Below are 72,089 nucleotides of genomic sequence, written 5' to 3' on the forward strand. Positions count from 1 at the left end.
GGCGAGAATCATGTTTAATAATTCTTTGACAATATTATTCTGCGAATTTAATGCGAGACTACATGATGAAGTTATTCTTTTGAAGGACCAACAGAAAAACAGAGTTTGGAATCCTGAAGGTAGCAACTCATTCAAACTTGTAGCTGTCACATTACTATAGAAAAGTGACAAACCTCATAGATAGGAGTCTATGAATTTTTCTACATCGGGAGTCTAATGCAGGAGCATCCTGCTCAGAATATTATTGTTCATTTGATTGAATTAGGGGGTGATGTTTTTAATTATTGTTATGAATTTTGTATAGATTGAGTGAGAAATCTATGTGTGAGGTTTTCAGTTGTGAAATATTCTCAACTATGTGAGAATATCAGGGATAATTGATATGTGTAGATCTCGTAGGGATCTTAGAGATTACAAGATCCTCAAATAGGAATTAGTTGAGTGAATTATGGAGAAAATCATGGATTTAGTATAATCCATAATTATGTAATTAATCTATAAATGTAATCTTGCGAGGAGAGTGAAAGGGACAACATTAGAGTGTTATAGAGTGTTAGGAGTGTTAGAGAGAGCTAAGTAGTGGTGAGAATAAATCAGAGCACGAGATGTTCTGAATTTATGTGTAAACATTGTTATAAATGAAAGGAATTTTGTGTTCAAAACTTGTTTCTGTGTGATCTTTTATATTGTGATTTGGTTTCATTGATTCCTTAAATATTAGGCTGAATCCTCTATAAAATACAGGAAATTAAAAGTGAAGTCTGTTGTTTGATGATCGCCTAGACAAAGGCTTTAATTTGTTGATCACCAATTGAAAGCAGACAAAGATTGAATGCACTAATAAATCATCATTGATCACAGGATGGATCAATGATGATCTATTTGGGAGAAGATCCAATGGTGATAGGGTGCGAATTAACAAGTGCGTTAACCCAGCTAGCGGACCCAATAGCATTATAAAGTCGAGTTAATTGATAAATCGATCGTGACCATTGAAGTGATCCGACGGTCGTTGCGTGCCTACAAGTGCGGGCGTTATTTCCAAAATTGAACGTGATAATTTATAAAACTAAGTTAATAGCTCAGTTAATCGTGACCATCTATTTGAAAGGGTCTGATCGGACAGTAATCACGTCGAAAAATAAATGAGGTTTAATCCATATTTGGAGCATGATATCATATGGACTGTGATTTAATCCAGTTGAATTCTGATCGATCATAGTCATTCATTATGTATAGACGAGATCCGACGGATATCGCTCTGGAAGATGTGTTCTGGTTAGCATAGTTTTTTGACGCGATAAGGTTTAAACGAGAATTTAACTTGGTTGGGATCCGCTAAAGAGATCATGGTTTGGTAGTTCAATTAAACAGGGTTTAATTAATTTAATTTCCGTATTTATGTAAAGTTGCAATTTTGTTGCATCACAATCCAACCTTGCTAAATCAATTGACTTGCATATAACTTTACAGTAGCGAACTTATAACCCAACATCTCAAAAGAAACAAAACTATAAACCAACCTCGAAGAGTTAGTTGACTAAATATCTATTGTTTAAAGAGTATCCTTGTTTAATTGGAAATATGATGGACAACCTTCACCTTTAAAAAAGGTGAGACCTCATTAGTGGCCAGGCCACATTGAGCAACAACATTATGTAGTGCATAGTGTGCAATATATGGCATGCAAAAGTCTAGTGCACAATATATGGAACAAAGAAGGAAGTGTTTTTGTTGTGTATTTTCATGAGTCTGGTGCACAATATATGGAAGAAAGAAGTGTTTGTGTTGTGTATTTTTAGGAGTTGGTAGAAATGGTAGCATCCACAACTTTAATATAGTGCAAGGAGGGAAAGAAAAATTTAACCCCACTATGTAACTTTATGCCACTCAAATCTTCAAGTTTAGTCATTCTATCTTTCAACGATGCAATCCTAGGTTGAGAAGTTCCTTATGTTATAATTGGATGACTCCATGTGTTTCCTGTTGAAAGAGGAAATTACGCTTATAACAAAGTAAATGATTTAAAGAAAGGCCAAAATAGTATGTTATCATTTACCTTGGATTACGTGACAAATAAAATAGTCAAATACACTTCATAGAAGTGAATCAGCAATGTCTCATGATATATATTATGCATCAAACATGAATTGATTTTTAACTTATATATAAACAAGTTAAATGAACCATTTTTCCATATAAATCTTGGGCTTACCTCCATTGACACTAAAAAAGTCTTCATCATAGTCAGATTCCAAGACAGTTACAGAATAAAAAAATGTCACCTCCTTACTTCCTGCTACAAATGAAAGACTAATTCAGAATCAGTGGTATTGATCAAACCTTCGTTGGCTTTGATGTTGATGTCGATGCCCTAGATGTTGGTTATTTTATTGTTGGTTTATCTACAGATGTTGATATTGTTGACTTGTAAGGTTTGCATTGACTACTTATTAATAATGTGCTACTTAAAATTAGCAGCCTTTGCTTGAGATTGTATCCACTCTCACCTTTGAATGCAATGATTCTATCACATATGGAAGTAATTCAAATTGCATGGAATTCCACAATATTTGGCATCAGCAAAGCTGCATCTGTGTTGTGTAAAATGTCATTGATTTCTATTACCCAATGTTCAGTTTCTAAAAGATGCATTCTCTGTATCAATTCTATTATCTGAGTTTTTTTGAAATTTTTCATGCTATTAACATGGAGAATGCTGGAACCCATGTTTGGTGGTTCTTAGTTGTTGTCTTCTCTGGCTGGCACTCTCCCAATCTTTTTGTTCCATTATTTTTACATCATTGAAATGGGATATGTTAATAAAAAATATGCTTATATCGATATAACTTTGTTTTAAATCGAAGCAATAAAGTATCACCATGTACAAATATTCTGAATGTCTACTCCTCCATACCCTTGGTGTCCACCATCTTACTCTGAGTTGGTTAGAATGAACACTTTGTCTGCACCATTCCCACCAGTATTTACTTCTCCTTGGCCATGGTTGTTCAAAAGTGGTCTTTACAAACATCATAGGAAGTTTGGGTGCAGCTTAGCTTCAGCCTCCTTCTCCTTCTCTAAGTAATGCAACCTTTCAGTATTTTTATTTATGTGGAAATACCATGACCTAAATGGTTGAATCAACTCATGCTCTTGAGCCTTTTGCCTTAAGTCAACCACTTTTGTTTTCCATGTTGGAAAACTCTTCCTCAATTTGATCCACGAGTCTGATCAAACTGGGTGTTTTCCAAACTAATTTTGAGATGCTCTACTTGTTCCTTTGATATGGAATATCTTGGGAGCCATAATGTAACTCATCTATTGTTTGCACATAATTCAAGATTACCTTTAATTGCTTCGCCTTTTTGTGCCTATGCTACATTTTGAGGTTTCTTGTGACATAATTTTTTCTTCCTCCATAATATCATGTTTGTTTAACTGCATTAGCCCATGTGTTTGTGTCATAGTTATGCTTCCATACTACATGCATGAAATCTACATGCTCAAATTATTATCAAATCTTTCATGTCTCATTCACCATCCTGTTTATTATCATGTTATAGCCTATAAGGTAACGTTTTATTATTCATAATGTTCATCGCTTATTAAAACATATATTATTAATTATTCCAACCGCCTATGCTAAAAAATGTTATAGGTAGAGTGTCGAGGCCTCTGTCCAACTCTTAGTGGCTATTCCAAGAGTGCACAAATAATTTGAGATTCTCAATTTATCTCAAATCTAGATTGTTAATGTGGCTCCCTAACTTGGTTATGTCTGTATTTCCCTTTAAATTGTCTCTCATATGGATCTTTAACGAGCTCCGTTACCTCCATTCTAATTGGATTACCTTTTGCCACACCGTAAATAGACTTCTAGAACAAGTATTAGGATCTAAAGTATTGGAATAAACCCATTCACATTTGTTGCTATAGGGAATATAGCATTGTTTAGTAGCATGGAAATCAGTCCCTCTTACCATTATACCAAACTTAGTGGATAAAAAATGGCAGGCTTTGATGAGAACATGTGGGTGGGATTTGGTCCTTAATATAGATATGTAGACTTGAAAGGGTTGGTTCCATACATTCACATAAGATTGAATCATACCTCTAGGTGTCCCCATGGCTATGGTCTACCTGAAGTTGGAAGAAGATCCCATGGGAATGGAACCTCACTCCCCACCATTAGTTCTAAGCCTGTGGGAACTTACATGTGACTAACTTAGTGGCTATTCCAAAGCTCTCACTAACACAATGACTGAAATCTGACATGATGAGCATTTCCTAGAAAGACCTAGTATGTTCTTTCAAAATTAACGATAATGAAATTCCATAGGATCCTATGACTTTCACGAGAAAAGAGAAATCTTATTTCCTACCATCATAACACCCAAATTCAGGCTTCCTCTTTCTAGTGTAGAACTCTAGTGAAAAAAAGGTTTTCCATATTTATCATTGATTCCAAAGCGTCAACCACTAACTAATAAAAGCCATCCATTTTTATTATGAAACTTCAACCATTAACTGATACCAAGTTGTTGTTCTATGTAGGTTAAAAAAAAAACAACCAACCATACAGAAAAATAAAAATGGCAATCCAAACTCATTACCACTTAACCAGGCCAAAGGAACCCTTATATATCCTAAAACCAAAACAACTTCACAGGTTGTGATTTCTCAACTTTCCATTATCCTCTGCCTTTTTCTTGACACAACGAACTATCTGGGGAAACCATTATTAGGATGAGTTGTTTGATTTTGTATTCCATTGGAAAAATTTAATTTGTATTGATCACAAGACTTATTCACAAGGAAAATTTTATTGAAGTTTAAAAACATTGGCGAATCTCACTAATCCTAATATACAAATTATAAAATGTTTATTGATATATTTGTAAAATTATTCAAATTTTTAATGATTTATATATAGTCTCTATATAATGTTGGCGATTTTTTAGGTAAAATAATTTTATATTCTAAAATTTGGACGAATCGTCTTTTATAAAAATTGGAAATTGGCGAATATTTTTTTGGAAAAATCATGGAAAATTAGCCCACTGGGCGAAGATTAGCCCCTAAAATTTTCCATGCTTATTCAATTTGACAAATCTTCCCCGTTATTTGTTTTTTTCTAAATTTGCATCCTCTAATTGCCTTTGTTTTCTCTTGAGACCTTTTGATTCTACCTCAATGACAGGTTGATACTCTCTAATGTTCAATTGCTGAGAATTCAAACCCTGTGTTTCAATTATTTAAGATCGCCACATGCTTTCTTTAAAATCTCATGCCCTAGTGGAATTTGCCTCAAACTTTGGTCAAAATTTCTCATAGATTTTGGAGAAGGGAAATTGTAGGTGTTAGTCCACAAAGCTATTAAAGTGACTTTTAAACATAATGTGATCATCCACAAATTCATTAAAGTGACATTAAACATAATGCATGGAATAAAAAAAAGGTAAAAATTTAATCATCGATGGACCATGTGGGCCCTCACATGAGGGTCACGTGCCTCAGCATGCCTCACTGCTCTGTCTCCATAACATCATGTGTAAGCCCTAGACAATGCCACTTAACATTACATTATATATTCAAGGGTAGATATCTATAGTATTTGTATCTAATTGAAATGTTTTCTTATTTAGCAGACGAGAAAGAATTGTCTACGAGAGAGAACTGTCTAGTTTCATTTTAGACCAAAAAAATGCCCCGAAAACCATGAAAATTATGTGCCCCTGTAGGTCCTTAGATTCATACCACTATCTCTCGTGCATACAAAATCATAATGACATCCCATCGGAATAATTAGATAGGAACGAAGCTATCAGCACTTCTGTTATCATCCTAGCTAGGATGTGTGCATAAAAGGGAGAACAGGATGGTGTAGCCACCTTAAGAAGCTCCCTTCGTGCATGGGAAAAATAAAGGATGCATATCCAAAGAAAATAGAGGAAGAAGAAACTTCCTAGTTACTACCTTTAGCTTGGTATACCTTTCGAACGTACGAATTGGCGAAGCGATAGCAGAACTATGTTCGCTCGGGTTTGTAACTGACTATTCAAGTTGGTCGACAAGGATGTTAGCACTTCAAAATTTTCACCCTATAAAAAGCTGCAAACTAGATCCTGAAATGATAGAAAAAATTATTTTCAGTTGGGCATTAATATCTTATTTGGTCTCCCTTGGGTAGGTTATTGAATTTATACATTCAGTGAATGAATAACTGTAGAAATGATTGTGTTGCATATGTTCAAGGAGTTGCATCCATTAAAGTAGTTGCATCTCAATCAATGTATATAATTTCAAAGAGCTACCAAATGAATGACTTTGTTCGATAGTCCCTTGTGTGTGATATTCCCTTTTAACACAGGCCGCCATCTCCCATAAATTTGGAATCCAGGAACTATTCGCTTCATAATCTACCTGCCATGTAGAAGCACGGGAGGAGGGTGATGAAAGATAGGCTAAGGATGGGGATTTCATATCCAAAGGAAGAAAGAGAGAAATAATATGAAAGAAAGTGGGTCTTTGAAAATATAGGAAGTCATGAAAGCAAGCAGGTCTATGAAAGCAAGCGGGTCATGAGAAGTTTGGTTAAAGTCTACAAAACCTTCACATCAAGCAGGCACATCAACAAGGAGTGACACCCCCTCGGCTTTTATTTGAGTTTAAAATTCTACATGGCCCCCGTTTTCCATGCACGATGTCATATGTGTGACCCTTCTGCATGTATGACACATGCTTCTGGTAGAAGATTCAGTTTGAGGTGGGGGAGAAACATTAGTAAAGATGGATAAACCATAGTTTTTCCTTGGTTAACTTAAGTTTTGTGTAGTGCCTATGTAGTGACGAAGGTCTCTGGAAGACCACAGTCGTACCCTCTATATCTAAATTAGAAATACTGGCAAAAACTAGTTCTGAAGAAGTGGAAACACAAATTGAAGAATCAGGTTTTGTCTGAATCAATTTTCACCCTCTCTAATGTGGGGGGATTCGATGTTCTATTTCATTATCTACGAGTCACCACGAAGTGTTTAGCCTTGCAAGGAATACTATTCCTTAAAGTGATTGAGATGTCCCATTGCAGGTCAACTTCTGCAGATGAACTGTGGTGAGGTCTTCTATGAATTATGTTTGATTGCAGTCAATCAATTGAACTTCCTCCCTATAAGCATCTCCTCAATGTCTTGTGAATTTTGCGTGTCAGCCAAATTCGTGAGAAATAGTGAAAAAATAGCGAACAAAGAACACACATGAATAGAAAGAATAGAAGTTCGTCAACAAACAGTAAGAAAGACTGTCTCTCGCCACTTTTATACCTTTCTATTGATCCCTCTCTTTCTTGTTCGGTTGCTTCAGGTTCTCATAATATGGTTTGCTGTGGTCGTAATTGAATCTCCTAAGCTTGTTCATTCCCATGCCATTCTTAATATTCGTTGTTTTTACCTCGTCATAACTTCTATGTGAGGCCTCTTTCTCTCTCAAAGGACTCAAAAGGGGAGTTGTGGGATCTTGAAGCCCACCCGAGAAAGGTTTCTTGTAGTTTGTATATTGCAGGAGAGTCATGGAAGTTGTGTCTCAAATGTGGGTTGCTATGGTAAGTTCGTTCACTCCCACTATGTTATTTTTGTTGTTGAATGTTGTGATTGGAACCATTGTTATTACTTATGGAATGCGTCAAAGTAATAACACCAACACCAGCAACAAGGACTTGAGAAAAAACCCATCTCTGTTATCCAGATTGAGAAACTTTACTATTAACTCTATTTTTTTGTAAGCCTCATGGTGAAAGCCCTTCACATGCTTCGCCAAGAGGCTGAAAACAATGACTTAGGGAGCTCAGGCGGTGAGATTTTAAGGGGTGAAGGTGGTGATATTTGAAGGTTTCTATACTAGCAGGTGGGTAAATATAATAAAGTGGTGGTAGACACTGTCAACGAGGTGTCAAGATGTGTCTGACACCACAAACACCTAAACTTATTGCAGTGTATTTCAGACTTTGGCTTAAGAAAACTTTGGCTTAAAAAAAATTTGGTAAACAACTTTGCCCATCCTTCAAACCTTGGCTATGCCTAAAAGAGCATGGGTTAAGTGACGTTTGAAATAAGAGTTCGAATGCTAAAATTTGGTTAAAATTTAGATGAACAAAAGTTGTCAATTGAAACTTTGCTTAAAGACGAAAATATTGAGGAAAAATATTAAGTCAAAACATATATTAATGGTTCGTAAACAATCAATCAATAACTATAGTCCAGTTGAAGGCAGGGACTAATAATATTACATCGAGGGTTTTTTCCTAAATGAAATTGTGATAGTGTGGTATTGCTACATTGAACATAGCATAAACGCTTAGATGATATAATATCTACTGAATACGGAAGTGTAATGCACTCTAAATCATGTCATAATAAAACTGCTCCATCGCCTTATAAGATGAGAATTGAGTGTTGAATGGAACACATTCAAGGTGGTTCCAATTATTGTAGTCCATTGGCATGGTTCGGGTGTAACCATTGTGTGTCAACGGATATGAGTAACATGTTAATCAACCCATCATGCACCATATATGTCCTTAACTTTAAACAAGTATTAGTCATCGGGCGGAGTCGAGGTCAAGGTCAACCCCCGATGTCAAGCTAACACTCATAGAGATAGGATGGACCGACCCCCGAGTTAGGGTCAGTGATCAGGGTTGGGTCAATAGAGTGGGAGTGGTAGTGCTAGGAATCGAGCCGAGAGTCGTCAACATAAGCCTAAGGGCCTTAAATCCCATGTGTCTACACGTCATGACTGAGGTTAAAAGTTGGATTTTGGAGATGAACGTATGGAATCAACGAGTGGGATGAGCACTAGGCTTTCTCCCTTCAACATTAGTAGGGGGAGGGGAGCCCCCGCTCCAATATTCACCATCCAATGAAGTTAGGTTAATCAATGGTTTTGATGTTGGCATGAGGACTTCACTCAATGAACCTCTGACATATCACATTGGCATACTAAACAATACCCCTAATTTGACTACATATTGGAAAATACCTCTAAAAATCACATTATTTAACCACAAGCCAATGAGAACCCAATAAACCTTCCTAATTTAAAAAACCATACTTTCACTAGATATTGTAGGGATCAATTTTTTCATTAATACTTTTTATACCCCTTTATATTTTTCATTAACATTGAACTCCATTTTTTAGACCAACCAATATAAAAACCTTTTACCTCTACTATATGATCAATATATTATGCCATTTTTTCCTCAATATATATCCCCCAATATGAATGCACGTGGTATAATACTTTTCCTTCAGTGAAACACATGTGGATGTTGGCGGGACCCTCCCCTCTAATGTTAGTGGGGAAGGGATGAATCCTGCAAACCACCATATTAAGCCTCCTCATTAAATTTCATCGAATGGGGAATGTGTTGCATATGTGGTCCCATGGAACTTACACGCACCATAATATAATATATGGTATGATCTATACACATAAAATATTGTAAATGAGTATTACAAAACATATTAGTTATGTATGCATCGTGACTAAGGTCTAACTGTTTGCCTTCCCTCATTGAAGTACATGTGGATATTGGCGGTACCCTCCCTCTAATGTAAGTAGGGAAGGGATGAATCCCACAAACCATCATATTAAGCCTCCTCGTTAAATGCCTTTGAATGGGGAATGAGTTGCATATGTGATCCCATCGAACTTATGCACACCATAATATAATATATGGCGTGGTCTATACACATAAATTCTTGTATATGAGTATTACAACACCTATTAGTTATGTATGAATCATGATATACAATGTGCATAAAGGGATGGATTATGGAGTAAGCCATGTTATAAGATGGTTGGTCACCTCATGATAAGGAAATCCCTGATATTTGTATGTGTCCACAAAATTTAACATAAATACATATGTATATAGTGGGTGTGTTAACCATAGGAGCATTGAGACTGTAGATACACATTAAATTATATATGTGTGTGTTTGTGGGTTTTTTTTTTGGGGGGAGGGGGGGGGGGGGGGGGGGGGGGGGGGTTGTGGATAAACCACGTAGGCTCTTGAAGGTTCTATTACAATAGTAGTATGATGCTATGCCACATGTTGGAAGAGTAAATAACAATTTTAAATAAGCAAAAACTTTAGCAAAACCTAATTTAAGATCTAGGAGACCAAATTGGGCAAAATTCTATGTCATCGGAAAAGTGCAATGGTGATATTATTCAGAGTTATGAGAATTTGAAAGGAAGAAAAAATAAATTGTTACAAGTTTCTCGAGAATTCCATGATAAAAAACATAGTACTCTGTGATAATTTTATTAAACATTGAAGCACATATTTATACAATCAGATTTGAAGGGAGATTGTTATATCTCCATACCTAAAAATACTGGAAATACCTAATGTATTTCCTAATAATAACTATATGCAATAATACCGAATAATTACAACATTTCCCCCCTTAATCTGATGGGACATCTGACATGCCAAGTAAAGATCTAAACTTTTCAAGCTTTTCACACCCCAATGCTTTTGTCAACATTATTTGCAATTTGTTTTGAAGTTGTACAATGTGTCAGATGAGTTGTTTTGGCCTCTACATGATGTCGAATCAAATGATACTTGGTGTTGATATGTTTGGTTTGATCATGAAACTTTGGATTCTTAGCCAATTGAATTGCAAAAGAGTTGTCAACAAATAGAGGAGTTTAAGCTTTTTGTTTCTCCTGCAAATATTCAAGTATTTTTTTAATCCAAATGATTTCTTTTGTAGATTGAGTTGTTGCAACATATTCGGCTTTAGTGGTCCAATCATTAGGAACAAATTTCTTTTGTGATCTCCAACTGATGGTTGTCGATCCAAGATTCATCAAATAACCACAAGTAGAGACTCTATTCTCCATATCTCCATCAAAATCAGAATCTAAATAACCAACTAGATGGAAGTCTTAAACTTTGGAATATTTGATTTCATAATTTGGGTTCCTCTTCAAAATTTCAAAACTCTTTTTTCTGCTACCCAAAGCCCCTCACAAGGTTGATGCATAAATTTGGAAAGTATTCCAACAACAAAAGTTATATCAGGATGAGTAATAGATAAATAAATCAAAATTCCAACAAGTTGCATGTACTTTGTTGGATCTTCAAATGGTTTTCCTTCTTTTGAAGTGAGTTTGAAATTCTACTCCATTGTTGTAGCAACATAATTACAATCCATCATACTATATTTGTTCAATAACTTTCCAACATATTTCTTCTTGGAGATAAAAATATGTTGAGGTTCTTTTTTAACTTGAATTCCAAGATAATAATGAAGTAAACCTAAATTTGTCATATCAAAAACCTTTTTCAATTCCTTCTTAATAGATGATATATATTCATCATTGTTCCCTGAGATCATCAAATCATCAATATAGACAACTAGATATACAACTTATCTTCCAATTTTCTTAACAAAACGAGTTGCATCATCTAGTTCAAAATGCTTATAATTTAACTTAAGAAGATGTTCAATTAGCATCGCATACCATGCGCGTGGTTCTTGTTTCAAGTCATACAAAGATTTCATTAATATGTATACATTTTTTTCTTTCCCTTTAACAAAAAAAACTTTTCGTTGAAACATGTAAACATCTTCTTTCAAATCCTCGTTTAAAAAGGAAGATTTAACATCCATATGATGAATTTTCCATTCGTTCTGAGCTAGAATAGAAAAAAGAGATCTAATAGTGCCCCATTTAGTTGTAGGAGAAAATGTATATGTATAGTCAACACCCTCTTTCTATGCATATCCCTTTGCTACAAGTCTTTCCCTGTGCTTATCAATTGAATGATAAACTTTATACTTAGTTTTATAAACCCATTTTTAACCAATAGGTTTGGTGCCAACAGGAGCATCCACCAGCCTCCATGTGTCATTTTTTATGAGAGCATAATATTCCTTTTGCATTGCATCTTTCCATTGATCATAACTAGCATCTTCTTCAAAACAAGTAGGTTCACAATCAATAGAAAAAATAAATTCAAAATGAGAATAGTTACCTGAAGTTCTTCTTGTCTCAAAGTCATCATCTTTCCTTGGAAATGTTCTAATACAAGTTGATATTTGTAGATGTTGTGAAGGAATTTTCTCATATTGTGAAATAGACTCTTCATTACTTTCTATCATATTCTCATTTTTTTGTTTTCTATGTCCTTGTTGTCCCTATAGAAACACTTGCATCAACCAATTTTTCTTTAGAAACAGAGTTATTATCATCATTGAGAGAAGGAAAATCCACAGACTGATCTAAGATGGGAATCCCCCCTTCAGGATGTGTAAGAATATTATCCGATTCATAATAAAACTCTTAGGCACAAACTTCTGTAAGTAATTAAGTTTCTTATCAACCGTGAGTGTATCTTTATCAAATTCAAGAAAAAATATATCTCTTGACAAAATAAAATTCTTATTCTCTTCATCATACAATCTATATGCCTTAGAATTCATAGAATATTCTAAGATTATACATTTTTTACTTCTTTCACTCAACTTATTTCTTTGTTGTTTTGGAATCAAAGCATAACATTGAGAACCAAAAATTCTAAAATGTTGAATAGCAAGAAGATGATTATACCACATTTCATGTGGAGTTTTATTGTTGATGATAGAGGAAGGAAATCAATTTCTAATATAAGTATAGAGCACTGCTTCTCCCCAAAACATAATTTTTACATTCTTAAAAAACATCATGGATCTAACCATATTGAGCAGTGTTCTGTTCATTCGTTCTGCAACACCATTTTGTTGTGGATTATAAGATAATGTGGTTTGGTGTTTGATGCCATTCTCTTGCACATATATTTCAAAACCCAGTGAAGAATATTCTCCCCCATTATCAATTCTTATAGCAACAATATTAAGTTGAGCTTCATTTGTAATGAAGAGATGAAATTTTTTGAACACATCAAAAACTTGTGATTTTTCTTTAAGCAGATAGACCCAACACATCCTCGAATAATCATCAATAAAAATCAGTATGTATTTATTTCCATTAGCAATCCGTATAGGCATAGGTCCACATAAATCTGAGTGTATGAGACTTAATTTCCTTGTAGCTCTACAAGTAGAATTATGAAAAGATTATTTGTGATGCTTCCCCAATATACAAGCATTACATGGAGTCAATTTTCTTAGAACTGTTGGAACTCACTTAATCCCCTATTGTCTCATAATTCTATTACTTTCATAATTAATATGACCGAAGCGAGCATGCCACAATAAACTTGATGACAAAGTATCATTTCGCTGAACCAAGTGATTATAATTTAATGCAACATATGACATACCTTTCAAATTTAATAATTTATCTTCTTCCACACCAGTCATTACACTTTTATTGTGAGTTTCTCTTCGAATTTCCACTTTACCATCAGATATGTGAATGGAATGTCCATGTTGTCTTATTTGTACAAGAGATAGTAAATTACTTTGGTATTGTGGAATGTAAAGAACATAATTTAAAGTATAACATGCAAGTCCAAGAATTTTTAACTAAATAGAACCAATCCCTGATGGTTTGATTTGAGACTCATCATTAAAATACACTACTCCATCAATGTTATCACTAAATTTTTTAATCAAATCTCTTCTAAAGGTCATATGATAAGTGGCACCTGCGTCTAAAATCCAACTGTCATGTCATGAAGAAAAAGAGGTACTAAATATATCTTCCATATTAAAATTACAATGGGCAACAACATAATGTGCATTCTTGGAAGACTGTCATTTTTCCTCTAGATCTCATGAACCATGTATAATTTTATGGATCACTAGATATCCATTACGCAAGTAAAATTTAACTTATGTGTGAGATGTGGTCATCATATTGAGTATTACACGGTAAGTATGGTCATGAACGTGTCTATTCCATGGTCCAAGCCCAACATCCATAGTATTATACTATTCATGGGCCCTCTTCAAGGCCACAAGCAATCACACATACCATGGCCATTTACATATTTGTAACACAAGCATTGTTTCTCATGGTCTTGTTTATATCCAAAATCGAAAATACAAGCCATAACATTTTCCTGTTATTCTCGTGGTCCATGTGAACCATTCCAATAAAACATGCATGCCCTACATATGGAGACATTATCCTGTGCATGTGAACTATCAATTCTCGTGTGAGTTTGTTTTCAAGAAACAAGCTAAAAACTATTGTCCCAAGATCATCAACCATGTGTAAATCCACAAGCAACCATAAAACCTTGTAAGTATAATGATTGTTACATGATTGTACTAAAACGTACAATCATTGGTAATAGTAAGGAAGTGGTTGATAGCCCAAGAAATTATTCCTAAGACCATATGTTCATTATTAACACAACACAAGGTATATCAACCTAAGCTTTGAGCATTAGTCAAATATGTTGTGTGCTATGGTTTCGTACCATACACAATAGACATATTTATTAACAAATACATGTGTCACTCATTAGATATAGACAAGGCAATACTTACCACTATAGAGGGACATAATAATGAGTTTTTAACATCTAGCAAAGTCGATGACTTAAATTCATTTGTTGAGGAAAAGGGTCCCATTGAATCAAAGAAAAAATAAAATATTTATTTCGCAAACAATGTTAATATGGATTTAATGGTCTAAAAGATAGAAAAATTATCATATATATATCATTACAGAGATGCAAAATTCACGAGATATATAACACACTCTTGGATTTTTAATTTAGATATATCTAATTTTAATATTTCCATAATTCCAATGAGATGATTTTAATATCATGTTAATATTTTGGATTCATACCATTCTTATATGTTGGTTAATATGACTATTTGTTATTAGTACTTATGGTTTCAAATAATATCCATAGATGAATCTAGAAGAAATATTAAATCTCATTTTTGTAAATTCCAAATATATTATAACATAAAATTGTGTATAATTATATGTTTTCATAATACATGTTTCTATGAAACTATATAAAATAGCAAATTTCATTTGATAAATTCCATATATATATATATATATATGAACAATGTCATTTGTAATGATAAGTTAAACTATAACAAAATAATAAGAAGTTTGTTGTTAAATTTAGATATTTTTGCAAATATCTTCCTAAAATATAACTTATACTTTATTATTTAAAATTATATTAAGAAATTGTCCACGGGATTTAGACAAATTAAATTTAAAAATAAACTCAAAAACTTCTTAAAAAATAACACTTAAAACAACTCCATTATATTAATAAACACGTGCAAATTACACATTTTTAAAACATTTTATATTGAGATTACAATTTTTTTTTAAAATTGAATGGTGTAATTCTCATAATTAATTTAAACCCTTGATCTTTCTCATTAAAAAAATCACAATAAATAATATAATATAAATATGCTAACATAACATGATACTACCACCATGAAAATTAGCTAAAACAAATATTATTAAATTATGAAAAACTATTTAAATTACTTATTAAACATATAAATAAAATAAAAAACAATTAATTTAAATTAAACATAAAATAATTTATGAATATATATTTTAATTGAAAAATAATAATAATGACAATAACAATAATTAACATCTACTTATAAATTAAAATTATAAAATAATAAAAAATAAATTATTCTTAATATATAAAAAATTGTTAAATATATATATATAAATAAATAAGCCTTTACAATTTTTTATAAAAATAATATTATTAAATACACAACAAAAATTAAAAATATAAATAAATTTATTATTAAATTTCTCAAAATTTACGTTACCTTATTATCAAATTATAAACCACCCAAACTCTCCTTAAATCGCATCAAACATATGACATAACTCGATAGACCATAAAAATGGTTAATTATGTAAATGGCAAGCACATAACTTCGAAACACGTGCATATAGTTAACTTCAGACACATAACCATAATTCATTGGATCATATTATGGTTAATACACGTGCATATAGTTAACTTCAGACACATAACCATAATTCATTGGATCATATTATGGTTAATTATGTAACATAATTTTGAAATAGCATTGTTTATAAATGAGAGTTTTTGAAAAGTTATATGGTTATATTATAATATAAATTGGCACATGAACTTATTCAAAATGTTATGATTTTTGGGGTTTTTGAAAATGTCAAATTTATATTAATAAAAAAAAATTAAATAATACAAATCAAAATTTCACTACATTTTTAATAAAATTTTAACCAAAAATCCGCCAAACCTAAAAAAACTTCTTACGTATAGAAAACTCTAAATCGACTAAACTTCAAAATAGAAACTCTAAATTTCTAATTCTATTTTTAAAAACAAATGCATGAGTGACATGACACAATATTTCTAATCGTGCTTTTGTTTTTTATCAACCAACAATAATTGACAAAGCTTCAAAATATTGTAGAACACATATTATAACGAAACAATTGCAGTCATTTGCCATTTGCATGTCACGGTATGCAGATGATTCATGGGTATGATTTCCTATTTTTCATATCTACAAACCCCGGCACCCGGATACACCCTTCCAACTCTGCAGAAAAAGCCCTTTTCAGGAGCACAGTGTCTGTCCTCAGAGCACACACAGAGCCCTTCCAAAGCACATCCATCCTTCATTATAACCAGCCCTTCCTGCCCTGTTCCCATCATGGCATCTGTCCAATCATTCGACATTAAGCCCTCAGGATCGTATTTTTCCTTGACTTTCAAGAAATCCTGGGCTTTACTATACTTACCCATGACTCCTAGAAATGCAATATTTCGGTTCTTGCCCCAGTGAGGAGTACCTCCATATTTGAAGAAACCCATCTGCTCAATCTCTTCCAACACATCTTCGTTCAGCCTAGGTGTCATGGGATCTCGAGAACGGTAATACGTGATATCGAGGTCCACGGAATCCTCGTCTAAACCTAAATATGCACTGGAAGCTTTCACAAAACGCATCAGAATGCCACCGTATAGCTCGATTCCACAGAGACTGCTGGGGCTGAGGTCCCGAAGCTTCTTAATGTCTGTGATGAATTCTTTGATGTTGGAGAGACCAATGCCAATCGTTGTCTGATGGAAGAATTCGCCATCGACGCGAGGATCCCAAGGACAAGCTGTCACCAGGGCGTTTTCTGCAGATTTCAGACATGATCCAGAGGCCTGTATATTGTTCTGAAATCCTATCACAGGATACTTCGTGAAGAATAGACCGTCATTTTTAAGACCTGAAGCCATGCCTAAAGTGGCCCCAACCTGAACCTTCGCTGTCCTGCATTTCCCCTTTGCATCCTTTGTAGCTTCTTGGAGCTCCTCTGCCAGCATAAAAGACAGCTAAATCCAGATGATCAGAAAGGCCAATCAGTTATTGCAATTTTGAATTTGTGAACGAAATCGAGTATTTTAACCGTTGGGTTTTCTGAAAAGGCACCTGCTGAGCGAGCTATGGCTAAGCCCGCAGTCGAGGTGGAGCGGAAGCCGATGAAGTCGTTGATGCCGTTTCCTGCTTCATCAACCGAAACGCGGTCGTCTATCCTGTAGATGAATGCCCGCTGCCCGGGAAACCATGTCAAGTCTGCGAATTCATGTGCCCTTCCAAAGTCTACTATAATCTCCTCAAGAGAAGTATCGTCTTTCTTTATGTTTGTGATGGAGCGCTTAAACATGGGTTGCAGCTTCAGAGTTACCTGCACTCAAAAACCAAACTATGATTCTCTGGAGATATAAATATATGCTTCACCTCACGCAAAGGGAGGAAGAAAACCTTTAATTGCTACCTTGAAATATTATTGTCCTTAAAATTATTTTAGATGAGGAATTACAAATCTCCTGATCAAAGAAGTGTTTATGAGCAAGATATGCCAGGAATGTGGCCCAATAAAAAGTTACGGACACGTTAAGTAAGGAATATTAAATTTTTTAATTAAAATGGAAATTTGAAATATATATATATATATATATTAAATTAATGAATATTAAAAAATTATACATCTCCTTTATATTTAGTTTGAAAAAATAAATTTATACAAAACAATATATTATCAATGCTAACAATTTTTAAGGAACATAACATCATTTGTGTTCTTAAAAGTAGAAGGTTGATTTCTTGAATCTCAAAGAATTTTCCCTTTAATTGTTCTTAAGGGTAGAAGGTTGACTTCTTTCTTGAATCTCAAAGAATTTTCCCTTTAATTGTTCTTAAGGGTAGAAGGTTGACTTCTTTCTTAAGGGTAAAAAGGAATTTTCCTTTTGATTGTTACATTTTATAAATCCATAAATTTTCTCATTTGAAATCTATATGAGAATTATTCTCCTCAATAGTCACACATCCATATTTTTTTAAATCTATATGAGAATTATTCTCCTCAATAGTCACACATCCATATTTTTTTTCCCTCTATGTGAAAGCCACAAACAGCCACTACAAACTATGACTCACTCTTGTGAAATTATAAGCAGCCACTACAAAGTATGGTTAACTCTTGTGAAATTATTAGTGCATGGAAATTTATTAAAAATTTCTAGAAATATTATAACATCCCAAAATCCCATCCCTAAATTCTAAAAAATATTAATATTCTGACCTATTTTATACCAAAACAACCATAATGATTGGAAAGCAAAAAAGATATGAAAGAATACCTTCGTAAACTATAACATATCTCATAAATTTACAACTTACTTTATGATCGTTGTGTTTTTTCCTTATACCCTCTTGACCATTAAAAAATAAAAAAGGGCACAATCCTTCACCTTGTTAAAGCTTTACCCACATTAAATATTGTGGGTATGGTATTCCATGACATGTCTTTTATTTTTTATGTTATTTTTTCCCTGTTAAGGAAATTTAGTGGTGTGTTTTATTTTTATAATAAATCATTACGACCTAAAAAAATTTATGTAGGTCCTTTATAGTAGAAGTTAGTTTAAGATTTGTTTAGAGTATCGCACCATTAGAATATGGATGATAGCTCAGAAATCTTACTGGTTTGAGAATAGTTTTCTTTGGCCAGTCGTATGTTGGAGCAAAATAAATTCTTTTCAAACTCTCATAGTTTCAAACAAGGAGAGCTGAATCTTGTAGATTTAAGATCATGGAAATTTTGTTTAGGAATTTGTGTGGAAATATTGTTTGGGAATTTGTGGTGGGAGCAAAATAGTCACAATGTTAAGGAACAGCATCTATAACCTCGCTCAGAGACACTCCACTTTGTTTAGTAATCTTCATTGACGCTTCGTCCACGCCAACTATGCGCTTCACCTCCTGAGTGCTTATGATAATACCAGAGTCCCTCCTTAGCAGAGCAGCTTGGGAATGGAGTGAGACCATCTGTTAACCACCCACATCTTCTGTTTCTTCTTACTTCCCTCTGCCACCGCCTCCACCACCTCTTCTTCCGACGAAGGGAAAGCCGCCGACCGGGCTCTGCAGGTCGCCTGGTCCAGTAAGATTCCATAGTCGTCCGTCACCGTGAAATCGGTAGAGTGATTAAGCCTGCATTTCAACGGCGGACCTGAATTACATGATATCTTATCTTTATTGATCAGAAATATAACGTAGGTAGAATTTCCAGTATGTAGAATGTCGGTTAATGCAGTCTTAATACGTGGGAATATTCGCATTCTCTGCATAGAGAGAAACGCGTGCTAACAGTTTGGTGGGTTGGTGGATCGTTGAGTTGTAATTCGTGGGAGTTTGTTGTTGCAGATTGTGCAGGGGAATCTGAAAAAGTGAAGAACACAAGAAAGGGATGGTAGTAGGGCAGTTCCTATTTCCAACTCTATTGAAACATAAATGTCTCTGACATGCAAGGGGAATAACAGTTGCTTTGCTGCTAAAATGCCAAAATCAAGGGGAATAACAGTTGCTTTGCTGCTAAAATGCCAAAATCAACTAGTAGTGGACGAAACATTCGATCGTGCTTTCATTTATTTTAAATCTGACACCTCGTACCCACCCAGAACAACAAAATTTGACACTAGGCACTAACTGGTAATCTGCATTCAATATTAATGTATTATACTGGTTGGTAACTGTCGATGTTATTGCATTGAGTACTAAAATCTTATACTGGTTAGTAAATGTGAATGTTATTTTAGATAATCATTGTTTATAATTTATAGATCAAATAATAGTGACTATTCCTTAAATTTCAAAAAAAAAAAACTTGGAAGTATTTCCAGGTCATAATAAACCTCAGTAATTTGTCTACTGCTTCAGATTGGTGTGATTCAAATTTGTCAAATTATATTTAAAATTGGAATATTTCAAAAAAATTTAAATTGTATTTGGAATTTGGGTGCTTTTAAACCTATACTTAATATTTTATTATGAAAAGTTTAATATTTTGTCATATTTTTTAATATTAATTAATAATAATCATTAAATAATAATAATTAATAATAATCATTAAAGAATGATTATTAAAAATTTGATATTTGGTTTTTACATTTTGCTTAATATTTGAATTACATAATAGAACATTAGAATAAGTTAATAATTGAATAAATAGAAAAAATTATTTGAATTAAAAAAAAAAAATATATATATATATATATATATATATATTATAAATAAATAAAATAAAGGAATTTTTGTATTTTGAAAATTGAAATATTTAGATTGTGAAAATTTTGAAATTTCCTTTTTTAAATTCCAACCAACATTGTGCACTATTGACATTTTTATCATGGGTATTAGAAATTATATTAAATTAGTTGTAGAATGGAAAGAAATATTTGACTCTTATTCTTAGTGTTATTATAATAAGTTTCATTTTTTTAATTTTTAGAAAATGTTGAGTCTCAATGTGAGCATCTTAATTGTAATAAATAGGGAAAATTGTTGATAGCGGGGTTATTAGTGTTTTAGTGTTTCAATATGGTCTTGCGAAGAAATTCGAAGATATTTGATGATGATGAGTGTATCAAGATTTTTCATTTTGGCTGACACGCCACTGCCAATGCCAAAACCAGTTTTAAAATTTAAAAAGTGACGACTATACTAACCATGCCAGCATTAGCATTTTCATTGAAACATGTCTCTATCTGTTTTGAAAGGGTAAAAGTATCAATTAATTATTTTCCTTCGCTGCAATGAGTGAATGTATTTTAATATAATCTTACCATATGATATGAATTTTATTCGTAATCATACCATGAAACCCCGTGATTATTCACTCACCAAGTATATTATCTCATCTGCATGTCGAGTTGTTTTACCTTGCCCGTCAACAGTTTCTTTTGTGTTAGTTGGCAATCATTCACACTTGGCATTAAAAACCATTTTGCTCATAGGGATTCAGGATCGAATCCCGGGAAGACCACATAGCGAGATGGGGAAAAGAGGCAAAGCAAACCGGTCCGAGCCCAAAGCGCCAAATATGCTGGACATATATCTCAAAATTCATCAATTGTTTCAGCAATCCGGTTGGAGTGAATTCTTCCACCATTGTTTAGGGCCCGCACAAATCCATCCTCTCATTTTGTATACCATAAAGCCTTGATAAAATTGTTAATAGACAACCAGATATCCAAGGTAGAAAGGACATGGAGCCATTTTTTTTGGGAAGGTTTTCAACCTCAACCCCTTAAGAGAAGAAGAGGCAAACCAAAGACTACCAAAAAAGAAAAGAAAGCTAAAAATTAAGCCCCTATTGAGCCACCTCCCAGTGAAGAAAACCTAGAAGTTCCATCTACATCAAATGGTCCAAAGATACCCAAAGTTTACCAAAGGAAAAGTGTCAGGCTTCATAAACCAGACCATGTATCCCTTGTGAACCCACCTGTTGATATCAACGCTTCCCAAGCTGTGACTCCACCTTTCAAAACTTCCCTTGCAGACACAGCTAAAACAGAGGTTCCTAAAGGCAAAGAAGCAGAGATTGAAAACAAAGAGGAGACATTGTTTAAAGTTTTCAAGGGTGGAAATATATCTCATACAAGGCCAACTAACAAGTTAAAATACAAAATCAAACTCAGAAATAACCCATAGTTGGCCAAGGAGGTGATTGATGTTGACAACATGCCACTAAAGGACCTCATCATCAATAGGAAGAAGGCTAAAGGCTCTAAAAAGAGCAAATGCAAAGAAACTTTGAAAAGGGGATCCAATCTATGGAGACAAGGCAAAGAAAAAAACAAAGATTGGAGAAGGCAGATGTATTGCTCAAGGCAACTAGTACCCTCAACTAAGATGCTTGGGGGATTCAACCTAGAATTTTTCCTTTCTATTCAATGAAACAGGGTTTTTATTTTTATCGCTCGCAGTCAGCCTTATAGCTTTTATATGCAGCGGAACAGTCGAGAGAGCTGACATTCCCATTGTCAGCGTTTTTGATATAGCGGACCGATCCATTGTTAGCTATTTTGGGGGCAAAACTGTGTGTCGATGGATAGAAAATGATACAGGGAAAAAATTTTACAGTTAGACTGTCAGTGATTTTGGAGCAAACACGGAGCGTTGACATCACCATTGTAATTGATATTCAGAAAAGAGAAAATGTTAACCTTCCTATTGTCTGTGATTTTGAAACATGCAGAAAAGAGAAAACGTTAACCTTCCTATTGTCAGGGATTTTGAAACACGCGGAAAAGAGAAAATGTTGAGTAGGTCTTTTAGTGAAAGCTACGAACAACGAACCAGTGAAGCTGACGGCCACAATATGAGCGTTTTTTACTAGGTGGTCTGAAGGAAAGAAAGATGAATATAAAAGCAGTTTTGGAGGAATTTTGGACTTGTTTTCCCAGATAGGATGTTGAGCTACCAGTTAGGGAACTGTTTCTATCTCCAATGGAGATAGTTTGACAAGATATTTTACTTCACATATATATCAACATATTTTCTTGTAGCTATTTTAGGAAACACTAAATGTATTTAAGTTTTATAGTTTACATGCATGAACTTGAAGATATTTTAGATATCTCAGATTATCGTAATTAATATGGAGACTATTATTTTGCAAACAGTTGATCTAAGTTCTATAAAAAATTTATGACAAACGAAGAAGGGTTGGAATTTTATTAAAAAAAGTATTTACATTCCGGTATATTTAAACAGTCGTAAATATATTTACAGTGTTTAATGAGCATTTTGTAGGAAACTCGTGTCTTGTAGTTCCCTGTGAGTTTTCTCTTTGTTATACAAACGTTCTTTCATGTCTGAAAATGTTAGTATCTAAGATTGGATTTTTTATTTTTATTTTTATCCAATAAAAGTGGAGCCTTCCATTAATCAAGAAAAAATACATAATGTACACTTTTTTAACGGAGCCAAGAACAGCAACACCAGCTCTGTGAACACTCAGCAGACAGCTGGGTTGACACAACCCCGTACCTGACTCAAACAAAACTACAAAAGGATTGATGCTTAAGCCACCAATGAACTACTCATCCTCAAAGCTACGCTCTGGAAACCCTGACTTCCTTCCTGACCCAAAAGATAAATTTGAAAAGTTCTAAGGTACTTTCGGGTTCGCTAAATGTCGTAAGTCTCGAGCAACAAAGACCTGACAGCCCTTGATGATGAGGGCTCACATATCCTACGACCCACAATATCCTGCGGCCCACAAAGCAACTTTAAGTGACTATAAAACAAGCCTTAACCTGTGGTTGACTAGGCAACCCCAAGACCGAACGATCCAGCCCTCAAAGATCCGACGATCTTTAACTAATTTCGGGTCAACAACTTGCCCACTCCTTAATTTGCCTTTCTGACCCGATGAGAAACCAAAACCATCTTTATATAATTTTTTGGGTCCGTTTTGTGGATTAGCCCTCAATTAGCTTTATGACCCGACTGTTGTGCAATCCAGCCCTCGTCTATCCGACGGTCCAAAGTTAATTTCGGGCCGGCAACATGCCCACTCTTTATTTTTCCATTCGGACCCGATGAGTGGCCTAAACCGCCGCTCTATAGTTTTTTGGGTCCGTTTTATGGGATATCCTTCGTGCAGCTATCCGCCCGAAATCCGTAGGATGCTGGAGTTCACTGCCATCTTTGGTCGGCTGCCTGTCAACCTGCCCGTTGTTTACCCCTTGCTTCTTCCCTGTTATTGGTTCACTTTCTACTGTTTCCATTGGTCTATTTACTGCTTATCTTCCATAAATTGAAAACGCTCCCTGTCTGTGATCGCTTGTCCGTGACAATCGTGCAAATTCCCTGAGGGTGTCGAGTCCCAAGCATAAATTTTGTTATCTCTTATATAGAACACTCCTTCATTCGCCAAACGATTCGCTAACCTGTTGGTTGTTCTACGCACGTGAACAAATCTGAGTGTTATTAGGACTCTCAGGTGGGATTGTATACGATGATAGACCTACAATAACCGCCAGTGATTTGATACTTTTTCTGGTGCTGTGTCGTTGCCTATCTTTTTTACCGAATTAATTATCAATTCAGAGTCTGCTTCTATGATGGCATTGTGCAAATTGGATTAAATCAAGATTTCTAGGCATTGCTCTAGGGCCATCAGTTTCGCCATATTGTTAGTGGCATTCCCCAAATGACTATGACAGATGAATTTTATGTTTCCCTGCTCATCTCTTAGGACTCCTCCATAACCAGCAACCCCAGGGTTTCCCTTAGAGGCTCCATCTATATTAAATTTTAAAAAGCCATGAGGAGGCGGTTGCCAGAAGTCCTTCCCCGCTGTTGTATGTCTTACGATCTTGCTTATGCCTTGGGGGACAGGCAACTGGAGACCCAAATGCAAAAGTATATGAGCATCCTGGTTTAGAGGAGTGTTCTCGAGGGTTGCTTTAGAAAGGTGCTCACAGTTTCTTTGAGCTGTCTTATAATCTGAGCTATGATGCTCTTGGTTGAGCCAATTTTGTTCTTGAAAATCCTATTGTTGCATTCATTCCATACATCCCAAATCAAAAAACCTGGTACCAGAGTCCAGGCTTTATCGATTATTTCATTTTCTGAGAAGTCTTTCCTCCAGTTCTTCAAAGTGCCAGTAATGCTGAATTTGTCCCTGTCAGTTTGCCTGAAGATTGAGGCTACCCAATTCCACAAGGTAGAGGTGAATGGGCAGACGTTGGGTAGGTGATCCATCGTTTCTTCTTGTATACCACATAACTGGCATCTAGATGGACCAACTAAACCTCATTTTTTAAGATTTTCCCAAGTCATAATTTTTTTATGTTGCGACAACCACATGAACAGTTTGATTTTCATCCAGTGCGGGTTCTACCATAGGTCATTCCATATCTTATCAGGGTTTGGAAAGTCAAGCCCAGTGGCAATTCTTTTGGCTTCTTTGAGGTTGAAGTTACCTTCGCTATTTCTTCCCCATCTTATTTGGTCAGACGATGTTGAAGTCAAAATCTTTCTCTGTTCTAGGATCACTGCAAGAGCTTCTACCTGGGCCTTCAAAGGGGTCTCTTCTCTGTATACTAGGTCCTTCCATGTTCTCCATTTTCCCTTGTCCCTTGTCTGATCCCAAAAGTCACTTACCCTGAGTAGCCCTTTATTGTCAGTGTCATTCTTGAGAATGGCTAGTTCTTCTCTACAGAGGTTAAGCTCCTGTTGCCAATTATCCTCCCAAAACCAAGCTAGGTTTCCATCTCTGATCCCCCAGAAACTATGCTTCTGAACAATGGCTTTATTCTCCCAAGCATTGTTCCAAATGTGGGAGCCCTTGATGAGCCCTGTCATTCGAATATGATCCCTTTCTTGCCAGTTATTTTCATACTTCTGTTTCCAGAGCTTGGCCCAAGGGGTTCTCGTTTCCTTTAGCCATCTCCACCAAAGTTTTTCCCCCAAAACTTTGCTTAGGGTTTCCGGGTCATGAAGTCCCAAACCTCCATGGGTCTTGGGTTTGCAGAGCTTTTCCCAAGCTACCAGAGCCCATTTCTTTTTCTCTTCCCCTTTTCCCCAAAGAAAATCTCTTTGGATGTTCCTGATGTGTTGTAAAACTCCTTTTGGAGCAGGGAGAGTTGAAAACATGAAGATGGGGATGGTTTGCAGGACAGCTTTTGTAAGCACTAGTCGTCCTGCTAAATTCAAATATCTGCTTGTCCATTTCTTGATTTTGTCCTGCAGTTTATTAGTCATTGGCTCCCAAACTTCCTTACTCAGAGGTTTGTTGATGAGAGGTATTCCCAGATATTTGGAGGGTAGTTGATCTCTTTGAAAGCCGAGAATTCTAGAAATATTTCTCTGAATAGCAATATCAGTATTAAAAAAGAATTTTTTTTATTTTGTGAGGCCTACCTCTGTACCAGCGGCCATAGTAAAATTGTTCAGGATTTGTTTGAAAGCTTTAGCTTCCTTGACCGTGGGTGTACCCTACAGCATAGTGTCATCCACAAATTGTTGATGAGTCAAGGTATCCCCATTCAGGGTTAGTTTGAGACCCTGGATTCTTCTTTCCGCATTCGCTGATTTGATCACTTTGCCTAATCCTTCCATCATGAGAATAAAGAGGAAGAGGGAGAGCGGATCTCCTTGTTTGAGGTCTCTTGAAGGCCTAAATGTTCTGGATGGAGAGCCATTAAGTAGGATTGAAAAACTAGCTGTGGTAACAAGGGCCATTACCCATCTTATCTAGTTGTGGTCGAAGCCATACGCTTTTAGTACTTCCCTGATGTATGACCAGCTTAGCTTATCACAAGCTTTCACTAGGTCAAGCTGTATGATCATACCTGCTTGCTTATTGCTGTTGAGAGAATGAACCACCTCGTGATATTGAATGATGTTATTTAGAATTTGCCTTCCTTCCACATATCCAGTTTGCTCCTCAGACACAAGAGTTGGAAGAAGGGGCTTGAGTCTGTTTGCAATTACTTTAGAAATAATTTTGTACACCACATTGCATAAAGCTATGGGTCTGAATCTATCTAGTGTCATAGCTTTTTCCTGCTTTGGAATTAAGGCTATGAAAGATGCATTGAGTGCCCTCAAAACTGTTTTAGATTTTCTCGAGTCCTCCACAACATCAAGGATATCTTGTTTGACTATTTCCCAGCATGTTTTGAAGAAGTCTACATTGAACCCATCCGGGCCTGGATCTTTCCCATTTTGCATCTCTTTGATGACTTCATTGACCTCCTCTTCAGTCACTGGCCTGTTAAGATTGTAATTGTCTTCCCTGGTTACAAGTTTTGGAATGTACTGTGTGAAGCTGTTGATAAATTGTGATCTGTCTAAGAGAGGCTCCTCTGCTATGCTTTGGAAATGTTGTACCAGAGCAGATTCCATTTCTTTATGGGTACTTAGCTCTTTCCCTTGAGTATCTCTAAGTTTTGAAATCTTGTTATGTGCCCTGTGATCCATGGTTGACTTGTGAAAAAACTTTGTATTTCTTTCCCCTTCTTTAATCCATTGCACTCTCGATTTCTGTATCTAGAAGATCTCCTCTTGCTTGCATCTTTTTTCCCATTCCTGTTGAAAAGAGTCGGCTTGCATTTTCCTTTCCTCGATAAAGCCATCTATGATGAGGATCTGGTTAATTCCCTGTAGTTTTTGTTCAACTTATCTTTTGGCTTTGAAAATATTGCCAAACTCATTTTTGTTCCATTCTTTAAGCTTGAGTTTAATGTGTTCAGTCTCTGTTGCAATAGGAACATCTTCGTTGCTTGAACGAGCATGTCTTCCACCCATCATTTTCCAATATTAGTGATGAAGTCAGGGTCAGTGAGCTAGAAATTTTCAAACCTGAAAGGTCTGTTCCTCGGAGTGCCTATAAAAGAAGCTTCAAGCTAGATAGGCCAGTGATCCGAGCCTCAGAAAAGAAGGATTAAAGCAGTCAGTTCAAGGCCAGTGAGAAGGAGGTCCTCTGAGATTATGAATTTGTATAGTTTAGAGGCAACTTGAGAAGCCCCTCCACTCTTATTGTTCCAAGTGAAGGTGCCATTTATTGTCTCTGTATCCACCAACCTCATGTCGTTTAAGAAGTTCTGGAAGGCAATGGCGTCTCTGCCTAGAATTCTGGTCCCGCCTTTTTTTTTTCTGTAAGAGATCTGATCATATTAAAGTCCCCTCCCATAATCCAGGGCATAACAGGATGTCTCTCTCTCAACTCCTCTAATGAGGTGAGAAGTCTGAGTTTGTCTTCAAGTTTTTGGGGACCATAGAGATTTGTGATCATATAGAGTTCCTTGTCACCCAAAGGTTGGATAACCATCGAAAGGTAGTTCCTGGATGCTTTAGCATGCAGGATTCCAAGTTTCTGGGGATTCCAAAGAGTGAGAATCCCTCCTGCTATGTTATTTTCTTTAACTTCTAGATACTCGTACTTAATGAGCCATTTGCTATGTATCTCTTTGATTTTGTCTATTGAAAATTTTGTTTCCTGTATAAACACCATATTTTGTTTTTCTTCTTTTATTCTATTGCTGATATTTCTTTGTTTTCTTTTACTTCCTAGACCCCTTATGTTCCGGGTTGTGAGTTTCATTACGAAAGGTTTGTAAATGAGTAACTAGAAAGATATTTCATCTTGCCTGAGTTAATCATGAGTTTCCCACACTCTGTCAGCAGCTCATTCTGTCTCTTCCTTCCTCTTTTCCAGCCTGGGTTCTTGGAAGAGTGTCCTAATGTTACCTCCATTGGTTTTACCCCTCTATTTTCTCTGCTATCATGGTTCCTTTTGACTCTAGACCCCTTTGCTTGAGATCTCCAGAGGAAGAGTTGTTGCACTCTGTCAAACTCCTCTTATGGTAGAGAATCAACACCTTTGGTGGTTCCCTGCGCCAGGAACTTTTCTAGATCGAGATTCTCCCTCTCAAGAATCTCCTGTAGTTCGTGGTCCTCTGTACCAACTTCACTTGGGGTCATCTCATGGTCCCTGCCAAGTTCCATAGTGCTTGGCAGATCCTCCTTTAGTTTGTTGTTCTCATGTCTATCCTCCATGCTAGCATCTTTTTCCTTCTCCGCAGGATTATCCTTCGGTGCCTAGTTTGTTCCATTGTTCCCACCTTCTTCTTCTAAAATCTTGAAACTGTTATGACTTGGTTGCTTATCCTTGTTAGTTTTCTTTTGGTACTTTTTTCCTCCTTTCCCTTTGCCTCCCACCTTGGTAAAGCCTTCAGGATCTTTTCCTGTGTTGGTTTTCATATTGTCCTCTAGTTTGTTTAATGGGCAGTCTCTGAAGAGGTGCCAGTGTTCATGACATTTACGGCATCTGAATGGGGCATGTTCATAGACCACCGCCTACACCCATTCTTCAACATATACTTCTAGAATGATTTCGTCTAGAAATGCTCCCGATAGGTCCATTTCTACACATATGCGGGCGAAAGAGGTATATTTACCTCGCAGAGTCGCATCTAATATTTTTAAGAAATGACCTAATTTATTGCCTATGGCTTTTAAGGATTCTAGCAGCCAATAATCTAAAGGTAGGGAGTAGAGTCTTATCCATACTGATACCGATGTGAATGTTTCTTGTTCCAGGACAAAATTCATCACCCATGGTCGCATGTAGAGGCCTGCAGCAGCATAGAAATATGGTCCTCCTTCGAACACTCTGTCTTTATCCTCTAGGTTTGTGAACACCACTATGAAGAATCCCTTGGACCCAAGATGAAGGTTTATATCTCCCTTTGGTTTCCAGTGGTTTCTTATCCATGTGTGCAAAGCCTTCTTCGTTGGCCATATTCCCATAAATTTGCATATAACCGTGTATGCCACCATGTGATCCCTGTGCACCTGTAGTGTTGGATCACTTAAAACAACTCAGGGTTTAATGGTTGACCTGGGTTTACAGAGTCCTGTAACAGTCTTGTGCCCAGTTCTCTTACTGATATCTCTTGTTCTCTTCTCTCTTCTGACTTCCTCGTGATTCTCTTCTTGTTCATGAGATTTGATGCTTTTCGGCTTTTCTGTGTTAATCTTCTCCGTTTCTGCCTCCATTGGTTTCTTGAATCGATTCGAACCAGCCTCCTTGCTTCTCTTCGCAACTACATGACTATAGGAGGGAGTGGAGCTCCCCCCTCCTTGCCCCTCCATGGTTACCAACTCGCACTCGTCGCTCCCTGTTCAAAACCCTCGTTCCGCTCGCCCCCGACCTAGTTCAGTAGCCTTCAATATCCTTCATTCACCAGAAAACATCTAAAGGCTTCCTATCTAAGATTGGATTTCATTTATGCTCCATTCTTGTATTTATCAGCCATTTGTATCTTTTTCTTCAGTCAGTGATAAACTCTGTTTCATTTCAATTCTTTTCCTCCAATTTCTCAAACAGTCAAAGATTTGTTGCCATCATGCTTTTCATAGCTTGCTCATTATTAGATTTGTAAACTTACTGGTTTAGAACTGGACTCCATGCCCCATGGTATGTTTTGTAAAATACCTAATCAATTTTATTCTATGATCTAAATCTGGCCACCAAACTCAATTGTGAAACCTTCTACTACAATGGTCATAGAGTAGTTGAGTTTTACCAAACTCAATTGTGAAACCTTCTACTACAATGGCCATAGAGTAATTGAGTTTAACGGAGAGATCTCTCTCCGGGTTGAAGGGTCATCTTTCAACCTAAAAAAAGTTAGGTTTCCTAAGTGATAACACTTAGGACCAGAGTTAGAATTTAAAAACAAACCTACCCATCAAATTTGATAATTGTTTTCGCAACTTCAACAAAAATATTGAATATTCATAATTTTATCATTTTTAAAACAATATTGGATAAACAACTAACCCAATGACACCTCCCAAATTCCATCCCCGCTCAGGACACCAAGTCAGACGTACACCGACTATAATTTTTTCATTTATTGTCCAGCAAAATTTTCTCCAAAACGTACATCATTGATACCTCAGCCCATTGAATGTGAGACAACGACGACACGGGAGTCAGGTAATTATTCAATTCTGGCGAAATTTTCCCGCAAGGTACAACATCGATCCCTCGGCCGTTTGAATCAACGATAACTCGAAGTCAGGTTTTAACTTTCCCGTGGGTAATAAGTTAAATAGAACGAGAGATTTCCGGTTGAGAAAAGGTGATAGATGCAATGCAGGTTTTAACTTTCCATTGGGTAATAAATTAAACAGAACAAAAGACATTTCCGGTTGAGAAAAGGATCCAATTCCTATATTCCAATTATCCACGTAACTATAATTAAATAATTAATTTTCATTTTATAATAATATTTTGAAAAAATACAATAAATTTTTTATAATAAAATAAATTATTATAATAATGGAATATTACTAAAAATTAAGAAAATTTATTGGCTATGATAGTATATTTGTCGACGTGTTTCGAATCAACCAGTATGGCTCATCGTAAGGACAACCAGTCTAATATAGCTGTTTCCTAGTCTAATATAGTGGTTAGTTAGTCAATTTAGCCGTTGCCTGGTAAAAAATTATAGTCGTGCTCTGACTATTTAACATGCAATCTGGATCTGATTCTTCAGCTATCATGTGATTTAAGTCGAAGAATTCTCTTAATCTTGACATGAATCACAAAAGCCTCAATTCAATTATTATTAAAAATATTTACATTTTAATTTAATAAAATTGAAAATTAATATTTATTCATATCAAAAATAAAATTTTAATTTAAAATCTTCTATATCTAAAAACTAGTTTCCAATTCTTATTTTCTTGAAAACTCCCAATTTTTTAAATCTTAAAAAATCCCAAATTTTCAAATGGTGAAAACTCCTCATTTTCCAAATCTATTTCCAACCAATTAGAGAGGTTTTGTTCTATTCCTAAATTCTTATAAATATGCAAATGGGAAAAAACCTATTTTATTAATATTTTAAAAGATAAAATGATATAAATTTATGCAAATAAAGTATAATTCATTCCAAAAATTAACACAAACCACAACGATTAAAAGTTATTATTCATTTAATATTAAAAAGTGACATTGCTATTTCATTTTAATATAAAAAGTAACATTACTATATTATTTATAAAAAAATCATTTCTCTTTCTTTAAAAAATACAGATTTAGTTACTAATATGAATGTTGTTAGATCTTTAGATCTTTAGTATTTTTTTAATGATGTCAAAAACATCTAATACATCTTTAATAGACCACTAATTTGTGTCATCTTTGTCAATGGTATATATATACTTGTATATTTAGGAGATGTTAATACTATGCATACCTTTTCAGATTGTAATTTTATGTTTTGTTTATTAGATACATCATACTTATGGAAACAATTTTTTATCTAATAGAAAAATTATTTGTTTTTACTTTCCCAAAAAAACCATTTATATTAATGTAAGTTTGATAACATTAATAAGATAATATTTTGTTTGCAATTTTATTTAGTTTCATATAATTTAAAATTTTATTTTTAAATTGTTAAATTTATATAATTTAAAGTGTCAAACAATTTTGCAAAAAAAAAAATTATTTTTATATTTAAAAATAGATTATTATAGTTTCATTAAAAAATAAATTATTTAAAAAACCCACTTTATATTTAATAAATTTAATATACTTAATCTTATCAAACAATTAATCTTATCAAACAATTAGTACATACATCATTGGACCAAACTTCCTACATAATTTAACCAAAATTAATATATTCACTGTAATTTATTTAGATTTAAATGTTTTTTAATTGTTAAGAGACATGTTATATACTATTTTACCAAAATTAATATTTTTTTTATAATTTGTTTGAATTGAAATATGGTTAAATACATTATATTTTATTTTATTTTTTAGTTAAAGCAAGTAATTATTATATATTTTTATTTTCATCATATATTTGACAAATAACTTGATTTTATAATCATTAATATAAATAATGTGAGTAATCAGTAAATAGTTAAAATATTTATTAACTTGGAATTTTTAACATTTATGATTTGTTATTGTTTAAAATTTGACGTTTTCATGGAATAAAATTGCAAAATCCTATAAATTTTGTTATTTCCATAAAATGGTTAAAAAACTAATAACTTAAATATACACATCACCAACAATCACATATCGACACCCCCATAATCATTTCTGAACCCCAACATGAACAAAGATTAACTTGGGGAATATGTTGTTGAGGCAATAAAGTGAGCGGTACGAAGTATTAGGGGTACGTGTAACTTGAAGAGAGGATCCCCACACCACACAAAAAACACAAGCAAACATCTTGAACCAGTGCGGGATGATGTGAGATCAGTGAATCAGATGCCATAGGTGGACTCAACATTAGTTAACGGAGCATCCAAGTGGCAGTTAGTTGCCATGCTTACATATAACCCATATAAGTATAATGTCATCTAGATTCGAAAAATAAGTAAAAACACCCATCTCGCATGGTTTTGCCTAATTGAAAGTTGTTATGTGTCCAAGAAAAGTTGGCTAGACCATAGAAAAGGAAAAAGTGTCTGTTTGTCTCAACTATTAAAGGACAAAAAATAACTTAAGATATCAATATGCTTATGCCAATGATCATTGGAAGGCTTAACAACATATTTTATTAGTCATTTCCTCGGTAATTCTTAATCTTCTCATGTTTCTTTCTATAATCAAAACTAAGAAATCTAACCCCTAAGCATTACAGGGATCATGACCAATGAATTTAGACGAATTGAATTTTTTCTCTATATACTAAGGGAGTGGGTTTACCAATAACTCACAGAACAAGAAGATATTTTTTTGGTCTGGAAATCGTATTTAGCCTGATTACACTTCCCCAAACTTACCATTTCCTTGAATTTGTAACTTGGTGCACTAACAATTACATCCCAAGTAAACAGGTTGTTATTTCCAAAAATGGTGTGATTCTTTCCTATGTAAACCCCTAATCGATTCAAGAAATGATTAGGGTAGGTATGCATAATCAAACTCAACCACTTGATGAAAATGCTCTCAGTCTCAATTCAAGAAATGCTTAGGGTAGGGATAGTTATGCATAATCAAACTCGACCACTAGACTAAATGAATTAACATCAGAAGACAAAGTAACTTTGTTTGAGTCATATTTACCAATTAATTCTCCTTTACCTAACATAGCACCCCCATACATTTTTTCTAAATTGTCCACGCAAATTATATACTAGGATATGATCATGACTATCCTAGGGTCCCTAGCATCTATCTCTTCTGTCAAAAACTTCTTTATTAGGTTTCACTACAGTGAGTATCTTGCAAATGCCATTAATCTCCAATTTTCTCATTAAAGCCTCAAGCATGAATATTTAGGTATCAATCCTTTTTAGTCTATTTGTTCCTCCATTTCCAAGTTGGGAAAATTTTCAGTGTACATTTAAAGCTTCTAAATGGAGGAAACCCAAATGTCGTTATCCATTGGACTCATTGCCTTAAAACAGCCTTAGAATTGATGATTCTCTAATTACAACATTAAATTTATCTCAATTCTCTATTATGTGATGGTTGAAGAATCTCGTCCCAGAGTTTAGCTTGAGACAAAGAAATTCTTCAGATCAACCCAGATATTAGGGTTAATGATTGGTATTTAAAGATTTTATAGAGATTAGAATATATGGTTGTGATTTTCCACCATATCAACTCTCGAACTTTTTTGACCATGAATATTTTTTCTATAGAAAACATCAAATAAAGTCTAAATTCAAATCACTTGCATTTTATTTCCAAAAAGCATCATGTAATGATTAAATTAAAGAAAGAGGTGGGTCCATTCCTGGTTAAAACTAGAATTGCTCTCCAGGATATGGAGGAATTGATTTGAAAAATGATTTCTTTCTCAAGAAGAGGTTTGGCTGTGTGATCTTTATGAGATTATATTAGACAAAAGAATTAAACAAGGTTCTTCAAATTATATACATCTTGCGAAACAAAATATTGAAATATTAGCCAATAGAGACACTTGGGTAATGGAACCAACTCGGATTATAGAGCAAATTGCAGAAGTGCAATCATCTCAAGCACTTTGTAGAAACACCTCAATCAAATGAGAAAAGTATAAAAAGAGCTTATACAAAAAGCCTCTAAACAATTTATGTGATAGAGAAATAATATCAACAATCCGAGAGAAGAAAAGAGACAAAAGAATAAGGAGAAACAAAACTACTAGTATGTGCAAAAGTGGAAACATCAAAGTCCAATCATCTCAAGCACTTTGTAGAAACACCTTAATCAAATGAGAAAAGTATAAAAAGAGCTTATACAAAAAGCCTCTAAACAATTTATGTGATAGAGAAATATATCAACAATCCGAGAGAAGAAAAGAGACAAAAGAATAAGGAGAAACAAAACTACTAGTATGTGCAAAAGTGGAAACATCAAACGAGCCTTCTTTCAATTGGAAACTTCTACCAACAACATCCACCAGTCAAGAACAACAAGTAGGAATGTCACCTTCAACATGAGAAAGGCCAGACAAGAATGCTTCCGTAAATACTAATTAAGATTTAACGGTCAAACTTCAATAGTAAAAGAAGTAGCTACAAAATCAATTGGTAGGAACCGGAGCCTTTGACTAAAACAAGGCTTATTATATGGGAGGCATGTGGAATTATTTTAGAGTGATGGGAGATGAATTAATTTGGTTTATACTACAAAACAAGGTATCCCAAAACCCAAAATTAATTAGGAAACAAACAACATATAACTAACAAGATTGTTAAATTTCTCAATTTAGGATTTGGGAACAACTTCATGCTTTGGGAGTTCAAAATAGAACTTCAATTATAATGGAAACTAACAAAGGTTTGACCAAAAGAAACTTACTTACTTTAAGAAGCCCAAGATTAAAGCAAAATAGTAAAAAAAATGTAGAAGCATTTACTAGTAGATTTAATTCTTTGATGGAACTCAATCTCCCATCTTATTAGGATGTGAATTAGATTTTGACATCTATAGATGAATAAGGAGAAATGCTATTATACATATAGGAGGAACCCTCAAAGGGAAAACTATTATGGACAATTTGATTTATGATTTTTACCTCCTCTTTAAAGTAAAAGATCTTTTTTCAATTATTCCACTTACAAGAAATATACTAGGTTGGATGTAGCCTAGAGAAAAGTGTCAACATTTCATCATCCAATTGGCCCAAATTGGGACAAGTTTTCCAAGTTTAATCCATGAAGCTTTTGAATGTGCAACAAACAACTATTGTAATAATTTTGTATAAATGTATGAAAGAAACTCTAAAGAAAGGTTGGATTTTGAAAATACAATACGGTATTATATTTATGTATGGAGAATATTTTAAGATCAGTGTCATTTCAATTACTTACAATGTATAATTTTGCTTTGTCTAAGTATATTTCTTATAAAATCACAATCTTTGTAACTATAAAGTATTCAAAGTTATATGTTAAAGTTGAATATCAAAATTTCCCTCAAATCAATTGTAGCATCTTTACAAGTACAAAGATTTATGTTAAATTCAGTTTGTCTATATAATACCTCTTTTGATGAACTTGTATGTTGAATATTTCATTTGATTATTGCATATTACAAATATAAATACTAAAATATCATTATAATACATCTTTTTCCTTGAAAGTTTTAAACATTAATTTAATGTTTTAAATTTTATAATATATATTCTTCATCCTCTTATTTTTGCATTTTACATACATAGTGCTTTCTATAGTTGGAAAGCAGTGTCTTGATTAATCTATTTAAATTTACTGTTTCATAACTATGACAATAAATATAATCTCTCTTCAAATATTTAAAAAAAATCTGAATATAATAAAAATCAAATATTTATATCTCTATATATTAAGAACAAAAAATATACTAATATTAATAATTAATTATTTGATTAATATATATATATAGATAAATAGATTTATAATATTAATAAAATCTATAGTTGTAATGACAAAATTCAAAACAAACTAATAATTAATAATTAAACTAAAAAGATTATATATATATATATATATATATATATATATATATATATAATAAATTTATTTTGAACGATAAGCTCGTATTTTCTCTATTTTTAATGTATATACAATTACGTGTCACATCCATATTTAATAGAGAAGTAATTCCACATCTTTTTGCTATTTTATATTAAATGGATATGCACTTAGTGAGAAATATTTAAAATATATTATCAAGTCAATTAAGCATTTTTCATTATTAAGAAGATGTTTATGGGATTGGTTCAAAGATAGATATAGATTTCTCCCACTGTATCTCATTTGGGCCATGTGGCAAAGTAGGAATGCACTCATTTTTTAGAACAGAAATCTGATTGTAAGAGAGGACGTTATCAAAATAGTGGCATACTTCTTGGAGCTCGGTCCAACTAAAATTGATAACAAGCACAGAAGTATCATTTGAAAAGACATATGGCAGTAGGAGGAAATGTTGTTTTTATATTAATACAGAGGCGTTTTTTTTTTCTTTCATATATTTTTATTAATAAATTGATGTATGAATGAAGTCTCAAATATGTTTTAAAATTATTTTTATTTGGTCAAGAGTTTGTTTTCTTCTGATATAAAAAGAGATTAAACCCAGCCTACTCCTTACCAACTATTTCTAAGTAATTACAAATACCGTGATAATCATTAAATAACAGTAATAAATCAACCTTTACGGACTATTACTAAGTAATTACAAATACCATGATAATCTTTAAACAACAGTAATAAATCAACCTACATGCAACTAGTCATAGCTATGACTGTCCCACTAACAATTTAACAACTAAATATTAATGGATTGTCCAGCAGTATGGAATATAATATAAAAATACTATAAAACCTATTATAAAGTTTAAACCAGTAATATACATGTTCATTACTATCCTGTTTATGCAACTAGCTATGACTGTCCCACTAACAATTTAACAACTAAATATTAATGGATTGTCCAGCAGTATGAAATATAATATAAAAATACTATAAAACCTATTATAAAGTTTAAACCAGTAATATACATGTTCATTACTATCCTGTTTTGTTAGTTAGTGTAGTTAAGATTTGAGTTTAATTTAATTAGTGCAGTTAAGATTTGAGTTTAATTGAGTTATTATTATTATTATATATAAATAATCATTTACAGCAGAGTGATTATTCACGACAGGACCACAGCTATATATCCGGCATTATTCACAGACTCTCATCATTGAGGGCACGTATTATTCACAGACTCTCATCATTGAGGGCACGTAGAGAACCATATGGTTGAACAAAAATGTGGTCATAACCTAAATAGAAGATATAACTACTTTAAATAAAAAGTTTCCAAGCTGTGAGAGTACCTGCGTAATGACTCCAAGAAGGCCGAGAGAAACCTTAGCAGCATTCAGGTCTGGATGGGATTCATCGAAGCTCACAACACTCGCATAACCCGGAGGCGAAGGTACCACCAATCTCATGCCAACAACATACTCATGAACTGCACTTCCATTATTGAACAGAGAGCTGCCATGTGCCCCGGTGCTGAGCAGCCCTCCGATGGTAATCCCCTCCCAATAGGGCGAGTGAGGGAGAGCCAAATTATGTTGGGCAGCAGCATCTATAACCTCCCTCAGAGACGCTCCACTTTCTACGGTAATCGTCATTGACGCTTCGTCCACCCCAACTATGCGCTTCAGCTCCCGAGTGCTTATGATAAGGCCAGAGTCCCCTCCTGGGCAGACGAGTTTGGGTATGGAGTGAGACCATCTGGTGACCACCCGCATCTTCTGTTTCTTCTTACTGCCCTCAGCCACCGCCTCCACCACCTCTTCTTCCGACGAAGGGAAAACCGCCGACCGGGCTCTGCAGGTGGCCCGGTCCGGGAAGATTCCATAGGCGTTGGTCACAGTGCAATCGGTAGAATCGTTACGCCTGCATCTCACAGGCGGAGGAGGTGAATTGCATGATATCTTATCTGTGTGGATCAGAAATATAATGAGAATGGATAGGGCAAGAAACCTCATCGGATTAGGTATAGGAGAGTTGAGTGACTAATGAGGAAAGGAATTTTCAGAATGTAGAATGACGGTTTATGCAGTGTTGACTCTAAATACGTGGGAAGGCTTGCACTCTTCTGCGGCGAAACGCGTGCGAGAAGTTGGTGGGTCGGTGAGAGTTGTAATTCGTGTAAAGATGTGGTTGCAGATTGTGCGGTGGAATCTGAAAAAGTGGAAGAACGCAAGAAAATGGGATGTAAATGGTGAAGGGAACATTCGATTTATTTTTTAATTCTATGCAATTTTATTATGCCATTCGTCTCTCATGTGTGGTGTCAGTGAGGTTGTTTATGAATGATGTTGCCCGCGGAAGGCTTTGAATCTGACACCTTTGACCCACTCAAAACGAGGAGGGAAAGACAATACACTTGCCCTAGGCTGTCGTGTATTTTAATACAAACAATCTCAGAGTACCTTGTGGCAATAGAGTTAGAAATATGTTAATATAATGGACAACTTTACCCACAGTCACATTGAATCACTGTTTAGTAAGAAAAAAGTTTTCACTCTAATAAGATACTTCTGAGACTTAGACTATTAACCTATTACTTTATATCCAAAAACTCCATAAAAAATAAAAAAAAATAAAAAAAAAAAAAAATTATTAACACACCATTAAAAAAATTGAATTTTCTCTTTTAACTTTCATTTATGAACACATGTATATGAGCATTAAGAAAAGCATATTAAATTAACTTTTTTAAATTCCATCCAAATATGTGCATTTATTGACCCATGTATGTGGGCATAAAAGTCATATTAAATTAACTGGAAATTAATTGTCGGGTGGAAAATAAATATTTTCCTCCCAACCTATGGACCAAGCTTCAAAATCTGAAAAAGAAAGTTGAGGTTCAGTCAAACCTACATTGATTGCCACTCATTTAATGCCGAATAAGTAATGAGGCAAAATTTTCCAACAACGTACAACTATGACGGAATTTTCCAACAACGTACAACTATGATCCCTCATCCGATTGAATGTGGTGCAACGGCTCAGTGAGTTACGTAATTAATGAATATGTGCAGGTAAAATTTTCCCGCAAGGTACAACATCGATCCCTCCGCCGTTTGAAAGTTCGATGACGATGGCTCAAAAGTTGGGAGTCTGGAGTCGGGACTTCGAACAAGAGATCCTTCTGGACTGGGATGGAATTTGAAGCCGCAGAGTAATGGTGATGGCCATTGAAGGGGCCGCTGGACCAATGATGTATGGAATAAAACTAGAAAACTGAAAACAATGAGTACACCGCCGCCGGAACGAGAATAAGAGGTTCTCAGCCAAAATTGATAATGTAAATCTGCCCAGGAAAGGTGATTTTGTTGGGTAGACCGTTCCCTGGTATAATAAGGCCTCGCGATTTATCACAAAACATAATGGAGGAGGTTAAAAGTATGTAGTTGTGTTATTACTTAAATTCTAACGAAATAGTAAAATTTGTTCACTTCAATTTAATAATTTTCATTTGTTTTGTGTTTAGATTATGTAAGTTGTTTATCTATATATATAATTAATTTAAAAAAAAAAAATTATTTTTTTTTTAATTGCTTTTTATATATATATATATATATATAATTATTTTACTGCTCAATAAATCACTTATGAATTAGATTCACTCGGTTTTAAACTTGTAAGAATAGTTATTATGGATGTAAATAAAACGATCCCTTGCCATATCAAATTTAATCAAATCTTTCAATAGAATTATTCACATGGTGGAAATTTTCTTATATCTATAACTAGAAAACATAAGATCAACATGCTTAAATAACAAGGTAATTGATTAATATGATATGATTGGTGTAACTAACAACTAGGTGTGTGTAATAACATAGAAGAAGATATAATTTGCAGTAGAGAATAAAGAAATGAGCGGTCATATGGTACAACACAACATGGACCAAGCCCATCTTGAAAAAGGAGAAAAAGACTTCCCTAATAAAACCGAAACCTTCAAAAGCTTAAAAGCTAAGTTAAAGATCTTTTGGAAAGAAAACAAAAAAATCATTATAAGAAAATAAGACCAAGCAAAGCGAAACGCGGTGTTGCTATGAAACTTGTCCTATGTTAAGGACTATCACAACATGTATCAAACATTTGAAATATGGAAGAATATCAAATTGCGAAAATCAGAGAGAAACCTCATAAAGCTGGACAAGCAAGAAAGCCATTAATGTGTTGGAACTGTAGAGAATAAACACATGAGAAGAGATTTCCCTAAAAAACATAAAAGGAAGAAAATCTCATGCAAATTCCAGATACCTAACACAATAACCAGCAATGGGGAAAAAAATTAGGGAACTTCCCCTAAAGCTCTCTAAAATATTAAAACTTTCTCTTGAAATGTTTTGAGGGATTTTTGGAACTTTAAAGTTGTTGAAGGCCTTGAGAAAGGTGTTGTCTAAAATTTATGCATATAACAATGTAAAGTTTGAAACGGGAACTATAAACTCAAAACGGGAACTCTGGCAAAAAAAACCCGAAAAAACATCAAAAACAGTGCTAAAAATGAAAAGTGTGTATACTGGAACGATGTTTTTTTAGGGTCAATTTTAAACATGTTTTAAAAATGGCAGTGAAAAATAAATTTTCGTGCAAAAAACACCCTGAAAAAGAAAAAGTGATGATACTCGATGATTTTTTTTAGGGTCAATTTTCAACATTTTTTAAAAATGCTATTAAAACCAAATTTTTATGTGCCAAAAAAAGTTGTTTATGAGGAAAAAACACACTAATGTTTTTTTTTCCTAAGTATAAATTCAACATGTTTTTAACCATAACATGCTAAATACAAAAGAAATTGGAATTTTTTCAACCATAAAATTAAAAAACCATAACATTATGAACAAATTACATGACTAAATGAATTCATATGTCATTATTTGTATATTGAATGAAACATACATTATATCTCTAATTTAATGTTGCATTGTAGATATTCTAAACAATAAAAATTATCATAATTAAGACATATAATCCAACAACATAAAAATGACTCATAACTTTTCATTTAACACCATATGGAAATCAAAAAAATTATTTCAAGATACGATGCAAACATCAGTTGTATAAACTGTCTTAAACAATTATTCAAAATCACTCATATTTTCTTGCACAGCATCAGAATTCACATCTTCAGATGAGTGACTGGATGCTAACGAAGATGTTCCATATTCTTCTCTTTCGTCAACTAGTGCCCCATCTAAGTCCACATGCATGCCCACCATTTCAAGTTTCAAAATTCTTCTAGATCTATGACCGGTTTGAGCAGACTCTCATCTCAACACTGTTCTTTCTGGTAACAACCTTTTCAAAATCTTTATCGTCTTGAAGCGAAGAGTTCCCCTCTTTGTTAAATTGAAGTCATAAAAAAGTATGTCAACATCCTCCAATTTTAATATGTCTATGCAACGACGATTTATATTTGTACCCTTTCTTTTGTATTTGTGGCATGCCAATGTACTTCAACACCTGTAACATCCTCATTTTCTGTAAAGACCTTTATAACTTTAGCAACTCAGAATGGATAGCCATTGGGATCTCCATCTGCTAGCACTGCAATCATGCAATCCTCCTTAATATCCTATACTGAACCCCTGTAAAGGTCTTCCATGGCTTCACGTGTGCACGAGACCTTCTGGAACCAATATACATCTCTCTTTCCTCTGCCTGTGAATAATTAATAATACCTTGAGATTGTCGCTGTTCAACAATGTTTATTTCCTCATGTTCATTCGACACATTTTGTGCCCAAATAAAAGGACTTTTCAAAGGTATATCTTCATTTGTTGTTGTTGAAATGATATCACTTTGATTATTGAAAAATGACACGCACCAAACTGAATCAGCAATGTCAAAGTACTCATATGTATATCTAATACATTTTTTAATTTCTTCTAAGGAATCAGAATAATTTATATCTCTATTTTGTCTGTGTGCATTATGAACTTCACCAACTGATTGTAATAACAATATTTTTGATGTAAATATTGGATAATCTGGAATGAACTTCAAAAATCCAAACCTGATGACGATGCCCATTCTGAGGTAGTTGAATACTTCTTGCCCCATATTAGTGTTTTCCCATCAATTTTTTTGATACAAAATTGATGTTGGAAGCTAATATCATTAAGTTGTTCAATGCATTTCCCCTCACCATGTGATCCTAGAATAAACCTCCGCATGTCAACAGTTTCTTCCAACACATCAAAAGTAGGCTCTGGCATTTATGATTTCTTAATACGTTCAATTAATGATGGCAAGCTCCCAACTTCCTTCCTCCTCAATGTGACTGAAAAACGACTGAACATCTGATAAATATGGTCATGAGTGTGCCCAACAAGAAGGAAACGAACCTTTACCTTCTGAAAAATTCTCAATTCAACAAACATGTTTAGATATCCAAAACCAACCTGATTTTTATTTTCACGGCAAGTGTTATCCAATTGTAGATACAAAACTTCAGGAAGATTACCAGAACAATGAGAAAGCACATCATGAATTATGGTTATGGTCATATTTGCATCATTATGAATATTTGGAGCTGTGAATACACCCTTGACAACATTTTCCCATTGAATACCATACAACCGACCAAGTGATACTGAATAAAATTTTCCTCCTGTAAATTTTTGGGTGTGCGAACAAAATGTGGTAAAAGTGTTTTCTTCTGGTCCATACCATCAATTATCAAACCCAAATATTTATTCGAATTATCATAACACTTATTTCAATGCTTGTACAAATTTTTCCTTTCACTTGTTTGTTGTTCACGATGCTCTTGAAGTTCTTTGACAATTGAACCTACACAACATAAAAGAAAGCCATTAAGAAATATGTTTTCATAGTTGATGACTATACAATTTTAAAAGTTAAAGTTATGATTGCTTACCTCTTTTTGACCCTTCACATTTGTCCCTTTTTTTATTTAAGAAAAGCACATATACTGCAAATCCCCATCCTTGTCTTCTTAGGAATACGGACATTGTTGAATTCTTTCTTCCATACCTTCGCAAAATATTGATATGTAATAAACCAGCCATGTCCCTCAGCACCTTCTGCATATTCTTTGTATAAGTTGTATATTTCTTGTCTTGAAAAATTATCTGGAATATGTATTGTATCTTTATTTGGCATACACTCTCCATGCTTTGAAAAGAAATCTTTCATCCATGACATTGCAGTATTTGATAATGGCCCAAACTGTCCTTTATGAAGTACTTCTGAATAAAATGTGGGATCCTTTTCCAAATTTTCTTGAATTCTCGATAAACGAAAATTCCCAGTTGAATGAAACATTTTGAAAGCCTTTTTACAGATAAATAAAGACCCAATATGATAATTATAACCTGATAATGTCGATTGCATGCACACAACTAAATATGAATTTTGCATGCTTTTATTCATTGACAAATATCTCTTCCTGCTCTCTAATGCAAATTTGAAATCCATATGTTTCAAGCAATATTTTTGACAACATTCACTGGAAATGAGAACGCTGATAGAACTTCTTCTTGTCAGATATTCTGCTCTACCCCTTGTATAACTAAAACATCTTGCATGGATACGAAAAGGTTTGCTCCTACTCCTCGATACAATATTTCTTGGCAACATCTCCATCATTGGATCATCATTTTTATAATGGTTTTCATCATCATTAAGAGGAATGTTATCCACACTATGATCAGTTGTGCTTTTCAAACACTGACTTGGAGGATATTCTTCATCTTCCCCTTCTTTAGTGCTACTGTCATAGTCCTTAGAATTCGGACTGAATGGAAAATTTGACTCGATGTTTATTGGATATTCTTCCTCATGTGCATTGTCAGTGCTGCTCTCATAGTCCATAGAATTAGGGCTATGTTGAAAATGTGACTGTTTACTTACTGAAAATGATGCATCTTGTCCTTTGTCACTACTACCTTTATAGTCATTAGAATTAGGACTAAGTGCATCATCATGTCCTTCATCACTGCTGCTCTCATAGTCCTTAGAATTAGGACTAAGAGAACACCGTGACACTCCATTCTTTTGAAATTCATCATCACGCTCTTCATCACTGCTGCTCTCATAGTCCTTAGAATTAGGACTAAGAGGACACCGTGACACTCCATTCTTTTGAAATTCATCATCACGCTCTTCATCACTGCTGCTCTCATAGTCCTTAGAATTAGGACTAAGTGGACACCGTGACACTCCATTCTTTTGAAATTTGTCATCATGCTCTTTAGCACTGCTGGTCTCATAGTCCATTGGATTAGGACTAAGAGGACACCGTGACACTCCATTCTTTTGAAATTTTTCATCACGCTCTTCATCACTACTGCTCTCATAGTCCTTAGAATTAGGACTAAGAGAATACCGTGACCCTCCATTCTTTTGAAATTCGTCATCACGCTCTTCATCACTGTTGCTCTCATAGTCCTTAAAATAAGGACTAAGTGGACACTGTGACATTCCAATATTTTGAAATTCATCATCGCACTCTTCATTACTGATGCTCTCATAGTCCTTAGAATTAGAACTAAGTGGACACCATGACACTTCATTCTTTTGAAATTCGTCATCACGCTCTTCATCACTGCTGCTCTCATAGTCCTTAGAATTAGGACTCAGTGGACACCGTGACACTCCATTCTTTTGAAATTAATCATCATAATCTTCATCATTTCTGCTCTCATAGTCCATAGGATTAAGACTAAGTGGACACCGTGACACCCCATTCTTTTGAAATTCGTCATCATGCTCTTCATCACTGTTGCTCTCATAGTCCTTAGAATTAACACTAAGTGGAATCTATGACTCTTTATTTATTTGAAATTCTCCATCCCCTTTTTCATTAGTGATGCTCTCATAGTCCTTAGGCTTAGGACTAAGTGGAAGAATTGACTTTCTATTCATAGTGGAAGAATTCTCGTTATATTCGTCAATATGAATAGAGTTGTTACGCGATGAAGATATTGATATTGTATAAAGCGAAACTTCACTATCAGGCGAATCCATCCCTTTCAAATAAAAGAGGTTGAATGATACAAATGCAGAGTCTCCTAAAGATATTATATAGCATAGAGAATGAAATTTTCCCTCCAAAAATTTTGTTAGATTTATTTCCCTTCATTATTTTATTCTACAATTTATTGAAAAATGTAAACTGAATTTTTTTATGAAATAAATATTTAAAGTTAAAATTGTAAACTACAACTTTTACCTAAATTATTTTAATAGTTAAAGTATATAATATTTACTAAACAATTGAATGTTTTTATTTTTATTTTTATAATACATTCTAAAACAAATTAATCCCACATTCACCCCATTGTAAAACGATTCCATAATATTCGCTTTATCATAGTTTCCTATATCGCCATAAAAAAATTAACATGTTAATTTTTTTTAAACAAATTAATCCCACATTAACCATACGGTAAAACATTTCTGTAATTTCACCTATATAATAAATTCCATTATCACTATTACTCACATCACATCAAGATTTTTTAAGATTCGTTGAAATACTTGAAGCGAATTTGTGGAGCAGCTACATTGTTATCAACATATTCAACAGAGAATTCTCGCAATTAAAAGGTTAGTTAATTTTTTTCCTTGCAAATTTTAATATTAAATAAGTTTAATGCAGTAGATTTTTTTTTTTAATTAAAACTTTTTGCGAGCGAAATTTATGCACTACTTCTGCTGTGAGCATAGTGGGCCTGGTAAAGCTCACGACGACCAAACGGGTCTGATAATGTTCACGGCAGCCAAAAGGGCCTGTAGGTTAGGGGCGATGAGTATCATTTATGCTGGTTTATTAGATACAGAAGCAAAATTAGTGGCATGGGATCATAATTCAGATAATGAATATAGGATGTCTATGACTTTCATCCAAAGGGTTAAATTTATTCATAGTGAATTTGAAGAAAAATGTGTTGGGGATAGGACAAATGTTATTGTAGATCTCTAAAATGAATGTTGTATGGAAATAGGCTATCCAATTAAAGAGAAAATCAATTCAAAATGTGGCAAATGCAGAAAATTTAATGATTTATTCATAGGTGTTGATAACATTTTCCAGTTGGCATTTAGAACTGGAGAGATATGGGAGTTGATTAATGAGATATTTAGCATTTGAGAAAACATTGGCATTAATAACCAGAAGGTCAACCATTTATATGTAGCAACAGTAAATCAAGTCCTGAAATGAAGCAACTTTTAGAAGATATGACTATCACACCTTGGAGAGCATTGCAAGGAGTGAAGGACGAAAAAATGGTCAAAGCAATATTATCTCGTGTGAAGTCAGGGGAGTTATCATTGGAGGAAATGTTTGAGGAATTTCAAAAGTAAGTTTGTTGAATTATTTTTATTTATTTCTAGGTTATAATTTTCTTTTAAATATAACATATTTTTCTTGGTATTATTTGTTATACATATCATTATATTAACTTTTTTTACTTTATCTATGCAGTCACAAAGTTTACATGAAAATTCAAGAACAAATGGTTAAATTGTTGAATGAAGATAGTTGGGATGATGTTTTATGCAACTATCCAGATTCAAGTTCTTCATCAATATTAAAAAAGAAATATTTTGCATTTAAAAAGGTATGTTGATTTATACATTCATTTTTATTCAGCGGTGTACTATTTTTAATTTATAACTTATACATATATTTGTTTATTTTATAAAAGATGAAGAATGATGATAATGGACAACCAGATAGTTTCAGATCATTTGTTGAAAAAATAAAGATCAAAAGACTGAAGAAGAAACGTATTAAGAATGTTAAACTTGATCCAACTTACTCATTTCATTTGGAATGGGCTATACACTATTCAATATCAAGTAATACAAGGCGACTGTGAAGACATTGATAAACTCATACCTAAAAGGGATTATGCCTTAGTTATCGCAGATATTCCCCATGCTTTCAATATTCCAAACATTGACTATGATAGTGACCATTATACTTATCAAGTTCTTAGTAAAGTGGTTGCGGGATTTCTAGAAGTCATGTCATCACCACTATGGAGATTTGTGACATTTCATTCAGACACACAATTGACAATGTTATTGTCCAGTTTCAAGGGAAAAACAAATTCAAGGATGCAACTTACATGGTAAAACGTTTAAAATGTATACTTGATTAATGTTGAAAAATTCATTTATGTATAAGTTAATTGAATTTTTACTATTTCATGTTAAAGACGAAAGTCAAATCTTCTTAACCGTGAAAATCAACTATTTATAAATGGTTGTGAGTTCAGCGATATTGATAGTTGAACAAAAGATGATAGCTATATGTCTATGATTTTTAATCGGGTAGATGGAAAGAATCATAGCCAAACACTGACTTATGATGCTGTTGTGAGAAAACTAACATATGAAGACAAAGAAGCAAACGGAAAGATAGTTAACATTTATCAAAAACCACAGTTATCGATTAACTATCTTATAGACATATGTTCAAATGAAATAAATTGGGTTCTGGATTTATTTTCTGGCTTAGGTAAGTTTTATTATATTGAATTGAATTTCAATATGTTATTTCTTAATTAATATGTCATTGTACTAATTTACTTGATTATTTTTTTTGTGCTTGATAATTAAGTACAACACTAGCATGTTGCCTTCAAAAAGGAAGAAATTGCGTTGCAATTGAAAAAAAATCCAATACAGTGCAATTTCATTTAGCGAAGAATTAATGCTCTTCAATTTCTTCCAAATGCAATGTAAGAAATTGGGTTGAAAAAAGGGGACTTTGAATCACGTGTAACAAAAAAGGCAAAGGAATCCCAACCACCATTACAGGGAATGATTGGAAAGGCATACATTGAGAAATTCACAGACATCAAAAATCTATTAGAAGAGGAAAATGAGGAAAATGAAACAGAAAATACTGTGGAAGAAGACAATGATGAAACTCTATAGGACAAAGAGTTTGGACTATGTGACATTGTTGATTAAATTTAAGTTATGATTAGAAATCAAGCTCATTTTTTGTAACTATTAATTAGTTATACTTGTAATGTTTTGACTTTGACATTTTATGAGAAGAATATACATTCAATTAAAGTTGTTATGCGTTCAATATTTGTATTATGTGATTTTCGCATTAATTTTTAGGTTAATCATTATTTTTTGAAAAAAATGTGATCATTATTATTTTTTGACATGAAATTCATAAAAAAAAATTATTATTTAACCATTTTTAGTTAAAAATTTCTTATAAAAATTGTGATTTGACATGTCATTTCTAGGAAAAAAATTATCAAAACGTGTAGTTTTTTAGTTATATTTTTGTTAAAAATGGTTATTTTTATATCAATTGTTAAAAAATATTGTTTTTTAGAGACAATTATTTCATGTGGATTGAAAAATTAATTAACAATGTATAAATATGTAGAATATTGAAAATTCAAAATATCGACTTTCTTCTTTAAATATGCAAAACAATAAAAACCTCACTAAAAAAAAAATGAAGAAGAAGACCACTTCAAAAATTATTAAATTTATAAAATAATTATCTACATTTCATACATTAGAAAATTAAAAGTTAAAAAAAAAAAAAAAAAAAACAAAAACAAAAAAACAAAACAAAACAAAACAAAAAAAACCTTTTAGAGAAAGGGCATGGTATAGAATTACCACTTTTTAAAATCAGCATCAAAATCACTACCATTCTAAAACACAATGTACATAAAAAAAAAAAAAATTATAGTGCCAAAAACTATGCTTTAAAAAAAGCATGTGTGTTCTGCATCACCCATTTTCAAAATCGAGTCACTTTTTTGCCATCTCTACAAAACGGGTAACAGTGTTAGTTCTCGTTTCAAATTTTGCATTGTTATATGCTTAGAACACTTGTGGAAGCGCTAAATTTCAATCATTTAGGCAAATTTTTCTAGTTAGATTTAATGAAAATGACAACACTTTACACATGAAATATTTCCATAGGATCTTCGACCAACTTGGAAAGACATCTATAATGGAAAGCAATGTTGGGAGGCCTTGAAATGATTTAGAGCCTAGATTGTTGTTTAGGAGCTTGGAAAGACTATTAGTTGGTGATTTGATTTTATTGAAGGGGTGGTGAAGTCAATCTCAAATTTTCCTTCCATGCTCTTCTGCCTCCCATTCTCTCTCCATGAACACCACATACTTGTGGCAAGTATGGACGATGGTTTAGGTGCTCTAGGACCACCAAAAAGTAAATCCTATGTCATTGAGAAAATTCTTTGCCAATTCTTCATCAGCCAAAGCCCTAGCCCACATTAGACATGTCTATTCCTTGGAGAGAACAACACCTGTCACAAGCAACTTTAGGTGGCTTTCGGTCAACATCTTTGACCTGATCTCTTAGATGGCAAGAAACGTGCCTAGTCAATGAGCTTGGGCATGATGAGGTGTTCTGTATTACAAGGAATGGGTTCACTCAAGAGTGCAAGTTCGATTCAAGGGTTAAATAACTCGATACAAGAACCTCACCCCTCAATGAGTTCAAGAGGAAATCACTCAAGTACAACATGAATTAGCAAAAAAAAGATGCACCCTCATGGATATTAAAGTCCTAGCGAAGGCCACAGTTTGGGTTTAGGATGTAGGGCACACTAAAGGCTACTACAACTAGGACATGTAATGGTGGACATTTACTAGCACCAACAATTTCTTCTTGGCAGTGTTATTGTTAATAGAAACAAGTTTAAGGAAGGCATCTTCCTGACCTTTGTAACAACCTCGAAATTAAAACATGCAACTAATTAAATTAATTATGAGATTTATAATCGACACATAATTTATCAACGATTTAACCTGAATTTCGGAAATATGAGCAGAGACAACTTACCTCTAGCAATGATATTCCTTACTTGTGATTTCGGAGTTGAATGTTATTTGAATCCTGCTAACCGCAACAAAGTTTTGGGGATGACTCTCCACCCAACCGTAGGCTTAGTTGCACAAAAATCTTGCTACAACTGGCCACCCCTAAGCCCTCAATCAACGTATTACTGCTAGGGAATCCTTTGTCTCACAACATTTTTCTCTCAAGAGAATGGATGATGGAATCATGGAATGATCTTTCATCTTCCTCACCGTTTATTAAATAGAGCAAACATTTGAAGGGGAACCGCATGCACACATTCCATGTGTCAACATGCAACTTTTATTTATTTATTTTAAGTTTAACTTAATTTAGTAATTCTCTTAATATAATTCTTTCTTATTTTATTCCTTCTTACTTTTCGATAACTTTACTTATTTTTACTATTTTTATAGTTCTCTTAATTTAACTCTTTCTTATTTTTACTATTTTTTATAATTTATTTTTATTTAGAACTCCAGTACTGTTATTTACTATTTTATTTATTATTATTATATTTTCTTCATTGTTTATTATTTATCTAATATTATTATATTTTTTGTATTGTTTATCATTTATTTTCTTATATTTTAATATTATATTATATTATTTTTATTTTTATTATTATTAGGGGACATTACATACTCCCCCTCTTCAAGGAACTTCGTCCTGAAGCTAAGTTGAATTATTTAACGTTTTATTTATTTAGTTATTTATTACTTTATGTTTGCCCTACACCCTCTGCTGAACTAGTATAACCAGCAGGCATCGAAAGTTTCACAACACCCGGGAAATCTCAAGGAATCTTTGTCCTTTTTCCCACTTTCGAAACCAGGCATAAGCCTCCTCGGTCTGTATCTTAGTCCAAGGTTGGCCCCAAGGCTCGCACCTGACTTAGACCTCATCTGCCCCAAGGCAGGCATCTGGTACGGTACTGAATGACTCCGAGCATCTCGCAAGGCTGGCCCACTTCCTCCACAACTACTAATGCGCACAGCCCCAGGGATCGAAGTCCCTACACCCCCACCAGACTTCAGCACCCCAATCCAATAATAGGCACTTAGCATAGAACATCAGGTACTTAGCCTCCTCAAGATGATCCCATAGCCCTTCAAGAGCTATCCATCAAGGACTACACAAGACAAAAGAACCATTGGCATATGTAGTGTTGATTGAGTATGTCCCCAGCCCATATGGTGTTACATATTCTCCCTTGCAGGTATGGGCTTCTACGAGATCAAGGTCCACATAATCCTCATCTAAACCTAAATATGCACTGGAAGCTTTCACAAAACGCATCAGAATGCCACCGTATAGCTTGATCCCACACAAACTGCTGGGGTTCAGATCCCGAAGTTTTTAATGTCTATGATGAAGTCTTTAAACTTGGAGAGACCAATGGCAATTGTTGTCTGATGGAAGAATTTGCCTTTGATGCGAGGATCCCATGCACAAGCTGTCACTAGGGTGTTTTCTGCAGATTTGAGACATGATCCAGAAGCCTGTAGATTGTTCTGATATCCTATCAGAGAGTACTTTGTGAAGAATAAACCATCGTTTTAAAACTGGAAGCCATACCTAAAATGGCCCCAACCTAAAACTTTGATGTCATGTATTTCCTCTTGGCATCCTTTGTACCTTCTTAGAGCTCCTATGCCAGCATAAAAGACAGTGAAATCCAGATGATCATAAAGGCCAATCAGTTATTGCAATTTTGCATTTGTGAACGAAATCGAGTATTTTGACTGTTGGGTTTTCTGAGAAGGCACCTGCTGAGCGAGCTATGGCTAAGCCCACAGTGGAGGTGGAGCGGAAGCCGATGAAGTCGTTGATGTCATTTCCTGCTTCATCAATCGAAACATGATCGTCTATCCTGTAGATGAATGCCTGCTCCCTGGGAAACCATGTCAAGTCTGCGAATTCATGTGCCCTTCCAAAGTCTACTATAATCTCCTCAAGAGAAGTATCGTCTTTCTTTATGTTTGTGATGGAGCGCTTAAACATGGGTTGCAGCTTCAGAGTTACTTGCACTCAAAAACCAAACTATGATTCTCTGGAGATATAAATATATGCTTCACCTCACACAAAGGAAGGAAGAAAACCTTTAATTGCTATCTTGAAATATTATTGTCTTTAAAAGTATTTTAGATGAGGAATTACAAATCTCCTCATCAAAGAAGTTATGGGCAAGATATGCCAGGAATGTGCAAAAAAAAAGAAAAGGTTATAGACACGTTAAGTAAGGAATATTAAATTTTTTTAATTAAAATGGAAATTTAAATATTTTTTTATATAGTATATTGAAATATATATATATATATTAAATTAATGAATACTATACATCTCTTTTATATTTAATTTGAAAAAGTCAATTTATACGAAACAATATATTATGAATGCTCTCAATTTTTTAAGGAACATAACATCATTTGTGTTCTTAAGAGTAGAAGGTTGATTTCTTTAATCTCAATGAATTTTCCATTTAATTGTTCTGAAGGGTAGACGGTTGACTTCTTTAACCTCGAGGAATTTTCCTTTTGATTGTTGTTACATTTTATAAATGCATAAATTTCCTCATTTGAACTCTATATGAGAGTTATTCACCTCAATGGTCACATGTCCATTTTTTTTTCCCTATATGTGAAAGCCACAAACAGCCACTACAAACTATGATTCACTCTTGTGGAACTATAAGCAGCCACTACAAACTATGGTTAACTCTTGTGAAATTATTAGTGAATGGAAATTTATTAAAAATTTCTAGAAATATTATAACATCCCAAAATCCCATCCTTAAATTCTAAAAAACATTAATATTTTGAAATATTTTATACCAAAACAACCATAATGATTGGAAAGCCAAAAAGATATGAAAGAATACCTTCGTAAACTATAACATATCTCATAAATTTACAACTTACTTTATGATTGCTGTGTTTTTTCCTTATACCCTCGATTGACAATAAAAAAAATAAAAAAAGGCACAATCCTTCACCTTGTTAAAGCTTTACCCACATTAAATATTGTGGGTATGGTATTCCATGACATGTTTATTTTTTATGTTATTTTTTCCCTGTTAAGGAAATTTAGTGGTGTGTTTTATTTTTATAATAGATCATTACGACCTAAAAAACATTTATGTAGTTGAGCCTAGTGCCTTTATAGTAGAAGTTAGTTTAATATTTGTTTAGAGTATCCCACCATTAGAATATCTATGACAGTTCAAAAATCTCACTGGTTGGAGAATGGTTTTTTTTGGCCAGTCGTATGTTGGAGCAAAATAATTTATTTTCAAGTCTCATAGTTTCAAACGAGGAGAGCTGAATCTTGTAGATTAAGTTCATGGAAATTTTGTTTAGGAATTTGTGTGGAAATATTGTTTGGGAACTTGTGTGGGAATATTGTTTGGGAATATTGTTAAGGAACAGCATCTATAACCTCGTTCAGAGACACTTCACTTTGTATAGTAATCTTCATTGACGTTTTGTCCACGCCAACTATGCGCTTCACCTCCTGAGTGTTTATGATAATATCGAAGTCCCTCCTTAGCATACCAGCTTGGGAATGGAGTGAGACCATTTGTTAACCACCCACATCTTCTGTTTCTTCTTACTTCCCTCTGCCACCGACTCCACCACCTCCTCTTCCGACGAAGGGAAAGCCGCCGACCGGGCTCTGTAGGTCGCCTGGTCCGGAAAGATTCCATAGTTGTCCGTCACCGGGCAATCGGTAGAATGATTAAGCCTGCGTTTCAGCAACGGAGAAGGTGAATTACATGATATCTTATCCTAGTTGATCAGAAATATAATGAGAAAAAACATCACATTAGGTGTAAGACACTTAATTGAATGATGAGGGATGGAATTTTCAGTATGTAGAATGGGAGTAGTCTACCTAGGCGATAGAATGGCCCGTTTTCCGTCACAAGTCGGAAAATCGTCCGGCTCCGGCCACCGGCAATCCCTCCGCCCTCCGCCACCCTCCCCTAGTTCCGCCACCCTCCCCTGACAATCCTGACATTCCTTGCCATTCCCTAACAAAAAATCCGATCGCAGCTAGAGGGCCTGACATCCCCTAACAGATCGGGGACGAGCTGGAATTGCAGCCGCGGAGTATTATTTCCAGTTCCAATTCGAATTGAGGAAATGGTCACCCGCGTGCTGCTCACTCACCTTCCTCTTTGACTCGGCGCTTCTCGCTCTGCAATTCCGGCCGTCAAGAAATGCCTATTGCCTGCAGGCCGTCCAGGGGATTCTTTTGTTTCTTTAATGTGCCGGAGCTTGTCAACAGATGCAGCGAAATATAGGCCTGAGGGCGATTCATCGATTGAGGATGACAGAGAAAGTCGCCGGGTTTCGGAAATTCGCCGCGGGGGTTTCCCTAATGTTTTCAATGGTGAGCCTTGTAAATATTCTTGAATTTCATTCTTGTTTGTTGTTATGTCGTTATTAATCTCTAAACCCTTGTCCTGATATGTAGCAGATCTGTTTTATCCTCTGAGGAGCTTAGGGTTTGGCCTAGACTAGCTGTTCAATAATCCTTTCCTCTCCTCGTCTCGCGGGACAGGGGATGCAGTTAGAGGCGGATCGAGGAAGCTGTGGGATGCAACGGAAGATAAGGATGCTCTGTATCTACGGGTGGACATGCCGGGGTTGGGGAAGGAAGATGTCAACATTTATGCCAAGGATAATGCGCTGGTGATAAAGGGGGAATCCCTCCCAGACGCAGAGTTCGACGGCAGTGGTCGCAAATACAACAGGCGAATTGAACTTGCTGCAAAAGTGTACAAGCTAGACCAGATCAAAGCTCAGATGAAGAATGGCGTCCTGAAAGTCATTGTTCCCAAGTTTACAGAAGAGGAGGTCAAGAATGTGATCAATGTGCAAGTGGATTAAGGTTGTTTAGAGCTTTTCATTAGAGTTTTTTTGTATTGAAACATTGAAGTTGAAAGTCTTGTATTTTTTTAACATACGGCAATGATAAGCCTTTCTGGAATATAATATGATGCTGAGAGTACAGAATGGGCAAGGAGGATAACAGAGAGGTTAAATTCTGTCAATTTTGCTTCGACCTTCGATCAAAGAAGTGGGAAATCCAGATTTTGAATGTTAAAGATTGTATTTTCATTTTGTTGATTGATTCGAGGCATTATTAATATGCCTATGTATAGATGGATTTTGAAATTTATGTATAGTGTTCAGTAACCGATGATTTTCCCTTTCCATATCACCCTGAATATCATTTTTCTTGAAGTCCCCAGAAGGAACAGTGATTAAGAAGTACATGGCTGTAAAAGGATCTACCCTCTGCAAATATGATGAATATATAACAAGATATTGTTATGGCTATGAACATTTTTAACATTGTTAGGGTTTGATGCAAGTTGCGACCAGATGGTGAATCAATATTGGAGTTGTTGCGACCAGATGGTGAATTATATTGGAGATTTTTTACCGTAAATATTCAATGCATGAGCATCTTAATTTTTACGATAAATTCATATAACGCGATAGAATAAAGGTCTTAGATTATTTTTTAATTGAAAAATAATAATTATATTATAATCTAATTAACATAATTTTTTATTTTTATTTTTGAGTTTACTTGTCCATTATTCACCACCTCGAGTTCTCTCGGTGAGACTTCATACTTGAGATACCTTAGAAAATGAGACTTCATATTTGAGCTAGACTTCATATTTGAGCTACCCTAGAAAATTCGACTTCAAACAATCTTTGATTCAAATTCGACTTGATACAATCTTTGATTCTCCATAAAATTTGACTTCATACTTGAGCTAATCCAGAAAATTCGACTTCATACAATCTTTGATTCTCCAGAAAATTTGACTTCATACTTGAGTTAACTCATAAATTTTATACTTGAGCTACCCTAGAAGATTATAAATTGGTGAGACTTCATACTGAAGTGACCTCATACTTGAGCTACCCAAAAGATTATAAATATGTGAGACTTCAGTATAAAATTAATTTTATACTTGAGTTACCCTAGAAGAAGATTTGAATGTTAATTTTATAGTTGAGATACCTTAGAAAATGAGACTTCATACTTCGGTGAGACTTCATATTTGAGCTACCCCAGAAAATTCGACTTCATACAATCTTTGATTCAAATTTGACTTGATACAATCTTTGATTCTCCAGAAAATTTGACTTCATACTTGAGCTAACCCAGAAAATTCGACTTCATACGATCTTTGATTCTCCAAAAAATTTGACTTCATACTTGAGTTAACTCATAAATTTTATACTTGAGCTACCCTAGAAGATTATAAATTGGTGAGACTTCATACTAAAGTGACCTCATACTTGAGCTACCCAAAAGATTATAAATCTGTGAGGCTTCATACTAAAATAAATTTTATACTTGAGTTACCCTAGAAGAAGATTTGAATGTTAATTTTATACTTGAGTGACACCAAAGATTCCAACCTTATACTTGAGTTATCCTAGAAGAAGATTTGAATGTTAATTTTATACTTGAGCTACACCAAAGATTCCAACCCAAAATATTTGTTGAGGCTTCATACTAAAGTAAATTTTATACTTGAGCTACCCCAAAAGATTATAAATTGGTGAGACTTCATACTAAAGTAAATTTTATACTTGAACTACCCTAGAAGATTATAAATTGGTGGGACTTCATACTAAAGTAAATTTTATACTTGAACTACCCTAGAAGATTATAAATTGGTGAGAGTTCATACTAAAGTAAATTTTATATTTGAGCTACCTTAGAAGATTCGACTTCATCCTTGAGCTACCCCAATGAGCTACTACCTTACAAGATTCAACTTCATACTTGAGCTACCCCAAAAGATTATAACTCAAAATCTCCTATTGGCTTCATACTAAAGAAGATTCGACTTCATACTAAAGTAAATTTTATAAAATCGGTGGTGAGACTTCATACTAAAGTAAATTTTATACTTGAGCTACTCAAGACTTCATACTTACTTGAGCTATAAAATCAGAGGTGAGACTTCATACTAAAGTAAATTTTATACTTGAGCTACTCAAGACTTCATACTTACTTGAGCTACCTCAGAAGATTAGAACCCAATACTAAAGTAAATTTTATACTTGAGCTACCCTAGAAGACTTGCTACTCCAAAAGAGACTACTTCATTACTTGAGCTACCCTAGAAGATTGCTACTCCAAAAGAGACTACTTCATTACTTGAGCTATTGCTACTCTAGAGTAAATTTTATACTTGAGCTACCCCAAATCTAGCTACCTAGAAGATTCGAACCCAAATATTAAAGTAAATTTTATACTTGAGCTACTTCATACTTGAGGTAGCTAATTTTATACTTGAGCTACTTGGGGTAGCTAATTTTATACTTGAGCTACTTCATACTTGAGGTAGCTACCTCAAAAGATTCGAACCCAAATATTAAAGTAAATTTTATACTTGCGCTACTTCATACTTGAGGTAGCTACCTCAGAAGATTCGAACCCAAATATTAAAGTAAATTTTATACTTGAGCTACCCCAAATCTAGCTACCTCAGAAGATTCGAACCCAAATATTAAAGTAAATTTTATACTCGAGCTACCTGAAATCTACTCCAAATTCAACTTCATACTTGAGGTAGCTACTAGTAAATTTTATACTTGAGCTACCCCAAATCTCTACTCCAAATTCGACTTCATACTTGAGGTAGCTACTAGTAAATTTTATACTTGAGCTACCCCAAATCTACTCCAAATTCGACTTCATACTTGACTTTAGGTAGCTACTAGTAAATTTTATACTTGAGCTACCCCAAATCTAGCTACCTCAGAAGATTTGAACCCAAATATTAAAGTAAATTTTATACATGAGCTACCTGAAATCTACTCCATATTCGACTTCATACTTGAGGTAGCTACTAGTAAATTTTATACTTACCCCAAATCTACTCCAAATTCGACTTCATACTTGAGGTAGCTACCTTGGAAGATTCGAACCCAAATATTAAAGTAAATTTTATAATTGAGCTACCCCAAATCTAGCTACCTCAGAAGATTCAAACCCAAATATTAAAGTAAATTTTATACTCCCAAATGCTACCCCATAAGATTCAAACCCAAATACTAAAGTAAATTTTATACTTGAGAACCCAAATATTAAAGTAAATTTTATACTTGAGCTACCCCAGAAGATTCGAACCCAAATACTAAAGTAAATTTTATACTTGAGCTACCCCAATACTAAAGTAAATTTTATACTAGCCCAAATACTAAAGTAAATTTTATACTTGAGCTACCCCAATACTAAAGTAAATTTTATACTAGCTACCCCAAGAGATTCGACTTCATACTTGAGCTACTCCAGAAGATTCAACCCAAGTAAATTTTATACTTGAGCTACCCCAAGAGATTCAACTTCATACTTGAGCTACCCCAGAAGATTCAATCCAAAATCCCAAAATCTACTTGAGCTACCCCAAGAGATTCGACTTCATACTTGAGCTACCCCAGAAGATTCAACCCAAAATCTTCATACTAAAGTAAATTTTATACTTCAGCTATTTGATGAGACTTCATACTAAAGTAAATTTTATACTTGAGATTCGATGAGACTTTATACTAAAGTAAATTTTATACTTCATACTAAAGTAAATATTATACTTCAGCTATTCGATGAGACTTCATACTAAAGTAAATTTTATACTTGAGCTACCCCAGAAGATTCGAAATACCCGTAAACTTTATACTTGAGCTACCCGAGAGGATTCGAACCCAAAATCTCATACCCCAGAAGATTTGACTTCATACTTGAGCTACCCCAAAAGATTCAAACCCAAAATCTCCCCAAAATCTCTGATTCTTGGAGACTTCATACTAAAGTAAATTTTATATTCGAACACAAAGTCATACTAAAGTAAATTTTATATTGGAACAAATCTCCCCAAAATCTGTGATTATGTGAGACTTCATACTAAAGTAAATCTTCATACTAAAGTAAATCTTCATACTAAAGTAAATTTTATATTGGAACCCAAAATTAAATCTTCATACTAAAGTAAATTTTATAAATTTTATACTTGAGCTACCCTAGAAGATTTGACTTCATACTTGAGCTACCCCTTCATACTAAGTAAATTTTATACTTGAGCTACCCCTTCATACTAAGTAAATTTTATACTTGAGCTACCCCTCGAATGAGTAAATTTTATAAATTTTATATTTGAGCTACCCCACAAGATTTGACTTCATACTTGAGCTACCCAGAAGATTCGAACAAGTAAAATTTATAAATTTTATACTTGAGCTACCCTAGAAGATTTGACTTCATACTTGAGCCACCCTATAAGATTTTTATAAATTTTATACTTGAGCTACTCCAGAAGATTTTTTATAAATTTTATACTTGAGCTACCCGAGAAGATTTGACTTCATACTTGAGCTACCCCAGAAGATTCGACTTCATACTTGAGCTACCCCAGAAGAATCGAACCAATCCCAAATTATCTAGTAAGACTTCAAACTAAAGTAAATTATATTATTTATGGATAGTTTTTTTTTCCAAATGAAAAAATGACGAATTATATTAAAGATAAGTTTTGTATTTCATGCTTCTTATTAAATGTTTTAAAATTAAATTCATTATTTTTATGTAAATTTTAAATTGAAAAATAAAGCATTTGCCATCTATTTTAAAACAATGGTTTGTGTTGCCTTTGAGTAGAGTATCATGCAATTTATTCATTTCTATTTCTTTAAATTTTTCAATCTAATAGAGCAGAATTTTATCAAGATAAAGTTTGTGTGTATATTAATTCAATCCTGATTTACATATCTATAAATTGAGTTAAACAATAAATTAAGATTACTTATTTATGCACCATTCAGAAGGTAGAAAAATAAATCAAACACTAATATTAAACAATGTGAAATAGAAAATCTGTCTCACTTTGAGTAACAAATTCTTATTTTTATAAACATTTATAATGTTTATAAAATAAGGTTTTGGTATTGTAAGTCAGTTGACAAATATCTTTACTTGGGAGGTGACAAATTCCACTTATTATTATCTTACTCCAAGTGCTTTGCTTTGCAAAATTATGAAGTATTAAAATTATTTAATTAATTCCACTTATTATTATTTTGCTTTGCAAATTAAAAAGTATTAAAAGAATTTAATTAATTGATGTATAAAAAAAATCATAAACTTAATAAAGACAATGATATGTGAATTTAATAAAGAGAGAAATTTGTTGAAAATGATAGATATCAAGTAGCATATATTAAGAATAATTTTATTCAAGTAGTACATATTAAGAGTAACCTTGTTTCATGGGTTTCATGAGCAAGTGATTTTATTTTAGTTGGTTTCCATTGAGAGATTTAAGATTTGTCATTAAGAATTAATGTCATGTATGAAGGGCTCTTTTTGAGCATATGTAAAAAGTATATGAGTCTATGTCTATGTCTAATAGCCCTCCAATGACAAGCACAATCCTCCTCTTCATGTTAAGAATAAGAACTCATGTCGGCTCACAATTAAAGGGACACATCTCTTCAATAGATCATGTCGGCTTATTATGGAGACAAAATACTATATATACACAGTGAGGATCTTCGCACAATTAAAGGGACACATCTCTTCAATAGATCATATCGGCTTATTATGGAGACAAAATTCTATATATACCGAGTTAGGATCTTCACATAAGTTCAATTCAGAAACTCGGAGACCTTTGCAATTTCGGTGGGTAATCACAGTGAACAGACTTCGTATTAGGACACTGATTTTCAGATTTGTCTCTGATAACAAAAGACAGGAGTTTTGATTGTCTGAAGTTTCTATGAAGTCAAATTTTCTGGAGAATCAAAGATTGTATAAGTCAAGTTTGAATCAAAGATTGTATGAAGTCAAATTTTCTGGGGTAGCTCAAATATGAAGTCTCATTTTCTAAGGTATCTCAAGTATAAAATTAACATTCAAGTCTTCTTCTAGGGTAACTCAAGTATAAAATTAATTTTATACTGAAGTCTCACAGATTTATAATCTTTTGGGTAGCTCAAGTATGAGGTCACTTTAGTATGAAGTCTCACCAATTTATAATCTTCTAGGGTAGCTCAAGTATAAAATTTATGAGTTAACTCAAGTATGAAGTCAAATTTTCTGGAGAATCAAAGATTGTATGAAGTCGAATTTTCTCGGTTAGCTCAAGTATGAAGTCAAATTTTCTGGAGAATCAAAGATTGTATCAAGTCAAATTTGAATCAAAGATTGTTTGAAGTCGAATTTTCTAAGGTAGCTGAAATATGAAGTCTAGCTCAAATATGAAGTCTCATTTTCTAAGGTATCTCAAGTATGAAGTCTCACCGAGAGAACTCGAGGTGGTGAATAATGGACAAGTAAACTCAAAAATAAAAATAAAAAATTATGTTAATTAGATTATAATATAATTATTATTTTTCAATTAAAAAATAATCTAAGACCTTTATTCTATCGCGTTATATGAATTTATCGTAAAAATTAAGATGCTCGTGCATTGAATATTTACGGTAAAAAATCTCCAATATAATTCACCATCTGGTCGCAACAACTCCAATATTGATTCACCATCTGGTCGCAACTTGCATCAAACCCTAACAATGTTAAAAATGTTCATAACCATAACAATATCTTGTTATATATTCATCATATTTGCAGAGGGTAGATCCTTTTACAGCCATGTACTTCTTAATCACTGTTCCTGCTTGGGACTTCAAGAAGCCGAGATTGAAAACAAAGAGGAGACGTTGTTTAAAGTTTTCAAGGGTGGAAATATATCTCATACAAGGCCAACTAACAAGTTAAAATACAAAATCAAACTTAGAAATAACCCAAAGTTGGCCAAGGAGGTGATTGATGTTGACAACATGCCACTGAAGGACCTAATCATCAATAGGAAGAAGGCTAAAGGCTCAAAGAACAGGAGATGCAAAGAAACTTTGAAAAAGGGATCCGATCTATGGAGACAAGGCAAAGAAAAAAACAAAGATTGGAGAAGGCAGATGTATTGCTCAGGGAAACTAGTACCCTCAACTAAGATGCTTGGGGGTTTCAACTTAGAATTTTGCCTTTCTATTCCATGAAACAAGGTTTTTATTTTTATCGTTCACAGTCGGCCTTATAGCTTTTATATGCAACAGAACAATAGAGAGAGCTGACATTCCCATTGTCAGCGTTTTTGGTATAGTTGACCGATCCATTGTTAGCTATTTTGGGGCAAAACTGTGTCAGTGGATAGAAAACGATACAGGGAAAAAATTCGACAGTTAGTCTGTCAATGATTTTGGAGCAAACACGGAGCGTTGACATCTCCGTTGTAAGTGATATTCAGACAAGCGAAAATGTTAACCTTCCTATTGTCAGTGATTTTGAAACATGCGGAAAAGAGAAAATGTTAACCCTCCTATTGTCAGTGATTTTGAAACATTCGAAAAAGAGAAAACGTTGACAGTTGGTCTTTTAGCGAAAGCTACGAACAACAAACCAGTGAAGCTAATGGCCACAGCATAAGCGTTCTTTACCAGGCAGTCCAAAGGAAAGAAGGATGAATATAAAAGTAGTTTTAGAGGAATTTTGGACTTGTTTTCCTAGATAGGACGTTGAGCTACCAGTTAGGGCCCTGTTTCTATTTCCAAGGGAGATATTTTGACAAGATATTTTACTTCACATATATATCAACATATTTTCTTGTAGCTATTTTAGGAAACACTAAATGTATCTAATTTTTATATTTTACATGCATGAACTTGAAGATATTTTAGATATCTCAGATTATCGTAATTAATATGGAGACTATTATTTTGCAAACAGTTGATCTAAGTTCTACAAACAATTTATGAAGAACGAAGAAGGGTTGGAATTTTATTGAAAAAATTATTTGCATTCTAGTATATTTGAGCAGTCTTAAATATATTTATAGTGTTTAATCAGAATTTTGTAGGAAACTCGTGTCTTGTAGTTCCCTGTGAGTTTCCTCTTTGTTATACAAACTTTCTTTCATGTCTGAAAATGTTAGTATCTAAGATTGAATTTTTTTTTTTTTTGATCCAGTAAGAGTGGAGCCTTCCATTAATCGAGAAAAAATACATAATGTACACTTTTTTAATGGAGCCAAGAACAACGACACCAGCTCTTTGAACACTCAGCAGATAGCTGGGTTGACACAACCCCGTACTTGACTCAAACAAAACTACAAAAGAATTGATGCTTAAGCCACAAATGAACTGCTCATCCTCAAAGCTACGCTCTAGAAAACCTGCCTTCCTTCCTAACCCGAAAGATAAATTTGAAAAGTTCTAAGGTACTTTCGAGGCCGTTAAACGTCGTAAGTCTCAAGCAACAAAGACCCGACAACCCTTGATGACGAGGGCTCACATATCCTACAGCCCACATATCCTACAGCCCACAAAGCAATAGTGAGTGACTATAAAACAAGCCTTAACCTGTGGTTGACTTGGCAACCACAAGACCGAGCAATCCAGCCCTCAAAGATCCGACGATCTTTAACTCATTTCGGGTCAACAACTTGCCCACTTCTTAATTTGCCTTTCGGCCCCGATGAGAAACCAAAACCATATTTCTATAAATTTTCGGGTCCGTTTTGTGGATTAGCCCTCGATTAGCTTTATGACCTGACTGTCGTGCGATCTGGCCCTTGTCTATCTGACGGTCCAGAGTTGATTTCGGGCTGGCAACATGCCCACTCTTTATTTTTCCATTTGGACCCGATGAGTGGCCTAAACCGCCACTCTATAGTTTTTCAGGTTCGTTTTATGGGATATCCTTCGTGCAGCTATCTGCCCGAAATCCGTAGGATGCTGGAGTTCACTGCCATCTTTGGTCAGCGGCCTGTCAACCTGCCCGTTGTTTACCCCTTGCTTCTTCCCTATTATTGGTTCACTTTCTATTGTTTCCATTGGTCTATTTACTGCTTATCTTTCATAAATTGAAAATATTGCCTGTCTGCGATCGCCTGTCTATGATAGTCCTCGCGCAAATTCCCTAAGGGTGTCAACTCCCAAGTATAGCTTCTGTTATCTCTTGTACAGAGCACTCCTTCATTCCCCAAACGATCCGCTAACCTGTTGGCTGTTTTGTGCACGTGAACAAGTCTGAGTGTTCTTAGGGCTCTCAGGTGGGATTATATAAGTTGATAGACTTGCAATAACCGCCAGTGATTTGATACTTTTTCTAGTGTTTTTTCGTTGCCTATCTTTTTGCAAATTAATTATCAATTTAGTGTTTGCTTCTATGATGGCATTGTGCAAATTGGATTTAATCAAGATTTCTAGGCATTGCTCTAGGGCCATGAGTTCTGCCATATTATTAGTGGCATTCCCCAAATTACTATGAAAGATGAATTTTATGTTTCCCTACTCATCTCTTATGACTCCTCCATAACCAGCAACCCCAGGGGTTCCCTTAGAGGCTCCATCTATATTAAATTTCAAAAATCCATGAGGAGGCGGTTGCCAGAATTCCTTCCCCGCTATTGTATGTCTTGCGATCTTGCTTATGCCCTAGGGGACAGGCAACTGGAGACCCAAATGCAAAATTATGTGAGCATCTTGGTTTAGAGGAGGGTTCTTGGGGGGTTGCTTTAGAAGGGTGCTCACAATTTATTTGAGTTGTCTTATAATCTGAGCTATGATGCTCTCTGTTGAGCCTATTTTGTTCTTGAAAATCATTTTTTTATGTTCTTTCCATACATCCCAGATCAAAAAACTTGGAACTAGAGTCCAGGCTTTGTTGATTATTTCATTTTCTGAGAAGTCTTTCCTCCAGTTCTTCAAAGTGCCAGTAATGTTGAATTTGTCCTTGTCAGTTTGCCTAAAGATTGAGGCTACCCAATTCCATAAGGTAGAGGTGAATGGGTAGAGTTTGAGTAGGTGATCCATCATTTTTTCTTGTAGACCACATAACTAGCATCTAGATGGACCAGCTAAACCTCTTTTTTTAAGATTTTCCCAAGTCAGAATTTTTTTATGTTGCACCAACCACATGAAAAGTTTGATTTTCATCCAGTGCAGGATCGTTTCTTCTTATAGACCACATAATTAGCATCTAGATGGACCAGCTAAACCTCTTTTTTTAAGATTTTCCCAAGTCAGAATTTTATTATATTGTACCAAACACATGAAAAGTTTGATTTTCATACAGTGCAGGTTTTGCCATAGGTCCTTCCATATCTTACAAGGGCTTGGAAAGTCAAGCCCAGTGGCAATTCTTTTGGCTTCTTTGAGGTTGAATTTGCCTTCATTGTTTCTTTCCCATCTTAGTTGGTCAGACGATGTTGAAGTCTAAACCTTTCTCTGTTCCAAGATCACTGCAAGAGCTTATGCCTGGGCCTTCAAAGGGGTCTCTTCACTGTATACTAGGTCCTTCCATGTTCTCCATTTGCCCTTGTCCCTTGTCTGATCCCAAAACTCACTTACCCTGAGTGGCCCTTTATTGTCAGTGTCATTCTTGAGAATGGCTAGTTCTTCTCTACAGAGGTTAGGCTCCTGCTACTAGTTATCCTCCCAAAACCAAGCTAGGTTTCCATCTCTGATCTCCCAGAAACTATGCTTCTGAACAATGGCTCTATTCTCCCAAGCATTGTTCCAAATGTGGGAGCCCTTGATGAGCCCTGTCATTCGAATATGATCCCTTTCTTGCCAGTTATTTGCATACTTCTATTTCCAGAGCTTGGCCCAAGGGGTTCTCGTTTCCTTTAGCCATCTCCACCAAAGTTTTGCCCCCAAAACTTTACTTAGGGTTTCCAGGTCATGAAGTCCCAAACCTCCATGGGTCTTGGGTTTGCAGAGCTTTTCCCAAGCTACTAGAGCCCATTATTTTTTCTCTTCCCCTTTGCCCCAAAGAAAATCTCCTTGGATGTTCCTGATGTGTTGTAAAACTCCTTTTGGAGTAGGGAGAGTTGAAAACATGAAGATGGGGATGGTTTGCTGGACAACCTTTGTAAGCACTAGCCATCCTACTAAATTCAAAAATATGCTTGTCCATTTCCTGATTTTGTCCTGCAGTTTATTAGTCACTGGCTCCCAAACTTCCTTACTTATAGGTTTTTCGATGAGAGGTATTCCCAGATATTTGGAAGGTAGTTGATCTCTTTGAAAGCCAAGAATTTTGGAAAGATTTCTCTGAATAGCAATGTCAGTATTAAAAAAGCAAATTTTTTATTTTCTGAGGCTTACCTCTATACCAGTGGCCATAGCAAAATCGTTCGGTATTTGTTTGAAAGCTTTAGCTTCCTTGACCGTGGGTGTACCCTGTAGCATATGTCATACACAAATTGTTGATGAGTCAAGGTATCCCCATTCAGGGTTAGTTTGAGACCCTGGATTCTTCCTTCCGCATTCGCTGATTTGCTCGCTTTGCCTAATCCTTCTATCATGAGAATAAAGAGGAAGGGGAAGAGTGGATCTCCTTGTCTGAGGCCTCTCGAAGGCCTAAATATTCTGGATGGAGAGCCATTAAGTAGGATTGAAAAACTAGTTGTAGTAATAAGGGCCATTACCCATCTTATCCAGTTGTAGTCAAAGCCATACGCTTTTAGTACTTCCCTGATGTATGACCAGCTTAGCTTATCATAAGCTTTCACTAGGTCACGCTGTATGATCATACCTGCTTGCTTATTGCTCTTGAGAGAATGAACCACCTCGTGAGCTTGAATGATATTATTTAGAATTTGCCTTCCTTCCACATATCCAGTTTGCTCCTCAGACACAAGAGTTGGAAGAAGGGGCTTGAGTCTGTTTGGAATTACTTTAGAAATAATTTTGTACACCACATTGCATAAAGCTATGGGTCTGAATCTATTTGGTGTCATAGCTTTTTCCTACTTTGGAATTAAGGCTATGAAAGATGCATTGAGTGCCCTCAAAAGTGTTTTAAATTTTCTCGAGTCCTCCACAACATCAAGGATATCTTGTTTGACTATTTCCCAACATTTTTTGAAGAAGTCTACATTACCCATCTGGGCTTGGAGCTTTCCCATTTTGCATCGCTTTGATGACTTCATTGACCTCCTCTTCAGTCACTAGCCTGTTAAGATTGTAATTGTCTTCCCTGGTTACAAGTTTTGGAATGTACTGTCTGAAGCTGTTGATAAATTATGATCTGTCTAAGACAAGCTCCTTTGTTATGCTTTGGAAATGTTGTAGCAGAGCAGATTCCATTTCTTTGTGGGTACTTAGCTCTTTCCCTTGAGTATCTACAAGTTTTGAAATCCTGTTATGTGCCCTGTGATCCATGGTTTACTTGTGAAAAAACGTTTTATTTCTTTCCCCTTCTTTAATCCATTACACTCTCGATTTCTATCTCCAGAAGATCTCCTCTTGTTGGCATATGTTTTCCCATTCCTATTGAAGAGAGAGCTTGCATTTTCCTTTCCTCGATAAAGCCATCTATGATGAGGATCTGGTTAATTCCCTGTAGTTTCTATTCAACTTCTCTTTTGGCTTTGAAAATATCGCCAAACTCATTTTTGTTCCATTCTTTAAGCCTGAGTTTGATGTGTTTCAGTCTCTGTTGCAATAGGAACATCTTGGTGCCTTGAAAGGCATGTCTTCCACCCACCATTTTCCAATATTAGTGATGAAGTCAGAGTGAGTGAGCCAGACATTTTCAAACCTGAAAGGTCTGTTCCTCAGAGTGCCTATAAAAGAAGCTTCAAGCTGGATAGGCCAGTGATCCGAGCCTCCAAAAGGAAGGATTAAAGCAGTGAGGTCAAGGCCAGTGAGAAGGAGGTCCTCCGAGATTATTAATCTGTCTAGTTTAGAGGAAACTTGAGAAGCCCCTCCCCTCTTATTGTTCCAGGTGAAGGTACCATTTATTGTCTCCATATCCACCAGCCTCATGTCATTTAGGAAATTCTAGAAGGCAATGGGGTCTCTGCATAGAATTATGGTCCCGCCTTTTTTTCTGTAAGAGATCTGATCATATTAAAGTTCCCTCCCAGAATCCAGGGCATAACAGGATGTCTCTCTCTCAGCTCCTCCCGTGAGGTGAGAAGTCTGAGTTTGTCTTCAATTTTTTGGGGACCATAGACATTTGTGATCATATAGAGTTCCTTGTCACCCAAAGGTTGGATAACCATCAAAAGGTAGTTCATGGATGCTTCAGCATCCAGGATTCCAAGTTTTTGGGGATTCGAAAGAGTGAGAATCCCTCCTTCTATGTTGTTTGCTTTAACTTCTAGATACTCGTACATAATGATCCATTTGCTATGTATCTCTCTGATTTTGTCTATTGAACATTTTGTTTCCTGTATAAACACCATATCTAGTTTTTCTTCTTTTATTCTATTGCTGAGATTTCTTTGTTTTCTTTTACTTCCTAGACCCCTTATGTTCCAGGTTGTGAGCTTCATTATGAAAGGTTTGTAAATGAGTAACTAGAAAGATCTTTCATCTTGCCTAAGTTAATCATGAGTTTCCCACACTCTGTCAACAGCTCATTCTGTCTCTTCCTTCCTCTTTTCCGGCCTGGGTTCTTGGAAGAGTGTCCTAATGTTACCTCCATCAGTTTTACCCCTCTATTTTCCTGGCTATCATGGTTCCTTTTGACTCCAGAACCCTTTGCTTGAGATCTCCAGAGGAAGAGTTGTTGCACTCTATCAAACTCCTCTTGTGGTAGAGAATCAACACCTTTGGTGGTTCCCTGCTCCAGGAACTTTTCTAGATCGAGATTCTCCCTCTCAAGAATCTCTTGTAGTTCGTGGTCCTCCATACCAACTTCACTTGGGGTCATCTCATGGTCCCTGCCAAGTTCCATAGTGCTTGGCAGATCCTCCTTTAGTTTGTTGTTCTCATGTATGTCCTCCATGCTAGCATCTTTTTCCTTCTCTGCAGGATTATCCTCCGGTGCCTGGTTTGTTCCATTGTTCCCACCTTCTTCTAAAATCTTGAAACTGTTATGACTTGGTTGCTTATCCTCGTTAGTTTTCTTTTGGTACTTTTTTCCTCCTTTCCCTTTGCCTCCCACCTTAGTAAAGCCTTCAGGATCTTTGCCTGTGTTGATTTTCATATTGTCCCCCAGTTTGTTTAATGGGTAGTCTCCGAAGAGGTGCTCATGTTCATGACATTTACAACATCTGAATGGGACATGTTCATAGTCCACCGCCTACCCCCATTCTTCATCATATACTTCTAAAATGATTTCGTCCGGAAGTGCTCCCGATAGGTCCATTTCTACACATATGCAAGGGAATGAGGTATATTTACCTCCCAAAATCGCATTTGATATTTTTAAAAAAGGACCTAATTTATTGCCTATGGCTTTTAAGGATTTTGGCAGCCAATAGTCTAAAGGTAGGGACTAGAGTCTTATCCATACCAGTACCGATGTGAATGTTTCTCGTTCCGGGACAAAATTCATCACCCATGGTCGCATGTAGAGGCCTGCAGCAGCATACAAATATGGTCCTCCTTCGAACACTTTGTCTTTATCCTCTAGGTTTGTGAACACCACTGTGAAGAATCCCTTGGACCCAAGATGAAGGTTTATATCTCCCTTTGGTTTCCAGTGGTTTCTTATCCATGTGTGCAAAGCCTTCGTCATTGGTCATATTCCCATAAATTTGCATATAATTGCATATGCCGCCATGTGATCCCTGTGCACCTGTAGCGCTGGATCACTTAAAACAACTCTGGGTTTAATGGTTGACGTAGGTTTACAGAGTCCTGTCATAGTCTTGTGCTCAGTTCTCTAACTGTTGTCCCATGTTCTCTTCTCTCTTCTGACTTCCTCGTGATTCTCTTCTTGTTCATGAGATTTGATGCTTTTCGGATTTTTTGTGCTTATCTTCTCCGTTTCTACCTCCATTGGTTTCTTGAATCGATTCGAACTAGCCTCCTTGCTTCTGTTCGCAACTACATGACTGTAGGAGGGAGTGGAGCTCCCCCCTCCTTGCCCCTCCATGGTTACCAGCGCGCACCCGTCGCTCTCTGTTCAAAACCCTCGTTCCGCTCGGCCTCGACCTAGTTCGATAGCCTTCAATGTCCTTCATTCACCAGAAAACATCTAAAGGCTTCCTATCTAAGATTGGATTTCATTTATGCTCCGTTCTTGTATTTATCAGCCATTAGTATTGTTTGCTTCAGTGAGTGATAAACTCTATTTCATTTCAATTCTTTTCTTCCAATTTCTCAAACGGTCAAAAGATTTGTTGCCATCATGCTTTTTATAGCTTGCTCAATATTAGATGTGTAATCTTACTAGTTTAGAACTCGACTCCATGCTCCATGGTATGTTTTGTAAACTACCTAATCAATTTTATCTTATGATCTAAATCTGGCCACCAAACTCAATTGTGAAACCTTCCACTACAATGGTCATAGAGTAGTTGAGTTTTACCAAACTCAATTGTGAAACCTTCTACTACAATGGCCATAGAGTAATTGAGTTTTACGGAGAGAGGTTGAAGAGTCATCTTTCAACCTAAAAAAAATTAAGTTCCCTTAAGGTTTTTTCCGCAAAAGGTTTCGTAAGTGCTAACACTTAGGACCAAGGTTGGAATTTCAAAACAAACCTACCCATTAAATTTGATAATTTTTTCCACAATTTCAAAAAAAAATATTGAATATTCATAATTTTATAGTTTTTAAAACAAAATTGGATAAACAAATAAACCAATGACACCTCCCAAATTCCATTGAATGTGAGACAACGACGACATGGGAGTCAGGTAATTATTCAATTCTGGCGAAATTTTCCCGCAAGGTACAACATCGATCCCTCGGCCGTTTGAATCAACGATAATTCGAAGTCAGGTTTTAACTTTCCCGTGGGTAATAAGTTAAATAGAACGAGAGACATTTCCGGTAGAGAATAGGTGATAGATGCAATGCAGGTTTTAACTTTCCATTGGGTAATAAGTTAAACAGAACAAAAGACATTTCCGGTTGAGAAAAGGCTAATAGATGCAATTCCTATATTCCAATTATCCATTTAACTATAATTAAATAATTAATTTTCATTTTATAATAATATTTTGAATAAATATAATAAATTTTTTTATAACAAAATAAATAATGGTAATAATTGAATATTATGAAAAATATTTACATTGTGATTTAATAAAATTGAAAATTAATGTTTATTCATACCAAAAATAAAATGTTAATTTAAAGTTTTCTATATCTAAAAATTAGTTTTCAATTCTTATTTTCTTGAAAATTTCCAATTTTTCAAATCTTGAAAACTTCCAATTTTTCAAATCTCGAAAAATTCCCATTTTCCAAATCTATTTCCAACCAATTAGGGAGGTTTTCTTTCTATTCCTAAATTCTTTTAAATATGTAAATGGAAAAAAACTTATTTTATTAATATTTTAAAAGATAAAATTATATAAATTT

The 72,089-nt window shown here is 34.6% G+C and overlaps 1 protein-coding gene and 1 pseudogene across 1 annotated transcript; one reads left to right on the forward strand and one right to left on the reverse strand.

Moving 5' to 3' along the window:
* Nucleotides 1-16,374: 16,374 nt before the first annotated feature.
* LOC149161216 (putative L-gulonolactone oxidase 6) lies at nt 16,375-38,879 on the reverse strand. Its single transcript, XM_089435498.1, has 3 exons — nt 38,168-38,879; nt 17,454-17,709; nt 16,375-17,337 (listed from the first exon to the last, which is right to left on the reverse strand). Exons 1-3 carry the CDS (start codon nt 38,828-38,830, stop codon nt 16,523-16,525), a joined length of 1,734 nt encoding a protein of 577 aa, XP_089291624.1. The 5' UTR covers nt 38,831-38,879; the 3' UTR covers nt 16,375-16,522.
* Nucleotides 38,880-54,905: 16,026 nt separating this feature from the next.
* LOC149161217 (small heat shock protein, chloroplastic pseudogene) lies at nt 54,906-55,805 on the forward strand (annotated as a pseudogene).
* Nucleotides 55,806-72,089: the final 16,284 nt, after the last annotated feature.

Source organism: Pinus tabuliformis, chromosome 5_2, assembly GCF_031772625.1.
Source record: "Pinus tabuliformis cultivar Carrire ecotype Pingquan chromosome 5_2, CPIR1, whole genome shotgun sequence".
Classification (NCBI taxonomy): domain Eukaryota; kingdom Viridiplantae; phylum Streptophyta; class Pinopsida; order Pinales; family Pinaceae; genus Pinus; species Pinus tabuliformis.

What these genes read in the sequence shown, in the direction of transcription:
- LOC149161216 (XM_089435498.1), bottom strand. Translation starts at nt 38,830, where the DNA reads ATGAGGTTTCTTGCCCTATCCATTCTCATTATATTTCTGATCCACACA. An exon ending in TTCTTGGAGTCATTACGCAG is followed by an intron (nt 17,710 to 38,167) that starts GTACTCTCACAG and finishes TTTTGAGTGCAG; the next exon opens with GTAACTCTGAAGCTGCAACC. An exon ending in AGCCATAGCTCGCTCAGCAG is followed by an intron (nt 17,338 to 17,453) that starts GTGCCTTTTCAG and finishes TTATGCTGGCAG; the next exon opens with AGGAGCTCCAAGAAGCTACA.